Here is a 61,648-nt window from a genome sequence, read left to right as displayed (position 1 = left end):
TCATTAATCACTAAAAGGATAACCGTTCACAACCATGTCCTATATCCTATAAGTGTTACATGAATTACGTCTTTATCAAACATAATGGAATAAAATTATTCTAACTGAAAGATCAGAAAAAAAGGTAGGGTAAAGTTTGGAGAAAAAAATTGTATAACGTTATAAAAGAAAAATGAACACAGAAACATGTTATCTAAATTTGGAAGTTTAAAGTGCAAATATGTGTGCCGATTAATGAAATTGAAAATGGTATTTTGGGTGAAATTAAACGATCAGTTCGTCGTTGCGAAATTAAATGACGACTTTGGGCCATCAATTTGAACGAATTTCTCCCTAAATTGAATTTCTACCAAATTCAAAGGAATGATATAGAACGGAATTAAATGATGAATAAATGAAAATGAACCATGTGTGCAGAAGGTTGACAAAATATTTCGAATTTGAAAGTCCTTTCATTAATTTAAATGCAACCCTGATGAAATTGGACGGGAAAACCAATATTAAACAATGCTAATTCCACATGTTCAGGAGAAATTGTTTCACTTGACAATGAGGATTAGAATATTTCATATTTCAAATAATAAAATACAAAAGAAATAGTGAGTGGATGACATCATCAATCTCCTCATTTGCACACTGACCGGGATTTTGCATATAACTATTTTGTGAAGTTAAGCGAAACTTTAAAATGTCATAACTTTCTTATTTTACATCGGATTTTGATGAAATCTAAGTTTTCAATGTTATGCTTGCTGGATTTTTCTCTTTTTATTCAAATCAACTTTGTGTTGGGGGTGGACTTGTTCTTTAAAGGAGAATGAAACCTTTGAAACAAGATAGCTCGTGTGAAAACAGAAAAATCAAAGAAAGTTATGAGCATTTGAATATTGCGATCACTAATGCTATGGAGATCCTCAAATTGACAATGCGACAAAGATGTGTGATGTCACTTGTGAACAACTCTCCCCGTTACTCTATATATTTCACTTAAATTGCCTCTTTTATCATCCATCAGTAGATCATGTGTTCTTTCTAGAGGAGGGTATGCCTACAGATTTTTAAAGGATACGTCATGGATAAATAGTTTGTAACATAATAAGAAAAAGAGACATGTTGAGGGTAGTTTATAGTCCATCAAAGGGGAAGTTGTTCACATGTAACATCACACATCCCGTCGCATTGCCAATAGGAGGATCTCCATAACAGGATCTCCATAGCCTACTGATTGCAATATTCAAATGCTCATAACTTTCTCATTATTTGTCCGATTTTTCTCAAACTTTCTTTGTTCTTATTCTTTGATTTTTTGTTTTTGTTTCGACACACGCCTACTTGTTCCAAAGGTTTCCATCCCCTTTAAGTTTTCAAAATTTCTGGGGGGGGGGGTTGCGCAACTGCCCCCTGCCCCCCCCCCCTCCCCCGCTGCATACAGCCATATGGATGATGTCATCAGTCCCTTCATTTGCACGCACCGACCAAGATTTGCATATAACTGGTTGGTGAAATGAAGCAAAATTTAAAATGTAATAACTTTCTTAATTTGTATCCGATTTTGAATGTTTAGTGACTTTAGTGTTTGGTGTTTATCTCTTATCAACTTTTTGTTGGGCCTGCATGGACTCTGCGTTTTTCATTATTATTTTGTTGGGACTAATAGACCAGTTCGTAGTTTACTTCAGGGACAATTTTGGTCAAATGACCTTTCATTTCTTTCATTATGATAGGCAGATTTCAAAGCAAGAAAATTATGTAAACTTGCCTTACATAGCAGGATGAATAAATTGAATAGACCAGGGGACTAGAATAGCACACCAATGAACACTTCATGAATGTATTTGTTGCATTCCTACTTTGAATGCATATCATAGCATGTTAATTGCACAATGTACTTGGCAAACTGTGAAATACCAGTCGTTCGTGGACGCATTGTTGTTTTTTGTGGATGTAAATGAAAACCACAATTCAAAAGAATATATGAATAATCAAGACATCAAAGTTGGTGCTTATCTCATTAGATTTTAAACCACCATGTCACTTTGGTACAGATGACCTTCCTCTGATCATGCGTAGAATCTTTTGATCATGCGCAGAATGGAACTACGATCGAACGGGCTTATTCATAGTCATAGAATGCTAATGCAAAACTGTAACATGATGAAAAATTTATTAGAATTGAATGAATGAAACCAAAAAAATGTTTATATAAGATGAAAAATAAGTTGTATATGTGACTTGTGCTTGTTTTGTTGCATGATGGAAGGAGCGACCCACCCATGGCCAACAGATAAAGTTCAAATCAGGGTCTGTGCCTGCAGACTACATGTAGTGCTAAGCGGCATATTCGTCAATAAATATCACTGCAAATTTCATTATATTTAATATTAATTGCCCCAAAATATGTATAAAAATAAATTTAATAAGACAATTATATTTTTAAATTATTATTACACCATAAGTATATATTGAGTCATATTATTTACTAATATTTAACTATTGGTGAGAGAGAGAGCCTTGCAATATTTTTTCTTTGTATTGTTTTGTTGTTGGCGACGGTAGCTCCGCTCGGCCACATACCAATACGTAGCTACGTACTGCAGCGCAGCAGCCCAGTCAGCACGGCTCAGGGAAGCAGCCGGCGAGAAGAGGATACCGTACCGTGGACCGTATCGACCCGTATCGACCCGTATCTGGCCGCCGCGACCGCTGATGTAAACACTACCACAGAAAACGGAATAGACTTGACAATAACGACAACGTATCTTAACCAGCTAGCTGGAGCTTAACGTACATCGATTCCTTTGTCCATGTGGGAAATGTCTGATACATTCTACGTAAGATTTTAGTGAGTAAACAGCTATTTTTTGCTTGAATAAGTTGAAGTTTTGGATAAAGTTACGACTCCTAAATAAAATTCGTTGATCTATTTTGCCTTTTGCCTTTTTGGACTCACTCAGTTTGACTCTGACTGAGTTTGGAGTTATTCCTATGACTATGAAATTGAAGGGGGCGGGTTGTCTGTGCACCTAAAATGAAGCATTTAACTTGTTGAGGTTAAACATGAATTTATTTTCTTTCACAAAAACTGTTAGCTGAGATTTTTTATTATTTCATATATTTTTATAATTCGTACCACGTAATGTACGGTTAACTAGTGTGCATTTGACTTGCCAAAAATTTCATAAAAATTTATGATATGATGGTGGTCCCCAAAGATTTGAGTCAAGATTTAACATAAATTTCCTTTTATTTCACAAAATCTGTCATTTGATAATGTTCTTTACATCATTATGAGTTAGTGTGCCAAATATCTCATAAAATTTGAAGAAAAAAAAATGATATTCTTGGAAAAAACCTTGGGTAGTCATTTTGACTTGAGATTGAATTTGAACAAAAATATGGTGCCTCATGTCTGCGCACCCATTCACTTTGCACGCGATTCTGTTATTATGATGAAAATAGCTGCATTTTGAGGCCGTCACAATAAAAGCCCAAAATTCATCATTTTTCTACTATTTTTTATGAAGAAAGCTTTTGATTTTACGTAACTTAATGGAGACCTCCACAACATACCATACTGAATGTTTCCTCCAATACAAACCATTTTTTAAATTTGAAATTAATGATTGGCAGTATCCTACGACTTCTAGTACTAAATGTACTCGAAAAGCTTTTGGAGCTGGCACTGGTACACGTATGATGGGGCAAAGATATTGGACAGATATTTTTATGGATGAATATTAAGCCAGGTGATATTCAATAAAAAGCTCATACTACTAGTTTCCACAAAGTCTACTAAGAAGAACATAACTAACCAAATGACCAAATAGACAGCAAGATCCTCACATAGAGTTAAAATCGTTGGATGGAAAGTAAGAAAAAGGATTTCACAGGTTTCGCTGGTACATATAACCTTGTTCATCGATTTGAATGAGTGGTACAACATGTATCTCAATCTCAAATTTCTCTACAAGATTGACAAGTGCATGCTGACTTGAAGAAGGGTCAAGACTGTGACCTTACATGTACATGTATTTCACACTTACAAGTTAATTGCAAAACTTATTAGAGCACACATAAATAGCCAATGTGAGAGGGGCATATTAAAATAAGGCGTCCATTCCAAGGCCTTCGAGATGATTAATTTAAGTATCTACAATTCCCCCCTCCCCTTTTTATTTTTTTGTTTTCCCTTGTACTGCTTGGGGCAAGCGCCCCTTGCCTCTTATACTCCACTGCATACGATTTGCAAGAGCTATCGTGGTATATTTGAAGTACTAATATTGTTTGTTTATTGTCTGTAGGGTGAATAAAGAATGGCTGCTCCGGTGGAGATAAAGCTGAGGAATGCGGAGAGCTCGATTCTCTTCATGCAGCAGGAGCATGCAAAAACACTCCAGGCCCTCCACCAGGAACTCCACAAACTGCAGAAGAAATGCGCCGAACTCAACTTTGAACTTGCCATGAAAAGTGATGATGTCGATGAAGGTATGCATACCCATGGGTGTTTTTTTTTTCTTGAGTTATTTTTTTATGCTGTTGGACAGTGCATGCATTTTGCCCATGACGCTGTTGGTAAAGATCTAAAAAAAATTGTAACACACATTTATGTACAGGAAAGAAAGAAATATACCTTATCTTACATTTACACGATGTGTGTTAATTTGGTTTTTGCTGTTTTCTGCATAGCAGAAGTGAGACATATAGACATAGGCACTGCATTGGCAGCATCAGCATCAAATCTCAAATAAAGTAATTTGTTCAAAAATTCAAGCCCTTGTTTAGTACGTCTTGGACATACATGGGAAGGTTATCAAGTATCACATCAGCATAAAAAAATACAAAATACTAAGATCTTAATGTTAAAGATTATTTTAATTTTGTACACATGTGAAAGGTAATCAGGTAATGATGTTGAATTTAATGATGACTTCGATAATGTAAGCTCCTAATCCATGAAACATTAGCTCAAAACTACATGTAAGACAGATGTACATGTAAATATACCCATACTTCATGATCTGCACTGGCTTCCAATACGTCGGCGAATTGAATTCACAATAATGCTGTTCACATTTAAGATCCTGCATGGCATGTCTCCTACTTATCTGAGTGAACTCCTCACATTAAAATCACCCACCCAGTCCTAATGACTTCGAAGTTCTCATGACACCATGCTGCTCAGTCACCCACCTTTCAAAATAAAGATTACACTAGGTGATCGTGCCTTTGTTATTGTGCTTCACCCAAAATCTGAAATGGCATTCCTTCCTCAATAATAAGCGCATTATCTATTACCTTTTTCAAAACTAAGCTAAAATTCTACCTTTTTCAAGAGAGTTTCAATAAACAAGTCACTTATTGTTATGAAATTTGTAGAGACAGTAGGCTCCCCTTTTTTGTGAGTGTTTATGCAGTTAACTGTTTTACCTTTTGAATATTGTAATGCGCAGTTGAGTATAAATTGTGCAATATAAATGTGAAGTTATTATTATCACTGTTCATGTTTTCCATTTTCTTTCACAGAGAAATACAAGAGTGAGATCGAGGCTTTAACAGTGAAATTGAGCGAGAAGGAGAAAGAATGCAACCAATTTAAAATAGATAGAGACACCAACCATGATAGGTTGAATGAACTAGAACAGCAGATGAAGATGAGGGAGAAAATATTTCAAGACGACCTTGCTCAAAGGCAGCAAAAGATTTTGACTTTGACGGCAGAGCTGGAGCAGCGCTCCGGTACGATTGCCTACCTGACTACCCAGCTTCATCAGCTCAAACTGAAGGAGATTAAACCAACAGTAGAACATGTTAGGAGTGATTCGGAGAGGAATCAGAGCCCTGCGCCTCCCAAAGACCCCGCCCCTCCCAGGACCAGGCGGTATAATATTCGCACCGGGAATGGTCCCGTCAAAGGGGTACACCCCGTGAACTGCTTACGCAATGATGCCAATATTCCCCAACCAAGTCAAGTGCAATCTCACATGTTCAGCCGCTTTCAGCGCATCGGACCGCCCCCGAAGACGGCGAACCCTGTCTTGAGGAGCAGGGGATGCGACGGGGTGCGGGATGTTACCGCCTTTATCGCCCATGTGGACACCCAAGGGAAGGAGGTTGAAGTGAAGCCTGTACCCCCTATCTTGCCCCCTATTACCCCCCAGGATGCAGTGAGAAGAGAATATTCCCTGTCTGCAGAGATTGAGACTTTGGCCATTGACAAGCCTTATGGGGCCGACAGTTCTCTTAGGTCACCGAATCACTCCCCATTACACACAGACTAAATCATTTTCACTTCTACCAAAAGCAAAACATTTTCTACCAGAGCTAGCAGCTTTATTCATGATCACAATGCGTAAAGTTGGAAAGCTTTCTTAATTAATACATATCAAATGTACTTAGTGACATGATTTTTGCTTATTGCAGTATAATTGCAGACCATACCTTGGAACTGCATGCAAATTTTCACAGTTCTGAAATATCAACCAATCATTTATCTGACGATTTATACATGCACTGTCGAAACAAACAGTAGGCTTTTGCAGTGTGGTACATCCTACATGTACCTATCAAGTGGTTGACATTCATCTGAATAATTGATCAACTATTTTCTCTATGAAGATAACCATAACCTTGAAATGGTTTTTCATAATTTTAGCTCAAAATTCTTTCTTTCGAGAAGTATGTATTCATATCAAGCCTGAATCATTTGATTATTTAATGTTTTCTTGCCATACATATTTGATGTATTCAAATTGTGAATTATGATGTCAAATCTTCCATTTTCTTCTGCCTTTAAACCTTGAAATCATGGTTACACATCAGAACTTTATCTATCTGGGATATAAATTTTGTGATATTGCAATGCTTAGATGTGTATAATTTTGATGTGTAATGTTGGACCATGAAAATTTTCCCCAAAAAATCAACAGTGAGTTGACAAACAGAAGGCCTTTACAAAAAAAAGGGGGGATGCTTTAAAGTAAATGTGAAATGTAGAAAAGTAATTTTGTGAAGATTTCTATCAAGAAATATATCAATTGAAGTAAATGAGTATGTAAGAGTCTCATTAAGCTCATGATTAAAAAGAGCACCTTTTAATTATGAAAGTCGGAATGAAAGAAATGCTGTAACAATCCTCAAGTGTCGAGTTATGTCCTTCTGCATGTCAACCCCTCATACTGATCACCTTGATGATGTAAATAATTTTTCTCTGACACTTTTTAAGTCTGATTTGAAAATATTTTTTTTGTCTGTCTTCTAGAGAGGCATGAAGAGGAAGCTTGCAGTTTATAAACTTGAGACGAATAAATTGACAAGAGGATTCATTTTTTCTTACCAATCATTAGAAATACATGTATGACAAATAGAAGATAAGAGATAAACTATTACATTTTAAACGTGAGTCTATTTTTAACTGAAGAAATAGTTATTGTGGCTTTTTATGTACATATTAACATGTACATGTTTTATGTACATTACTAACCAGTAAGTGGTTAGTAATCTGTATGTACATATAAATCAATTAAAAAATCCTCATAATTTTAATCCCATGTTCACACACTTACAGTGGTATTCAATGGGGGGGGGGGGGGGTTTAAGGCTATGCTATTTTTTGTGTGCACAGTACATGTACATGTATGTATGTTGATAGGGATGTTAAATATTCTCAAACTTTGTAGGAAAATTTGTGCCAGGTATTGTTGTGATTTGGAAACTTTCAGATTGTCCTATTTTTTTGACAGTATGTGTATTTTCACCACTTTCATTGAGTATTGCAGCAATTTTTCATGACATGGGGAATAATCCTAGACATGATTTGTAGCTACTTGCATGTAGTCTTGCAACATGCATACATGATATCTAGTTGGCTGTGTATGTTGTACCTGTAATGAGTTTGTTACGTGGAATATTTTGCTATGCATATAATCTGAATGACCCTCCAAAAACACTCCTTACAAAATTTGCTTATTGTTAATGTTCGTATTTTAGAAGTAAGAGGAAAACCAACATACATGTACATACATACATAACAGGTACTTACATAGTACTTTACCAGAAATATAGTCAAAGTGCTTTACAATAAATAACTGATAATAATAATGATGAAATTACATTACATTAAATTAACTATATATAATTCAGAGCTAGTTTATTTCTGCATCAAATGTTACAAATGGAAGTGAAACAGAGTGATAAATATCTTATCATTTTGAAGTGAATTTATTTGCTGAAGAAACCCCCAAATTTATCTACCCTGATTGCATCTAAAGTACATTAATTACGAATGTAATGTGAACTTGCAATTTCCTGTTCCAAGAACCATTGCAAATGGATTCTGATTAGTTTTTCTGAAATCGAGTGGATAGGTAAAGATTAAACAAAACTTTACAATTTTACATGGCAATACACTACATGTATTACAGTAGTGTGTACAACAAGTACATGTAATTGTGTGAGGTGTTTGCATGTGTTGTATGTGGCGTGATCGTACATGTATGTGACGTGATTGTACATGTAGCCTACATGTATGTGTTGTATGTGTTGTATTTGTGAGCATCTTCTTTCACTTGCACATGTTGTGTGACAGTATTCATATGTTATATAATAATGATATAGGTACATTTACCCAGGGTAGCCACTTCAGATTCAAAAACTGTTCTACAGCGGGCCCCGCTATTATTATTACATATGTCATAAGTACATCTATTTATGTTTTAAAACTATAAACTCTTTTTAGAGAAAAGGAAATGAATTGTTGTAATTCTGTATTTTTGAGAGCGTTAGGAGGAAAATGAAAACTTTTTTTCATTACATTGATTTAACCTGTTATCCAATTTAAAGAGGTGGACCCTATACAAAGCATGTGGGGATCACGGTTAGTCATCGGATTGAATATATGTTTATGGTAAATGGTACACCTTCAATTTTTGAGCAAGACAAACTATGAAAGTATACACATTATACACATCTCTAAGAGTGAATTACATCCACAAGGTACTTGTGGAACAGTTCAAACATGTTGACCATTTCATGGTAACAATTGTGTATAAATACCTGAGCAAACATGATGTGTATTAGATGATGTGTATTAGAGCAAGTCTCCACACTAACTTTCATTCTTGTTGGCCCAGTTGGTCCACCAAAATCTTCAACATCATATTTTTGGTGGCCTGCAAAGCAAATTAAGTGGCCCCAACACAACAATATATCAAAACTTTGGCAGCCCAACAGGGCCACCAAGTGTTGGCATTTACCGAAGTTTTGGAAGCCCGACTCTCATTTTTATTTACCTCGGGCCACTGCTAATGTCGAGCCCTGCCTACAGTATGTTTTATAAGATTTATATTGATGTGGATTTCTGTATGATAAACCATTTTCATTGCAAAACCTTGACCTTTTATTTGTAATTAAGTTATTTTCTGGGATACATTGATAACAACAATCAGAAATGCTGTGGTCATACGGGTTTCTGTATCAGTAATAGTTTGAATTCACTTTGCGGAAAACTACAGTCATTGAATGAAATGTTTGTTGAAGCTTGTTTGGATGTTTCATAAAGCTATTCATCTGTTGCACATATGACTTTATGAACGACTGAAACATGCTCTTGTGCTTCATGTGACACTGGTCAGTGGTCACCTAAGATACCTCTTGTCATTATAACAGAGTTGGAGTGAATTCCTGTAAACCCTGATCATGTTTGGACAGGTGATAAACTTTGCATTGAAATGTTTGCTACCAACAGGAATTTTATTCTGACACAGATCATGCTTAGCACCCAAGAGGATACTAAGCTTGTTCTTACAGTCATGCACAACAGTACCAACTACTTCAAGGAAACCAAAACCCAAGAAGAGAAGCAATCTAATTGGAAAGAGTAACATGAGAGGAAAAATTAAAAAGTTTTCATCAAAATCGGTTATGAAATAAGCAAAGTTATGGAAGTTTGAAAACTCTTGTTGTACTTTCTACGGGGATTCTCAAATTGGCAAAACGTGCTTGTGGACAACTCTCCATTTGTTTTGTACACAAATTTTCAGATTTTCCTCATCTTTCAAATTGCATCTTGCCTCCTGAGCACAACATATGTCATGGGGAAATATAATTCACATCACATATGTCAAGGTCAGGAGGAGATAATTTTTACTCTTTCCAATAAGATTGCTTCTCTTCTTGGGTTTTGGTTTCCTTTAACCATACTTCTCCCTCATGGGCCATCGGTGAAGAGAGTTTGCCATTCTTTCAAGAAGATAGCCTCTTTACGCTGTAATTTAGATTTACATTCCATCAATTTTGTGAACTTTCCAATGATTCTGAGAAGTATTCTTCTTTTCAAAGTGTTAGTATTTGGTATCTTAAAGATACCCTGCATTTCTTCTGAATAAAGATTACACATAATATATTGCAAGTTCTTTGTACATCGTGAATAGATTTGTCGTGTTCTGCTGTACAGAAAAATATATTTTATAATTGTATTTTTCATTTCGTAAGACAGTACCAGCTAAAATATTGTATGATAATATACCATAACATAAGAGTGATTAGGAACAAATTGGACATATTTTGCCTCATTACAATTGTCATAAACATGGCCTCATTATATCCATTCAGGATACTTTCTATTTGTGTTTTAATTGAACTGAAACTCTTTGTTTTATTTTTTTCCTCATCTGGCTGTTCCTATTCACGCTTATGAGCAGCATTAAACGTGGGGAGGAAGGAGGACTTTACCACCAATATGATGTTTTAAATGGAGGGGCGGGGGGGGGGGGCAAGAAAAGGGAAAAGAGGAAAATATAAAAAGAAAATCGTCAAAACAAGAAGTCTGGATTGCATAACTAAATAGTACCCCTTTTCTTTGATTGTAAGTATAACAATAATGATAAAATGGTGTCACCTTTATGTCATTTTGTTATGGAGTTTTTTGTGTGTTTTTTTCACTTTGAATTTTTGTAGTCACATGCGAGCAACAACGCGAGCAACCCTGTACGCCATGTGACATAAGTTCCATAAAATGCTTTTTTCCCCAGAAAATTTAAAGTGATGTCCCCTGTTGCTCATTACACACACATTCATATACGCTTCTATGAGAAATTATTTGTAGTAATGAACTAACAGAAAATATCAATTCTTAAATTTATAAGAAAAAAAATGACATATTGGGGAGCTGCTTGCATATGACAGTAAACATTATTAAGACCCCCCCACCCATAATTTTTATCATCTTATTGGTCTTTTGACAAATCTTAATTAGTAGACCTATTGATAGAAATCTTTCTGCTTTCATGAACATCAGCTTGATGTCTGGGAAGCATTTCACCAACATTTTTGTCCAAGTCGGATCTGACAACTTTCCTTGATAGTTTTTACATCTACGTAGACGTTTTCTGGAACGTGGAGAACCTATTGTCAAATGCCCATCATGACAATGAAGTTTCCGTCAAGGTTCTGTGCATCGAAACAGCAGTGTCGTCCGTGACTCTGGATAAACGACATATTTGCGATTTTTGTCCTATTTACCGACCCTCAACAAAGACTTCATCGTGCTTTAAAACCATAATTCAAAAGAATATATGAATAATCAAGACATCAAAGTTGGTGCTTATCTCATTAGATTTTAAACCACCATGTCACTTCAGTACAAATTACCTTCCTTTGATCATGCGTAGAATCTTTTGATCATGCGCAGAAAGGAACTACGAACTGGCTTATTCGGATAAAACAGACTGTCGGATTAAACGTCCAACAAGTCTTTTCATGAAACAGTTCCAACGTGTAAGTTTTGGGGGATCGGATGTATCAAATTAATATTTTCTCCCCAAAGCAGCGCTTACCCATTGCAGAATGTTATGATGAGGATGATAGCGATGATGGAGATGGTAATGATTGTGGTGATGATGATGATGATGATGAGGATGATGATGATCATGATCATTTTCATGATGATGATGGTGGTGGTGGTGATGGTGATGATAATCAGGATGATGTTCATGATGATGATGATGATGGTGGTGATGGTGATGATGATGATGAGGATGATGGTGATGATGATGATGATGCAGTGGCGTACTGCTCCAAAAGATTTGAAGGGCCAGATTTGGCAGATGGGGAATTGTTTGACCTTCTTAATTAGGCTAAATTAACAGTGGCGGATCCAGAGGGGGGCGCCCCGGGCGCCCCCCCCCCCTATTTTCGCCGGATTTTTTTTTTTTTGATGGTTATATTTACTGGATTGGTACAATGTAGTCAATTTCAAGGGCTAGATCTAGTCAAAACTATATTTTAACTTACGCTCATGGCCTATGTTCGCACAAATGCACCTCTGTCATACTGTATTGCAATAAGTAAATTCCGGAATTCCAGGGCGCGCAAGTCGATCGGTTGGAAAGTTGCACCACTTGTAATCGGGAGTTGCAGTGCAGTGACCAGTGTGAAGATGGATTGGATATCATTTTTTCCCGAAATTTTGTGTTTTTTGTAACATGCGTTTGTCCGTCTTTATGGCAAATACATGTAAATTGTAAGTAACAGATCGCAAGAGAAATTGTCAACGATGCGAATGATAATGTCTATCCCCGAGATTATTCTTCACTCAAAGATGAAGCCCTATATCGGGCGCCACGTGCGCAGCATTATCATTCTGCCTTGGTCATGTACGTTTTCACTGAAATGTATAGTTCAGACATATTTGTATTTAATGTAAACTAACTTTTACACTTTCTGGTAGATTCAGAGGCATATTATCCAGGGCGCCCCAACTAAGTTTCGCCGAAGCAATCATTCCAACGAATTATCAAGGAGCAAAATTGTATATTCTCAATCACCAGTCGACCCCACTCCGCGTTTGCTGTGTATAGGCAGCTATATGTCAGCGTAAGGAGCGAAGATTTTATGTGACGGGGGGGGGGGGGTGGGGGTTGGGGGGAGAAAAAATACTTTCGTGCTGGGGAAAAACGTCCCGAGGACACATTGTGTATTGTTAAAAAGTAGAAATTGTGACATTAACCCCCCCCCCCCCTTACCCCATTTTTAATGTTTGATAATCTATAGGTTTGCTGATTACAATATCATTAAAAAAAAATTGCCAGCAAAATCGAAAAAAAAAATAGTTTTAAAAATCTAGGGGGGGGGACGACCTCCCCCGAAATATTTGAGGGAGAACACGTCCCCCGTCCCCCCCCCCCCGATCGCTGCATGTTGCCATACGACTAAACAATTCTCGTTTGAAACACACAATGTAAATACACAAATGACAATAAACAGAATGGATTATTCGGAACTTATCGATTACAAGTCTCAGTTTCGTATCATTTAAATTTGACGTTTCAATCACACGATGCAAGCAAGTGAAGAGCCTTTGCCAAATGTATGTTTTGAACTCCTAAATGAGTCAGTATGTGTCTTTTATTCATGAAGTTACAGTGATTTAAGTGTGCATTTTTCTTCTAAAGGTGCTCTCAAAATACGACTTTTGGACATGATTTTTTGAAAAAGTCCTTGCCGTGGGAGGGGGGTATCCCCCCTCCCACACCCTCCCCCCGCTCGGTCACTTCGCTCCCTCGCCGCTGGCGCCCCCCCTATTTCAAAATCCTGGATCCGCCCCTGATTAAGGTTAGGTTTTGACATGATATGCGAAAATGATACAAGATTTCATTCTTTTTCGTTACCTATTCCAAATTTTCCTCAAGTTCTTTTTTTCTTGATCAAGAAACTCTTTTTTGGGGGGGGGGCATGACGTACTTTCAAGTCATTCAATTCAATTCAATTCAAGGTTTATTAAAAACATGAGTCGCAGCCAAATGGCTGAATTGTTCATGTATACAAAGTAAAAACAATAAAAAGACTCATTGCATATTTCAAACATTAAAAAATCGACGATCAAGCAGAAGTCTTAAAGACCCATCATCGAACATGCTATAAAAAAGGGGTCACGCCTTTCGTGTAAATATATGTTTCTTGCATGCTGTGTCTGAAGTATGAAAGCGTACATGTTGTTCAAACAATATGTTAATTTCTGACACTCACTACCAAAACCACTCAGCCAATGTAATGCTAAATCATGTAATTCAAATCAAGAACCTCCTTGTTCAAACCAAAACACCACTCAATTGTGAATGGTAAATGCAAACTGCGAAAACTGCGCACTTGGTAAAAAATCAACATGTCAAACGCATTTCTTTTGTGGAGCGTTATGGCCTAGTGGATTAGTCTTCTGACTTTGAAACAGAGGGTCGTGGGTTCGAATCCCAGCCCGGGTCCCAGCCATAGCGTAATTTCCTTCAGCAAGAAACTCATCCACATTGTGCTGCACTCAACCCAGGTAAAGTGAATTGGCACCCAGCAGGAAGAAATTCCTTGAATGCTTGAGCGCCTAGGAAGCTCAGCTAAAGCCGGGGTAATAATAATAGCAGGGCCCACTGGTAGAACAGTTTTCGAAACTGAAGTGGTTACCCTGGGTAAATATACCTATGTTATTATGATTATTGTTAATATTATTATTATTGTCCCGAAAATGCACTTCCATCAACCTTATTCCCTCTTTGTGTTACAAATCAAGCAAGCAAATCTTTTTATTTGTTAAGAGCCATTTTCTTGTGTAGCTGTTCATTTGACCGCGTAGTCGCCATCACTTTTTTCGCTATCATCATTATCGTCGCTTTCATCACCATCGTCGTCGTGGTCGTTATCATTCTTATCTATATATTATATTAAAAAAAGATCAAAATGAAATGTTTCTGGGCCCTCTTATAATTTATGAGAATTCATGATCATTTATGATATCCTAGCCCCGCCGCTATATCGTCATCATTAACTATTCCCATTAAAGCTGTATTCGATTCCATCGTCAACATCATCGTAGTGATCTCCATCATTATTATCGTTATGGTGAATCATCCATTATCAATAACATTATCGACGTCATCACTGTCCTTATCATCATCATCATCATCATCACCATCATCATCATGTGTTATCCTTTTTTGTTTACTTAATCACCATCATCAATCTGATCATTATCATCATCCTCATACTCATCACCTCAGTCATCATTATCATTTTCGTCGTTGGCATATCATCATCATAATCATCATCGTCATCAGCAGCAGCATCATCACTGTCGTCGTCGTAATCATCGTCATACTCATCACCTTAGTCATCATCTTCATCATCATCACCATCATCATCATCATAACCATCATCATCATGGTCACCATCATTATCATCATCTCCATAACCGTGATATCAGAATCATCAGAATTCTCGTCTTTCTCTATTGTAAGAATACAAGGTCGCAATCTTTCATATCCTAACAGAAAATATTATTCTACGAAAGTTCACAATATATTTCATTCTTTATTCTACAGAGTACAATTCACATCACCTATGAAAATCCATAACTTGTAGACACAGCAGTAATCATTCAGCATAATATATCTTTCATCATTTGTTTACATTTTGAATGTAGTTTGTGCTGATGAATTATTCATATTGTAAAATAAATCCAGGGAGGTATAGTGATGTCTTCTTTTCATCGATATTTCTAGCATGTCTAAGGAGCACGAAGTTTTATCTTTCACATTAAATACTAGCATGCCAAGAGCAGGGGCGGATCCAGGATTTTCCACGGGGGGGGGGGGGATTTCGTCCAGAAAGAAATTTGACAAGCCAAAAAATTTCTTCACTTGCGTATGCACGACATATGCTAAATATAAATATTTTAATGATTCCCAAAAGGGGGCAACGGCTGGATGTGTCACCCCGGGTCCATTACTGAACAAGAGTAATAATAAGCCAAGGAAAGCAAAGACTCAATACCCGGATTGTTTTTCTAATCACTTCATTGCAAAATTAGTTTTCAACACCTATTCCTGAAAGTAAATTTATTTGGTCAAGAGAGACAACTTAAGTCATATATTTTCTAGGCTTACCAACCAATGTAGTCAATTCTTTTGTATCTCAAAAATTATTTACATATAGATCTTAAATGATATAAATTTTAGTTCTGAAAGATAAACATTTCCAATAATACATTGAACCATTTATTTTTTACTGTTGACATTACTTTTACTTTGTTGACATGTGCAAATATTGCGTTTTTCATCAACAAAGAAAACTGTCATTCATCAGTGCTATTATCAATATTGATGACAAGTCCTTTCGTTGACATGGAAAGTAAAACAGGGAGGAAACCTCAAAATGCATTGGCAAGATTTGACCAAACTTTTGAGGATCGTTGGAATATGCATCATAATAAATAACTATTAGCAAATAAAAAACAAACGCCAGAAAACTGAACAATGCATTCTATTCCTTGTCTATTTGTAATATTCAGTGGCGACAAAAACTTAAACATAATTTGTGTTGGCACATTTTATACACTATGTTTACAAGATTATCAAGCTTAACAAAGCCTGTTTACATATACAAACGTAATGTTTCCCCCATTAACGTTCAAGAAAGTGTGCCTTTGAATTCAAAAGCTCCCTCTCTCTCACTTTGAGCTTGTAGTCACATAGAAAGTCGAAAATAAAAAGTGCAATGTTGACATTACAATAAACCATGCTCTGCATGTATATAGGCAATAAAACGTTAAAAGATACACACGATCTTTATTTTTTAAGAAACCGACACTTTCATCTTTTTGAGTGAATGATACCACTTCTGAATGTCAAATCCTCAATAATCATGAGTCATGATTGGGCTATTTAAGAATATTTGTACACAGTGATGGCGCTAAGGTATTTTTGATATGGGGGAGGAGCAAAATAAAGATTTGGGCATTAAGTAGCACGACACATTTCTCCACAGCTTTATATGCCCGTCTTTTTCCCCTGTTTACTATAGGGGACGGTATAAACCCTCTCCCATCTCCTTTATTGGCCTTATATCAACATCACCATATTTCTCTCATTATGTGACTAATGTCAATAAAGATGATGGGAAATAACCTAAGCTAAATCACTTAATATCACGATACTTTAAAATCATAGGAACATAAAACACATAATACATAATAATGCGCAATTATCGCCAGTTGGTTGACCCCTTCATAACAAAAATAACGAAAAAAAAGTATATTTTTACAACAAATTCTTCTGATCAGTCTCGTTTACAAAATGAATTATGAGAAAGCAATGAAAACTGATGAAAATGTTGTGTCGTTAACATTAATAGTAATATTGGTCATATCAGATAAAAATGTTATTAAGGCGATTCCATCTTTTTTCTGGCAAGAAGTTGTGAAGAAATATTCGATATCGTTCATAGCACCACTTGGATTGTCATGACTGCGATGTTGTTGACTGACGCAAGAGACCAGAAATGGATAAAAGTGCTCTTTTAGACTCCTCACATCTTTCCCCTACAGGAATCATAAAAAAAACAAATGCATTGAATAAAGTTGTCATCAAGATTGTGTTTGAAACTAATACAATGAATTAAAACAACATGCATGCTGATTCATAATAAATTCATTCGCAGTGTTTCGTCTCGATTTAAAAAAGGATTCCATGATTTCGTCAATGACATGCATTTCTTCTTCTTCTTTTCCTCCTCCCTTTCTTCTTTCTTCTCTTTCCCCTCCTTCTTCTTCTTTATTTTCTTTTTCTTCTTCTACTTCATCTACTTCCACTTTTTCTTCTTCATTGTTAAAAATACTTCTTCCTTCCGAAAGCAAGCTTTTGACAAGGACTAGTTTGTATTGTGAATCTGCAATATGACATTTCGAAAATTGGGTCAGTGAAAGTCAAAATATTGTCTTTAAGCTACTCTTTAGTATTGCGTCTCTTTGACAGCGTTGATTTGTTTCAATAAAACAAATCAACGCTATAATTTTCCTGAAATAGACACCAGTAAAAGAATATAAAAACGGAATTTATTGAAATGAAACAAAAAAATTTAACCTGTTTTAAACATAAACAAGCTTTCTATCTTTGCTTGGACTATCTGGTTCGCCGGTTGGATCGGTATGAAATATTGCCAGCCTGACACTTGTACGAATTTGTGTCACGCATTGGCACGGCTCAAGTCGTGCCAGTGCGCAAACTAGTCGTGAACTGGCGTGAAGTGTGCGTAAACACGTCGTGACACGTCGTGACTGCGTGCCATGTCGGGACGAGAATTTTGAAATGTTCAAAATTTTGGTCACGACAAAATTTAGCGACCGGGTCGTGAACTATGCGCAAACTGTTCGTGAACTCGTCGGGACGATGCGTGCCAGTGCGTGGCAGTGCGCGCTATGCCACGACTGTCAATAGTTCAAGAACAGCTCACGTCGTGTTCACGAATAGTTAAGCACGACACCGTCCGAACTGCGCAAACTCGTCGTGCCAATGCGGGAAGTGCGTAAACTATGCGCAAACTATGCGTGAACTCGTCGTGCCAGTTCGTGTCAATGTGGACACTGACGGGCACGCATTCGTGAACTATTCGTGAACTCGTCATGAACTTGTCGTGAACTATGCGTGAACAAGTCGTAAACAGTGCGGGAGCCTCCCAGTTCGTGCCCCCCAAATGGCACGACTTGCCACGACAAAATCGTGGCCAAAAGTCGTGCAAGTGTCATGCCAGGCTGGCATCAGCCTGGCTTTAGGGCTTTAGGGTGAATAAGAACAGGTTTTACACACTTTGCCTCACAAAATTATATCAATTCACCAATCGCAAATATATTGCAATCATGATATAACCACATTGTACTTTTCTATTGGTATATGAATAATAGTCTGATATCCTGTTAATAATGAATAACATTTGGGATGGAATTTTGGGACTGATATTTTTCTAATTGACGGAGTAAAGTTTTACACAGTTCGCTATACAATAAAGGGACACTTTGATTAATTAATTTTGTTAAAAAACTTCCATCTTAAAGAGTGACGCTTTTTCGACACATATTTGTATGTCTGTTTTAAATTTCATACTGAATGGCTGTGTCATCAAGTGTTTCTCGTTTGATTATATATTTTTATATACTTACAGTGAAGCGAGATATTCTGTTCTGTTGACTTCGATAGGTTTCTCCCAGGGGACTGGTATGTGAGCATCACTGGTCTCCCATAGCAACGGCGAATAGAGGAAGATTCCCATACTCCCAACCAGAACGATGACGATGTAAACCCAGAGAAATATACGATCAATCACCATGGCGACGTAATGCCATTCTGCTTGGACCTAAGACAAAACATTAAGGGACACCAAATGTTTTTCATGTCAAATCAACAATTTTTACAATAAACATGAATTTGTTGATAAAATACGAAGTACGTTGACCTCAAATAACCACTGACCCTTTCCAAATGACCTTAAATTTCATTCGCTTATTTGCCAATACCTCATAGCAACAATATGTACGTTTTATGCAGTATGACAGTATACTTTTAATATTATCTTCAAAATTAAAAATCCCAACCTTGATTTTATGTTGATACCACAACACGGACAAAGTTCATTGACCCTGTCCCTAAATGACCTCTCAGTGACCTTGATCATGCGACCCGAAACTCTTGGAAGATGATCAGTAATAGGTACTTGATTACCCGTAAGTCCAAGTTTCATGAAATAAGTTCTCATACTTTCAAAGTTATGACATTTCGAAAACTTAACCTTAGTTAATAAATCAATGTTGACGATGCCGCCGTCGGAAAAGAGGCGCCTATTTCTCGCTTTTGATAAACAAGCGAGATGAAAATTTTCTTTTTTCTGCATTATAAACCATGTACATTGACAATTTTCCATGAACAATGTAAAATATGCATGTAAAAGTGAGAGATAAGAGAATTCATCAAAGCAGTTATTGTAACGACAGAATCTAAATCAGTGTCATAAGAGTAAGTACATGTTGAAGGAATACTAATACTCCATCCAAACTGAATGGAGAAAGGAGACTATATAGCGCTTTCTTTACGTGTTGTGAAAATGTTAACTGTTCACTTAATTAAATTATTTATTTTCGTTTTTTTTAATAAAAATCAGGTTAATCCATTCAAGCCAGAGGCTCCCATTACAAGAGAAAACGTTAAATGGATAGACTAGAGTTGACCATCAATCAGGATGCCAATATTACTTTATGATAAGCCTATATTATTTAATAAATATTTACTTCGGTTTTAAAACTTCTCTCTAAATGTGTCCTGCATGAAATTATGATGCAAACATTGTACAATTTGAAATGATAAACGCATACATGTAGCTAGAAGGAAAAAGTAAATCTTAAGTAAATCTGGTATAGTTTACAATGATACTTCGACAGAAAAGAATTCATCTATTAAAAATAAAAGTTTCTTGCCAATTAAAGGACAGATAAATCGTCATTGAACAATTATGTTCCGTAGATCTTTACAATATATATTTCTAAAGATAATTTTTTGAAATAAAATCAAGAAATCAATCGATCGATCAACCAACCAATCAATCAATCAATCAAATCAACTGATTCTGAGGAGTGTTATAGAGATTTTGTGGCGCCATCTCTGTACAATGCTTATAACGCCCCTGTCAGTCACGCCAACGAATCGACTCCAAACCGACCGATGGTACGTGGTAAAAATGGTGAATGAAATGGGAAATTTCCAATTCATCTACTGCCAACGCGTCCACTGACCACATGGTCTACTTTCATTAATTCTTATGCCATTCCGTCCATCAACATTTCGTCTAACAAACATTTGGTCCAATGACCAGTTGGTCCAATCATCACTTCGTCTAATCACCGTCTCGTCCATGACCTTTTTGGTCCCATAACCAGTTGGTCTGATACCCATTTCAATTTCATTCATTTTGCACAAAAATTAACACTTATAGTACAAGTAGACCTAACGGCATTTGGACCAAATGGCTATTGGACCAACTGGTTACTATATAAAATGGTGATTGGACAAATTGGCAATTAGACCATGTGGATAGTGGACGAACGATAGTAGACCGAACGATAGTAGACGAGTTGGCAATTGGACGAACTGGCATTAGACAAATTGGAATTTAACCAATATAAATTGGAAACAGATTTTGGTCGGTCAGGGGGGCGTTTCATGAAAGGACTTGTCGGACGTTTTATCCAACAAGTCCCATTTTATCCGACAGTTACCATAGGAACAGTGCCTCCCAGCCAATCAAAATCATGGAAAGATGTCAGATCTGGGGAGCTTTTCATCAATATTTTCATCCGACAAGTTGTCAGATCTGACATCTTTCCATGATTTTGATTGGCTGAGAGGCACTGTTACTATGGTAACTGTCAGATAAAATTGGACTTGTCGGATAAAACGTCCGACAAGTCCTTTCATGAAACGCCCCTCAGATCTGACAACTTGTCAGATGAAAATATTGATGAAACGCTCCCCTGGAATCGCTTTTGTCGCCTGCTTGACTGTGTCTGTGATATAAATTATGACCACAATGTACAAGGCAAAAAAGATGTAATATCGGCCAAGCACCTTATGGTCTTTATCGGCGTCTTTGGTCCTCTCTACTATGTAATTAAGATACTCGAGTCCTTCTTTGAGCCGGGCTGGTGTCTTCCCATTGTCCCTCAATCTCTTGATGTCGATGTTGGCATCCATCAGCATCTCTTCCTCGGTCTCGTGACCGTGTGTTTGCCATTCGTTGTCCACGCCGAGGTTGTGCAGGTTGGGGAGCCCGTCCGACCCGGTGCCGCAGCCTCCCCTCAGGTATGGGTGATGACGGTTGAAGCATTGACGCTCAGTGTCCGAGTTCCGACCGTACATCTGTAGATAGGATGAAATATAATTCAGAGTTTATAAACCTCCAAAATGAATGATCATTATGCAGTTTAAAAAGACACCACCTATGGTGGTATCCACTGTTCTTGGTCTTGAAGATTTGCAATTATGTAAGATATTATGTTTATGTATCTAATGGAAATGATTGTTCTTTTGGAATGGAATCTGGAATGAAACAGAATACTGAAGACATGAAGAGCATACCATTCTTGATTGATTATTATGCCTTAAAAAAGACACCATCATATGGTGGTGTTCACTGTTTTTGTTCTTTAAGATTTGTGATAATGCAAAGTATTGGTATATGTTTATGTATCCATTTTCTTTATGCTGCTGACCTGATTCTTTATCCATGTTCATCATCCAAGGTTCTACAAGTTTTAAAAGGGCTGGCACAAATTCTGTTGTTTGTTACCACTTTTGTTGCCTACTTTTTATTTTTATTTCCAAAACGAATAAGAGCCAGAAATGGTCATTTCTTGATGAAGTTGTCTGGGTCATACCATTCTTGTAAGGTGGACATTATTGCTGTGGTCCACTTCCTGTTGATCAGCTTGTGGATAGAATGACTTGTAGTTCTCCGGCCTCTTCATGTGAAGGTACGGTGGTAGGGTATCGATGAAAACCGTCTTGACCCACTTTGGCATGGTGTGTGTCAGTGCGGACCGGTGGAAGAGATTGATGATGATGACGGTGACGGTGATGGACACGCTGACCATGGCCATGGAGAAGAGGAGATAGATGCCGATGAGCGGAATCGAACCCGAGGTCGTCGGGATCATTTCGGCGATCAGGAGCAGGAACACGATGAGGGCGAGGAGGATGGAAATGCAAAGCGTTACCTAATAGTGAAAAAGAAAATTTAAAAATAATAATCTTCTGTTTTCAGAGGAAGAATACCATAATTGACCTCGTGTATTTTTGTCCATTGAAAATAAAAAAAAACACTTTAGTTTGCCATGAACACGATAAAGTGAGGAAGTATAAACATTCAGTTAGGTTATCATAAAACTTATTGAACTTAGGGTGGCAAAAGCACTCTAATGGTATAAATTTTCATATGAAATTGCTTTTGAATGCCTGATTGTGACCACCATCTGAAAATAATAATCCATCGAAATGATAATTTAAGGAAAAGAGACCAATGACCAATTCTGGTCATCTATCAAATATCGGCGCGATGTCGCAATGGGTATGGCATGAACTTAAAGATGCCACCCAATGATTCGTTAAACGTTTGTTCGAAGTAGGACCAAAGACTAGCTTGACATGCAGTGTACATTTCTTGACACATATTAACATGATTAAGTGCAAAGGCGATGATCGTATGCTCAGCGAAATGAACATTTTAAAAAGATATGAAATTAAATGTCTGGTGTTGTGTAATGAAACTCAATCTATAGGCCTACTGGTGTAACTTTTTGCATGATATGTCACAGATGACTGTGTGACCTTGGTGGTCTTTGGCGTGTTTTTGGCGTCTAGATACTCATTGGAGGGTGGAAAATGTACACATAGAAAATGCTTAACCGCATACGAGCGTATTAAATTCTTGATTGATGAGTAATTAAAATGGTGATGAATGAACTGATTTAGTATTGTGCCCATTGTAAACGAGTCCTCATTCTGAAGTACCCGGATCCCTACTGACACTGGATGGTCCCTGTGGAAACAACAGTTCTCACTGACCAGGGTCAAGGGATAGTTCTATCTATCATCTCTGTCCAGATCTTTACCTTCTCGCCACAATTGGACGGCACGTAGAAGACAAAGATGGTCAGAAACGCAATCATGATACACGGTAGTACAAAGGTCACGACGTAAAACAACGACTTCCGGTGCAAGACGAAGGTAAAGGTCAGGTCCACAAAGGTGTCGGTGTCACAACAAGGATACTGGAGTTTGTGCCTCTCGATTGGTGTCTCGGCTATGTCCCATTCCTGGTTTTCCCAAAACCGCTCGAGACCCACGAACTCCGAGATGGGTTGCAGGTCAATCTTGCTATAATCATGGGTCCAGGATCCGAATTTCAGGGGGCACCGCTGTTCATCGAAGGGGAAGTTGTGGATGTTGATAGGGCAGGAGCTCCTGTAGACGGCGGGAGGGAACCAGTCCACGGTACCGTTGGGGTAGACCTGAGTCACTGTCAACTTCTCAATAGCGTAGGAACCTCCAACACTGAAAAAAGTTTGATGTGAAAAGTCAGAACTTATATTAGCCTACTAATAATAATTCTGTATAGCACATTATTAACGATCCTTTAATGTCAATAATTATATGCTTTCACATGGAATTGGATATTATCACCCATATTACACGAAAAATGTGCTTTAGAGCACATCTTTTTAATAATACAAGCATATCAGGGGCTGCATAGCGCAGTACCGTCGAATCTGGGCCGTATGAACTATATTATTATAATTAAATTTTATTTCATTATTTTCATTGATATATTTATTGTTATATTATCAGAGTGGATACATATTATTATCATTCTTATTATTCTATCATTATTATTGTATTTCTTTTCATCATCATCATCATCATTATTATTATTGTTTATTATATTGGCCTGAAGGCTATTATTCCTCCTATTTCAAAGAACCATCCAAAGTGGAAAATACTTACTTGTTATAGAGGACGATGTCTGGTTTCCAGAGGAGAAAGATAGGGATATGAACCATTGTGATGTTACCGTAGTCTGCTGGGTCCCAAACAAGACGATAATCTTCCCATCGCTGAAAAATAAGGAAAAATAAGCCAAAACTACACAATGTTGGTTGAAAACTACCCAGAGTTGGATATGTTTTTGTTAACCAATTGCCGTGTGGACAGATGATATTAAGGTTCAGATTATTTTTTTTCTATCAGAGTATACACGCCATTTTGACATTAATACAGAATCTATATTGAGCCATCAGTTATTCAGGGAGGGAAGGGAAGGCAACAATGAAAATACAAAGAAATGCAATGAATTGATAATGTGTGCACGCACGTGTACTTATGAGGGTGCGGGTGTGTGACTGCATGTTTTATTTAAAAGAAAGAGATCTAAAAAAAAAAACACGTTTCTGCTCTTCCACGTAATGGAGTAGTGTTGACATTATGAAGTGGATATGGTTTTATGGAGTGGAAATGACATTATGGAGTGGTGTCGCTTGAGACTCGAAATGAATGACTCGGGGGCGGGGCGTCAGGTTATTTTGATGGGGGCTGATAAAGGTGACGTATTTTTTTTTCTTTTTAGATTTAATGTCTTCTTTGCTCAATGATGAAATTAGATTATTATGAAATCCGATGATCCAGTCATCTCATCTTTGTCTTTCATCTTTTGCCCTTCCATTTCTCTATTCTTTTTGTCTATCGAATGAAAAAGAAAATCATACGGGCGGTCGCCCCTGTCCAACTGTGGCGCCGCGCATGGAAAACAAAATGTTGTTTGAATTTTAAACACGTTGTTTAAGCCCGTCACTGTAACAACTATTGCTTAAACTTTTTAAACTGTTTATTTTTCTAATTGTTTAATTTTTTTAAGCAATTAAAAAAAAATAACAGTTTAAAAAGTTTAAACGATTACAAAAATTTAAACAACTTTTTGTTAGAGTGACAGGCTTAAAAACGTGCTATTTCTTTTACTTTGCAAGTTATGGTCAAGTTCATCTTTGTTGACCCATGCACAGTCATCCTGTCCAACAAAGCAATCCCGGATAGTATACCAAGGAGCTTCGTACACATTTTTGCAGCTTTGTTACCTACAGCCCTATACCACTTTTAAGTAGATGAAATAAAGATTAAAACGCCAAAGATGAGGTAAATTAAGGGTGTGATTATCACATTTCAAAACCCGATCATATCGATACCGTGTCTTTAACTTGTGGGGCACAGGGTGGGCTGTAGAAAGTTGATATGCACTTTGACGATTCTAGACTTGATACTTGTGGCATTTTGTCAGAAAATGTTAGTATACAAAGTAAAAAGGTGATAACGTGTTATTATTAATAGTAATCATTCCGCTTTGGGCAGTGCACAAAAGGCATTTTAATCATAATTTCTAGATCCTAAAGATATTTTACTCAATATTTTCCTTTTAAAATTTCAAATGGTCAAAAATGTATCACGAATGTTTTTTTTCAACTCTCAAAAACACACTATATTATACTTTGTCAGCAAATAAAATCCACTCAATTCGAACAATGTGACACGTTATTTTCTTCTGCAATAGGCCGTTTAATTGCTTTTATTATTATTTTCAGAATCTATGGATGTAAAAACTATTTCGACACCCGAATTTCATAATGGCCGAAGTATGAGTTACTCTGTCTATCTATTTCTACACTACAAAAATTGTGTATCGTCACCATGGTTACCTTACCTGTCTCACCCACAGGCTTGTCATCATAATTTGGTTTCTCTCGTTCTGTAAGAAAAATGATTAAAAGCAACAAAGAAAAAATATTTAAATGTGATTAGTATGGGGTGGCCTTGTGAGACTGAAGCTCCCCCCCCCAAAAAAAAAAATATATATATGTAAATAATAATAATGATAACAACAACAGAATAAGAAATAAATGAATAAATAAATAGAAAATAAAAAAAGTTTACATACGATAACAACAATCTAAATGAACTTTTAATGCCATCTTATACCATGCAATTTTAATGAAATTAGATGTTCTGCTGTGTTTCTTTTTTCATTACTCAAATAATAATTGGCCTGCGTGTAACAAGAATTTCCCCTCTTAAGGCTTAAACGGGATTAAGTCTTGAGTCTGCCCGTGACAATGACAGCTTAGTTTTATTATTATAATGCATGCAATTATTCCTTTGAGGGAATTCCGAATCCTGAATACCATCGGATTTCTTCATCTCTAAGTAATGTCAATTATTTCAGCCACTTTCACTGTATTTTCTCCAACCCATACAGGAAAAGAAAATGAAGCAACTGAAAACTGGTGTAGAGGGGTGTGGACACGAAAGATGACAAGGGATATATTACTTTCCAGCAGAGCAATCTTTCCCTTGAAAAGAAGATTATATAATTTATCAACGCATTTTGTATCTGCATAGTTGAGTCCAATGTGCACGTGTGGGTTAATGCACGACTGATAGTCCCTTGGTGGCGAAGTAAAAACAAATGAGGGTTGGACTATTACGGCACAATCCCGTGTTCACCCCGCGGAAGCGTCGGCTGAAATAACACATCAATCGAAGCTTCGCATGGGGAGGGAGGACAATTCTATTTTCGGTGTCGAAACCGGCCCCTAATTTGTTTATGCTGATTACACTGCCATCTAATTTTGTTTTAATATGTACACGTTCCGTGGTTTGCTGATTGGATATTCGCGGTAGTATAGATCCTTGGGAGACGCCACATGTTATTGAATAAGGGTGCATAATCGTTCCATTATCAAGGTCATAATCGTGTTTGTATTCATTTTCACGTGTCACATTCATAGATATGGGGCTTAGAAGGGTGTACTAGTAGTCTAATCCACTTGCTCCCGGAATACTCTTGCGATGACAATTTACAATGCGATCCGAGCTAACACTTTTGTCACTTTCGCTATTTAATAAAGATCACATTTCATAAAATTTCAATATTTTAGAGTGTATAGCTACTCGATAACGAAATCGTAGAATGACAATAATGCTTGACATTGTCTTACAAAAAGTTTTCTTCTATAGCGGTTCCCAGAGCCTGAGTCACATAACATTTTAATTACAAAATAAATACCGGTATTTTATTTCCATTAAAAGTCCGTAAAGACATAGGAACATGAGAAAAAAGCATATATTTTTGTAGTATACTTTTTTCTGCAAACCGGAGTTTGACTAGAAATCGGGTCAACTGCGAAAAAAACCCAGAATAAACAATCAAAATTTGAACTGAATGAATTTTTAAATTTCCTCCGGGAAGTTTTCCCTTTTAAACCGCTGAATTTCGGATGATTGCCTTCTTTAAATGTTGGGCAACATACTGACCACACAACAATTGGGTTTAAAAAATATCCCACTCCGGGTAGTTTTCAACCGATACTGCGTAGTTTTCACCCAAAACACACATTATTGGATTAAAACTACCCAGAATTGGATAAAGCTTTAGCTAAAATATTGTGTGGACAGTATGTTGCCCAACATTTTTAAGAGTTCAGTCTAATTTTCACCATGATTCTAAGGTTATCTTTTCCAAACTATTAAGTGTATTATCCCTTCATATGCCTATATACTGTACTGGCCCAATGGAAGATCAGCAGCAACAATAAAGTCAGCTGAATATGGGATACCAGCCGTAGCAATTACCTTAATTTTATGTATTAAATTTATAATTTCATATGAATTTGTATTTAATCTCACGGAAATAAAAACAATAACAGCTGTACGTCATTGCATTTATTCCATATTTATTTATATACATATTTCAATAACTTTTTTCTACAATTAAATCTTAATTGGGAGTGTTTATTTTTAATCTGGGCATTGGGTAGATCAGTGCAAACTGTCTTATGTCTATGCCCTGTCATTCATTATGCTATGATATATTAAACATTGACTTGCCTGCCTATGTTCTTCGTTATTTTTTCATTGTAATTACATGACCTGATTCTGAAAACGAAACAAGATTACATCGATCAGCCAGCTCGTTCCATACACGTTGAAGCGTGTTGCATATCTGGCACCGTGCCGGGAACCGACAGGTGCGACGGGGAGGCCAACCCTTAAGGTCTCGAAAGGGTGGCCATCCCACCAATTCCGATGCTCTCGACGTTGACACGTTCACATATTTGTTATTTCAATATTTCTTGATAAAGCGAGGCTGGAGCTATAGGAATAAGGAGGTGAACAGCAAACTTTGGTCAGATTTGTAATTGTAATCAGGGGTTGCGGCGTCAGGTTATTTTGAAAGGGCGGGGGGCAAGATGTCCCGAGGGTATTAGTATTTTCTCGAATTACTGAATGATAAAGGTATTGGAGTATGACACGACCCATGCCAATTATTTTGACAGTTCCCATTTTACTTTCTTTTCTTTTATCCTTTTTTCAATTCGCTTTTTTTTCTTTTTTTTCTTCACTATACTTGAAATAACTCACAGGGGCGAACGCTCCACCACCATGTTGTGCCGCCCCTACCTATAACGCATTCACTTTCGGAAAGTGTTATGTTCTAATTAGTTAATTAGTGCACCGGATGACAAAAGAAGATGATTTTTTTGTCACGGTCATGAACATTTACCCTTTGACTGATGAAGCTTGCAATATTGCAGGCTGAAGCTTACCAAACCAGGAAATTATTATACTTATCACGAAAGAACATGTTACAAATTAACGTTTCCCTATATATCTAAAGAAGATATTAAAACATTTTTTCTGGTCTTATACACGTTGAACAGAGAATCAGTGAAGAAATTTCAAGAATACTAAATTACCCTCCAATGAAAAATTTTGTATAGCATCATGGTACGCCCAGCTCCCCATATTCACACACATACACGCACACACACACCCACATACCCTTCCCCTCTCTCCCTCTCTTCCTCCCTTCTCACTCTCTCTTTCCTCTCTCTTCCTCTCTCTACCTCTTCTCTTCATTCTCCCACTCTCATCATTCTCCTTCTCTTTCCTTTTCAACCTCTCCCCTCCCACTTTCTCCCCTGCTCATCTCTGTCTATCTCTCTCCATCCGGGTCTCTCTCCCTCTCTCCCCCGACTCCCACTGCCACTGGTGTTGGTGTTGCAGATGTGCCAGAGGCACGGAAATGCACTTGTCGCCTTTTAGCTGTATCAATAATGAACATGATTATCATCCCCCATGTGTTGAAGTATAATATCGTGTTGCATCGTTTTCATCAATGATGCAATTGAGGAATAATGTATGTAAGATATTACTTATATTAAAGGTTCAATGTATGACGTTGCTTGGGTTTAATGAAGTTTTTACACATATATATTTTCTGATTAAAAACGTTAATGCTTGAGTTTTTAACATCAAAATACGTAAATCAGAATAATAGTCATATTCAGTTGATTTCACTTGATTATTATGAGATATGTGCCGCTGAAAATATCCATCAATAGCTCCTCACATATATCTATAATAATCAATATTAATGGTAATGAGAAGGAAGAAATGCATAACGATCATGCTAAGTTATTTTATTCCAGTATACTTATTTAAGTCATTTCATTTTCAGCTTAAATTGAATATCAACTGAATGACCTGTCTAATGATTGAACAAGCCAAAATGGAAAAAAATGAGAAAAAGAAATAAATCTTTTAGCTCATATCACCTCCCCACCCCCTCCATCCCTACGAACCAACCAGAGAAAGTATTCATTGCAGTGACCGTTCGGAGGTGATCTTTCGGTTATTTCAATATTTCGGGTTTATTATGTTGATTCAGACCGAGGTGAATCGATAGGTTACTAACCGATCCTCGGATCATCGAAATATTGGGCCGTGGTGGAGCCGTGATGTTTAGCAAAGAACGTGATGATGATCAACAACAAGGCACCACAGGGGGAGATCAAGATGAAAGGGTACGGAAGGAGGGCGGTATTGGGAAAGACTGTGTAAGGAGGAGGCAAGATTAACTGAAGGCGGTTTAATTTTTATTCAATTAAACATGGGGCGGATCCAGGACCTTCCAAAAGAGGGGGCACTGTGTATCAGGAAAGATTTGACATGCAAGAAAAGTCCTAACTTGATGATGAACCCCGTATTCCCTAAAAAAAATCCTTCGACTCTCAAAGGGAGGGGACACGAGCCGGATGTGCCCCCCCCCCCCACTCCGGATCCGCCACTGAATTTAACAACAGGGGTAGTATACAATTAAATGACCCGGACCCATCTTTGATAGTCTTCTTTTTTTAAACATTTTTTCAAAATTTGGGGTGGTCAGGAAATGAATCAAAAGTAATATCTAAAGCAAGCTGTGAGTTAATGAATGTTAGTCATTTCATGAAAGCTTAAACGAATACTGTCGAATTTCTAAGTTTGTTGCTTGTCGCAATGTTTAGTTGGATGAGAATGAAAAGGGAATATGAAGTTTGAAATGAATGATATCATTATCAGTATAATGCTGTACCTAGATCACTTCCAGTTGGAATGAATTTTATTTAACCCCGGCAAACAAAAGGCTTATGATGCAGTATTTTATACCTCTGTAAGACTACTCGTAGACTATAAACAAATATAGGCTATTCCGAGAATCTACGTGCTGTAAAGGTCTAATACAATTCATTTTCAAATTCGCACCACGGAAATGGAAACCCAACCTCCTTCTTCCAAAACAAAGCTTCTTTATCGGAAAAACGCTCCAGAGACAGCAGCGAGCGTTTGGATGACAAATCACGGCGATAGCACCTATCATGTTTAGCAAGCATTCCTGCTCCTAGAAGCTAATATTGTATCAGAAAGTTTTCCCCGACTATGTTTACGGTATGATATCAACCAGCTGCTTCCGGGTTGTTAATTAGCAAGATTGAAAACGTTATCAATACGACTGAAGAGTCGTGCATCTCACCCGTCATGATATATGGGGATATATGTGTATCTCGATACACACCAACACAACCGACTCCAAACCTATCGATGGAATATCATTGGAAAGAACGTAATGTTTTGATCGATTTCGAGTTGGTTTGACTGGGTGTGACTGCGACGTAACGGTGTCCTGAAAGAGTACAGGATGCCGTTGAGAGACGATAAGAAAAATACCCATCACCGTTGCCTTCATCTTCATGTTCATCACAGAGTAACCAACACCAAATGGATGGTTTAGGAAACACCCGCTTATTCTGTTTTAAGCATATCTATAAAGAAATTTGAAGCAGAAGAGGAAAAGGATGGACTAGAAAAGAAAGGAGGTGATGTATGGCTGTGCAGGAAAGAAAGGAGAAGAAACGAAATAAGAAGAAACAGTAGAGGAAGAAGGAGAATAGAGAGAAGAGGAGGAAGAGGAACAAGAAGAGGAGGATTAAGAGAAAGAAGAAGCAGGAGGAGGAGAAGAAGAAGGAAGAGGAGAAGAAGAAGTAGAAGAAGAAGAAGGAAAGACAGAAGAATTTAAAGAAGAAGAGGGAGAAGGATCAAAAGGAAAAGAAAAAGAGAAGGAGACAAAGAAGAATATGTTGAAGAGAAATTTACTATTAAAACTCATGTATTGTGATTGGTGAACAGAGTACTCTATAAACCAACTATGAAACGTTGAAGACATGATATATTCATTGAGGTGAACTTGTAGGACATATACCCAGAACCAAGCAACGGAAGGAGATAACTCTACGTGACTACACGTCGATGAAATGTAATTAATTTTAAGATGCATTCCTAATGCTTGTTCGATGGGGGTTCCGTATTAAGATGACAACTACATCCATCTTCTTTTGAATCCATCTTATCCATGGAATGTGGCGTAGACTGTAAACAGAGTTAAAAAGGGGCATAGGGATTCATTTATGTCAATTTTAAAGTACTTTTACATAATTAATCAATGTTAATGTTTGTGACAAACACGAGCGTAAATCCGTGACGTCATGATATTCAAGAGGGGGATGGAAAAATAAATAGATCACCCCTAACAATAGGTGTGACGCAAGGATTTACGCCAGTGCATATACATATCTTCATATGGATATAATTAAGAATACAAACTTTCTATATCAATCAATTCACTATTTAATTAATGAAAGTTGGTATAAAGGTATCCATGAGTGGGTTTGTAGAATACTTAACATCACTGCATTCCATAAGAGAATGATTTTTCGGCAATTCCAGTCACTTGTTTAATATTAATATTTTTAATTGTTTGAAGAACTTAGAATTTTTTTTCCAATTTTTTGAAAATCATATTATTTTATCGATTTTATTTTATTCATTCATTCTTAATCCATAGCATTTTGTTGGGTTATATGTGTTTTATTTTGGGATCTTTATCTTTACGATAACGTGCTTTTAATAACGCCATTCGATATTAACAAAAACACATACCTGTCAATTACAATATTTGCTACGACAATAAATTGGATGGTCTCACGTTAATGACGTGGCCCTGATTGCTGACATCATCATTTTGTCATGTTTGTTGCTTTCGACATTTGTAAATTTAGCACGTTGTCAGTCATATTTGTTTCATAATTTATTTCCAAATTCTAATTGGTTTTCTTTCTATGTAATTCTTTCCCAAAGTAGGCCCCCGTCATTCTCCTTATAGTTTCGTGATTTTATCAACTTGTACTACTTAATGAAATAGTCAGGTACATACATAATCATGGTTCGAATTATGAAAAAAAAAACCTAAAAATATATACTTGAGATTTCAGGAATTAAACTGCAAAATTATATACGCCCATATACATGCTCAAATAACGATTTAGCACACATCACGAAAACATGGACAATTTCACTGAATATTTTATTCTGTTTTATTATCTGTTTCATTCAATTTTCAATTCATTGTTAAATCTTATTGAATTGATTTCTTCAAGAGCGCTTTTATGTTGATGGAATCAAATGGGATTAATAGAAGTGTTTCATGTTTTAAAAACTGTTCCGAATCGTAGTGAAATCGCAATATGGCTGCTTATTCAAAGAGTACATGCAAACAAACATACTATTAATTCAATTAAAATTATTTCGGGGTCTCAAAAACAATCTTTGTTCCCAATTTATAAACACAAGAAGATAGGTATAGATTGTAAATTAACTTGCATAACAGGAAATAATGATTGAAAATTATATCTGCTGTTCAGTCAGTTTGTAAAAGAAATATACAGCAATTGTATTATGATACTTGGATCTTACATATTGTTTGTTTTGGAATTGAAGATGATATCCTGTTTGTTTTAGTGTATGATTGAGCATGAAATCTAACAACACGAAGAGCAACAAATATGAAATGTATATTAGCTTCCAAATGATTCGTTACAATAAACACATTCTATAAAACTCTGTAAAAGAGAAAATTCCACATTGTAACATTCCAAGTGTCCTGTCCTTCTGTCTGCCCCCCCTCTATTTCCCTCTCTATCTCGCTAGAAAACTTTTTATTTTACATTTCCGTTTAATTTTTGTAATTTTCATCTCTGTGTATACTTACTGTTAAATCCAGTGAAATCCATTTCTTTGTATGCATACATTGACCAATGAAAGAATCTTAAATTTTAAAATAGTAGTAATGATAATACCAGAAATAGTATCTGATAATAATGATAACAATGAAAATAATATATTGTGCTTGCGCTTTTCAAGTTTAATATATCCAACGCTGGTATTACAAGATAACACACTGTAAAAAATGAAGTGCTAATTTAGCACTTACAGTGGTTGTATAGTGACTGCACTATACGAGTGCTGATTTTCTAGTTCAAATTTAAACTAGAAAATCAGCACTCGTAGTGCAGTCACTATACAAACACTGAAAGTGCTAAATTAGCACTTCATTTTTTAAAGTGCAGTGTCTTCAAACACTCAAAATGAGGCAGGTATAGCCAAATCTGCAGCAGAACCGATAAACAACTTGAAAGCACGACCCCATTCGGCGAAAATTGGAATCGTTCATCGGTTGTCGAAAACTGCCTGGTTACTAAGGTCATATATAACAATATGATGATTTCTTTTATATTCTGTTACAAGAAATATCCAAAAATTTCGGTTGTTTAAGGATTTGATGATTAAGAAGATCTTCCCAATATAAAATTTAGTCGTAATAATGATAACTTTATATTTTCTTGAAGATTTAACAGAAAGTGAATAATATTTCCATATGATAAAATCCAAAAGAAACAAATAAATATGTGCCATTATCAGGTCTTTTATTTGCATATATTTTTTTGTGAAAAATAGGCAAAACCGAAATATGTCATCATTTCCTAATTTGACATAAAGGCCCGGTCCCACTGGGGGGAAGTTGAATTACGCATGAATTGCGAATACAAATTTCGGTCATTCGTTGTCATCCGCATTAAATTTTGCAAAAAAGATAAAAATCCGCTTTAAAATTGCGGATACATAAAAGATGTACAGCGAACAAATTACGATTAAAAGCGGAAATATCACGAATAAAAAGGAATTACCTTGCGAATGCTATTTTACGAGGGATATTGCTTGTAAAATTGTGGAATGTATTGCAGACATTGCGAAAATGTAACGAAAGTAACGCGGAAGTAAAACACATGTATTGCGGACAAAAATAGGATGCTAAACGATTATTGCGGAAGTATTACGTATGCATAGAGAATGCAATGCGCACGTGGTGCGGAAGCAACGGTCGCATTGCGAATGTGATACATTTGAATCGAGACCATATAAAAGAAGAGCACTCCACTCTTCAGCGTCATTATCTTTAAGTTAAGTTTAAGTTTTGAACCTCTCTTTCACTGGCGTAGCCAGGATTTTTCAAGAGGGGGGCCAAGGCGAGGGTGGGAGAGGGTATCCCCTCCCACGGTAGGAAAAAAAATTAAAACCAGGTCATGAAAATAGCATTTTCTGCACCCTAAAATTCTATTCTGGTGTAACCTACTTGAGAAGTGACAGATGAAATAGGATTTTGCTCTCCGATCAACCGGGGGGGGGGGGGCATGGCCCCCTTGTGCCCCCCTGGCTACGCCAGTGCTCTCTTTGATTTTATGGATAGTTTGCTTATTCCATGTTTTCTTTGTTAACGTTATACTTTTGATATTTTTTAACAAAGTTACAGGTGTTTGCCTGTGCGTTTGGTAACATTATCAAGTGAGAAATGTGTCAAACAACATGACGGTTTGGCCTTCTAACATCACCAAAGACTGAGAAACATGTTTTATGCCATTGAAAATTCATTCGTCTATTCTTATTATCCCATATTTTCATCAAAAATTGTTATAATACCAGTTATGAACAGAAAAGAATATTTTTTAAAACTTGTTGTTTTCACTCCATGGAAAGTTCATGAATGTTTTTTAAGACCACATGAATGAATGGGCTATTTCAGAAATAGAACCATATTACCTTATCTTTTATTAAGTATCAATGAAAAAAAGACAATAAACGTTTGTTTAGATGTTTATGTCTTATTTATCTGCCTTATACTTAAAATAGGCCTACACTTGTTTATTTGATGTTTTACATACAATGTTACACTTTTATAAATGTTTATGCTTTTTCAAAATGTTGATCTTGAACAAAATAAAAGAAGGTATTGAGATTTAATACTTATTTTTGTTTTATCAGTTTATGTGTTTTCCGATCATGAATATTTATTTTCCACTGTTAATTACTTGTTAACACATAAAACGTTATAAAATACTATACTACAAAAGTTTTTTTTATAAAATTAAATTCAAAATGTAGCTTCACATCGAATAGCAATTCTCAAAAGAATATGAGGATATTGATGGGGTTTAAGAGGGGATACAAACATAAATCGAGCCTTTGGTTCAATTTACCTCTTCCACATGAAACAATGATGTATGGTTAATATGAAAGGAGTATGTATGTGTATTGAAGTGTATGGGCATATTCCATAAGTGTCCGTGTGTGCATGTTTGTGTGTGTGTGTCCGTCTGTCAACGAATACCTGAAAATAATTCCAACCTCTTTTAAAATCTCGTTGAGGTGATAAGCTATGATTATTATAGCTCCGCACTATCTGGAATTAGGTACGTCCATGGTATAAGTGTCATATTCTATCTGGCGACACACGGGGGGGGGGTGTGGGGTTATACTTTTATTAACAAAAATACAATTAAAGTGGCAGGGGCAATATGGCAATGACATCCGGGATTTTGATAAAGCTAAAGCAAACGGGTGGTGCCAGTATGTATGGATAACACCGTCACGATAATTTCTGCACTTATGGACTAGCCAAGTCTTCTACCACCCTCTTTAATATTCTGGGTGTTAGTTCTTTTACATAATGACAGAAAACATGAATATCCTGCTCAAAAGACTTTATTTATATTTTCTCTATCCACTTCTCTTCCACAAAAAACATTAACATAACATAAACGGCTTCATCTATCCTCATTTGAATTATTCTCATAAAGAAAAAGGATATGCAGATGGAGTTAAAGCAAACATAACATAATAACAATTTTTCTTTTGTTATTTTTCTTTTAACTTACTGATACCACCCTTTTTAATGCTGGGTGTAAGATCTTTTAACATGCTTTTACATAATGAAAGAAAACATTAAAATTCTGCTCAAAAGACTTTATTTTTATTTTCTCTATCCATTTCTCTTGCACAAAAAAACTATCAAATGTGCGTGATGATCCATGGCAACATCCTATATTCTACACAACTGTTCTTAAAATGACGGTCAAATTTCATTTTCTGTTACATTTATATATAGTAATCTGGGTTTACGATGAATGTTTGCTGTGTACTCGCAAATTGTTCGCGAAACAGTCGCAATACAAACGCACTATTCGTGACCAGTCTGTAAGCATTCTTTATAAATTATTATAGCTTGGTATAAAGTCGTAATAGGCACGCTATGCATTCGTTTCGCATTCTATCCCAGTCCGCTACTTATCCGCAATCCCATGTCTGTTGCGGATATCACAGGATAACTGCGAAAATTCAGCGCATACATTGAGAATGCATTGCGTATGCATTGCGCATATAAACCGGATGATTTCCGCTCCCAGGAGTTTTGGGCAGCCCAAAACTCCTGGGAACGGAAAAATGTACCTTTGCGGATGATTACGGACATGTGCGGAAAATAACCGTCTTAGAACAGCATACTTTACGAATATTGCGGATGTTTAGCGTCTGTAATCAAATTTTATCCGCAATTTATGCGCAATCCATCCTAAATGTCACTGGGACCGGGCCTTAAGATTCCGATAAAATTCTCTGTCTTCATAAATGCTCTTTTTTCAAATCAACTTTTATGTTGGGGGTAAACTTTACCTTGAAGGTAATGAAGAAATTTTAAAAATATGAATACTTCAGCTAACATTTTGATCGTGTCAAAAGAAATGATTAGGGGATAATCATGATAATGGTGCAGATATATCATCCTAATATCTAACTAAACAAATCATATTCAAAATTCTTCTTACGTGACTGAAGTAAAAGTGTAAGAGGAAAAGGACAACCAAAACAAAAGCGCGGGAAAAAACCCGACTATGGCTCGCCACTACTGTATAATGCAAATAAAACAAAACATTCCTTATCAGAATCATTGGAAAAATCCACATCATGCCTGACTGTGTACGGCTATTCGGCTATACACGAATATTGATACTCATTAGGCAAGCGTGCCTAAGTGTTATTTGATAGTGATTTTCCAGACCGCCTTTTCAATCTCCTTCACGTTCAAGTTCACCCCCTCATCAGCAAACACTCTGTCAAGATTTAGCGAGGGATTTATGTCTAATAGTGGATCACTACAGCCGGAATTTATTCCAGCCGCTTCCCTGGGCAGGGAGCAACAAATGTTATCAAACTATGATTGAACAATTTGACTTTAGTATACAGCACTGATCATGCTCCTTCGAAAATCAAAAGCTATTTCTAATTCCCTTTGGATAATCTGTTTAAAGCGCCATGATGGGTTTCTAAAGGAATTGTTGAAACTGAATTTATAGTTGTGTTCAAAAGGAACGAACTGCTTATCATATACTTTTTTTCAATAGAATTATTTTTTGGCAGGCTCATGATGGAATAAAAAATATGACTATAAATAGTACAGGGGCCGCGGAACGATTTAAGAATGTGAGTGGGTGTGTGTGTTGGAAAGGGGCTGAGCAAAAAGTTGGGGGAAGGGGCGGGCTGGATACGCATTAAAATCTCTATGCGGTGGTTATTTACAACATTTTCTTTTTACATGGTTCCTGGAAAAGTGGGGACTGAAGTCTTGAATTATGAGAAAATCCAAACATCCAAAATAAAAATGCGGATAAATTCGCTGCTGCTGGTTTGAATTTTGATTCAAGTACTCAAATTGATTACACAAAGTGTCTAAAGAAAATTGGCTAAAATGCGTTTAATCCAAAATTTTATGGTTATTAAGTGAAATGGATGGTGACAATTAGTATGTGTCAAAGGGGCTAGAGTATTACACACGAGGTAAGATCAGACCAATATTGGAAATTAACGATTTCATCAATCATTAGTGGCGAAATAAGTCAACAAAATTGAAAAGAAGCAGCAGGGCGAACGGGTGGGAAAGTGTTAAAATGGTGCCAGGTAAAAATGGCAGAGGTAAAAATGGCAAAGGTAAAAATGGCAGAGGTAAAAATGGCAGAGGTAAAAATGGCAGAGGTAATAATGGCAGAGGTAAAAATAGCAGAGGTAAAAATGGCAGAGGTAAAAATGGCAGAGGTAATAATGGCAGAGGTAATAATGGCAGAGGTAAAAATGGCAGAGGTAATAATGGCAGAGGTAAAAATGGCAGAGGTAGCAATGGCAGAGGTAAAAATGGCAGAGGTAAAGATGATAAAGATAAGCTACATCATAATAATTATCATCTATGACCGGACTCTTGTCGACGAAATGGGCTATAAAAACTAATTAACAATTATGTTGTTTTTCGTCATTTAAGATCTATACTCTGTCATTTATATGACTAAACTCAAATTTCTTATCAAAATGATTTCAATTTGTTACTGCATGATGAAAGGATCTTAAGCTCGTAAGCAGAACAACGCTTTACATACAAACCCAACGATTTTTAAAAATGTAAACACCAATGTGTGCAGCCACTAACCCTCTGAAACGAACAAGTTCGAACTACTTTCATAATTTAAACTGGATAAAAAAATAACTGAACATTCTGTAATAAAAGTATTTTTTTTCCATATCATGATGGATCATGATGAATAGATATTGATGTCACTGGCGGATCCATGGGGCACAGCTGGCCCGTGCCCCCCCCCTGAGAGGTACAATTAAAAATGTGCCCCCTTTTGAAGCGAGACCCTTTTCTGCTTGCTAATTATTTTTGTGGACGAGTTAGTAGGCGGAAAACTTTTTTGCGTGTCATTTTTCAGGAAAATGTGCCCCCCTTGGAAAATCCTGGATCTGCCCCTGATTAATGTGATACGTTAAATGTAAATGATACAATTATTGTTCAGCAATACCTCAATGCAGCTAGTCCAAGTGGATGCCAGGTTCCCAAAGGGTTTGACGTCATATATGGGAAGCTGCCCTATGACATTTTATGCACTAAAAAATAAAAAAAAAAACTTTTGATTTTTTTCTAGAAAATTACATTTCATTAATATTTTCTATGCACCAAATATGGGAAACTGCTCGCAAATGAAGTCATCATTAAAATATGAAAGTATAGCTTTTTAATCTTTGATTGATTTCCTAAAACCCTCACAAGATCATTTTATTTTTTTCTGGTATTCTACAATGACTTTTAACTGAGGTTGAACTTCCCCTGCAATGAATTAAGTACAATTGCAATCAAGAGTGTGCTTCAAATTAGAATACTAATACAGCGATTTGACATGAGAAGGCCGTCCATGAGAGTCCAGAAAAAATAAGATATTCTAGCCAAAAGATTATCAATTTGGTGCAGACGATCTATCTATGATTTTAAGAATGTCACCCTTTCCATTATTTTTATTTTCTTAGAACCTTTCTTAGTTAATCTATGTAGGGCTTACATGCGGGGGCATTTTTATTTTTTTTTCATGGGGGTTTAAGATTCTTTTTACCGATACCATTATGACCTTTGCCACTTTTACCTCTGCCATTATTACCTCTGCCATTTTTACCTCTGCCATTTTTACCTCTGCCATTTTTACCTTTGCCATTTTTACCTCTGCCATTTTTACCTTTGCCATTTTTACCTCTGCCATTTTTACTTCTGCCATTATTACCTCTGCCATTTTTACCTCTGCCATTTTTACCTCTGCCATTATTACCTCTGCCATTTTTACACCGAGCCGTTAAAAGTGCATAGCAATTAAATCGAGCGAGCAAAGATTTAAAATTGAAAATCTAATTTTGTGTCATTTTTTTTACATAATACCAATAAATCATTTTATATTATGCAATTTTTCATTATTTATCTTGGTCTTGGAACTATTTTTATCGGGGGGGGGACCGTACCCCGAACCCCTCAAATTTGCCAGGGTCCATTATACGGGAATTAGGCAGTAAAAAGCAATGAGTAAAGTTATAACAAAGTTAAACCTTAAAGCTACACCATGTTTGATTTTGAACGTACAACACTGACTTTTAACACCGGTATAAATGGCCTGACGTGGTCCCCTATTAACACCGGTAGTGTAGTGTCAGCACCGCGGTTTAGCAATGTAATTACTTACCACGTGGATAATCTGTGAGATTGATAGACCCATGTAAACTGTGAGAGCATCAGAGTCATTTATGACCGGTCTAACGTTAGACTGGTACTGCTCTGGAACTAGGAACGCCATCAGTTTCTCCTCCTCCTCGGAACCATGGCAACCTGCATTATATAAAGATATAACCAAGAACCAATATTAAGAAATATTATTTATTTGTAATATTTTAGGAAATCATTTTTGACACTAAATTCTAGACCATCAATAGAAGACTTGTCTCCTGAACATTGCGAATGGATATCCGAAAATAGAGTCAAAATTACTTCACATCAGCTTTAGATATCATATCATTATTTTCATCTTTATTCCTATATCCACCGCGTTCTTTTCCATGTTTCCTTAATATGTTTGTGTTTTTTAACACTGGTAAATCAATAACTAAAGGGTTGTGGGCTGGTAAACTCTTCCAATTCCGAAATTAAAGAGTTACTTTATTTGGATTCATGTCTTCATCAAAAACTTTTTCATTCTAACAAAAAAAGGTATGAATGAGATGTCTGGTAATATCATATAATACATCGAGAATGATTGATTCGAATGAGAAAGTAACGAAAAGAATGAGTTAGAGAAAGAGAACGAGAATAGGAAAAGGAAAGGCAAAGGGAGGGAGAGAAAAAAAACGAGAGAGGAGATTGGGCGGGGCAAGAGAATGCACTTAGTCCCTCTTCAAACTTATAAGTCAGCGAACCCACTCACAACACTCGGGGTCGTAATTATGCTGATCTCGTCCGAAGAGACGTCAAGAGAAAACAAAAGGTTAACGATCAGAAAACAAACTTAAGCACCCGATGCCAATCAGATCACAACGGGTGTGCTCATTGTAAACGACCCACTTAAAACAAGACAGACATGACATACAACGGGATAGGGATGTTTACACAAGTGTCGGCACACGACATTTTGCCAGCTAAAGTTGGCGGGGAAGGCAAGAATTGATTTTCTTGTCTTTGTTTTGTTTTCTCAAATACAATGAATCAAGAAGGCGGACAGGCAGACATTTTTAAGTTGTGTAAAGTGTTACTTGTAATGCATTTCTTAGAATCAAATTAAAAATACTTTAAACATTAAAGGGGGTAACTGTTTATCAACATTGCAAACAACGTTGACCAGCTTAGACAAAAACAGGTCATTCATTATGAAATATTAAAATCAGAGCTGAAGATCGAGTAGCTGAAAACGGTACAATAATTATTATGTTAAAAGAATGGAGACCCGTCTTTTACAATAATTCTCTGTCTATTTTGCTAGTAACTGAACAATTCCTCATTCACACAAAGGCTTCAGGTTTTTTTGTTGCATTGTTTTCGAATTTATCTTCATGATCGTTGCCACTTCAACTTGATCGCCCAGGAAATGTCATGCCAAGTAATTGCTGAATATTGGTCGATTACGCGTGAACTTTAATTAACAGAGCCGCCGCAAACGCGTCAACCAAAACAAGATGTGATAGAATGAGCGCCGGTGGATTTAAGGTGGGATTATTTTTTTTAAATCGGAAATAAGCAAGCAATGAATAATGTATGAATCGTCTTAGCGCTACGAACGTTAGATATCCAATTTAGAAAATGCATCTTCGTGGACACGATGGGACCCGAGTTAGTTTTTTTGTACGCCGTACATCGCTTTTTTGGTAATAAAATCACGAATTACGAAGGAACGTTGGGATAAGATGATAGTTCTTGTGCGTTCTTCATGATAATTTTTGTTGTTGTGCACTCTGAGCATGCTTAAACGATGTAGCATTATACTAATTAAAGAGAATAGGCATGTTTGTTATAAAGACAAATATGTATTGAGTACATAATACCTGAGTGATTGGTAACCATTTTTTCTCTCAATCTTGCGCAAAAATTCCAGAGCGTTTAGCTATAATTTACCCAACAAACATATTTTCTTTTCTGTTTTCTTTTTCTTTCCTTTTTTTAAAACAATTTCGAGTAAAATAAGGGTAGGTATAGGCTACTGTCATTTTTGGCCATAAATCATTATAGTGTGAACTTACTTTGGTAATATTCAGTTATTTTTTATCTCATTTCTTCTAAAAATTCAAAATAGATTGAATTATTTCATTATGTTTCGAGCTATTTTTGAACAAAGAGAATGATTGTATCGAAATACTTGAGTCAGAGAAAGAAACTGGTCATTTTTTCACTAGTAAACTGGGGTTTGACTCAGGATTAATCAGGAACTTATAGTTTAGTATATATGCACACTTCAAACTTTATGAAATTCTTTAAAATTTACATTTCCTTTTTCAACATTCATAAAATATACCAAGGAATTAATTGCAATAACCTTCTTTCCTTCCAATTTCATTACACCTTTCCCCGTGATTTTAGTTTCACAGTCAAACTATTGTATTTGGTACTGTAGTTGAACTGGTTTTTATATCAAGAATGGCTTCAGCTATATAAGGTAGAGCCATTGATTAGCCAAAAGGCAAACACGTATAATGACTATATTCCCACACGTAGCTAATGGTGTTGGGTCACAAGCAACCCACTTGCTGAAGTGTGTCATGTATTATTCTACGGAGCACTATAATGCTTTATTGGATCGGAATTCATTAAGGGGCTGAAGCATCCGGATGTACTTAAAACTCCCAGGGCATCCAAGCTCTGATGGATATAAAATCCCTTCCCTTTTGCTATCTCCTTTTTATATTGTTTGAGGTAATATCATGACATTTTGTTGAAACGGGGTCACTAAACTATTTTTGTACATAAAGAAATAAACCCGGATTGTATGTTTCATGCAATTCAAGAGTCCCTAGTTTAGGGTGTAAAAATGCCGTAAGTCAGAAAAATGAATATTTCAATGGGGTTACCTAGGAACAAACCTTTTAAGCACCATTATATAGCTGGCGTTATTATTGACAATATAATAACAAATTAAAATCGAATTGACTCGAATGCTTGAACCCTTAATTTAAAGCGCTCAGGGAATATGCGAAATTATGTCTAGAGGCGGGATATAATTATTCAAAAGATGAAAGTTAGGATTATGAATGAATTAGTTGTGTAAGGACCAGAATTCTATAGATCAATTTGATACATTCTATTGCTTCATTTTGATGAAATTATAAATCATAATTATTCATAAAAACTCGGGCAAATCAATTGTATTGTAAATGAATATACTAAGTCACCTTGACTTCAGAATCAATGTGATATCGACAATGGCGGCATCACGATTTTCAAATTAATTTTTGCAAATTTATGTGAAAATAAAATAATTGCGTAGTGATGTGAGGGTCATTTTCTCCCATGCCTCCTAGTGGCCGCCACTGTGAATTTACAAAGTGCTTATCGACGACGGCACTTTATAAGGGGGCACGGAGACAATGCTTTTACCCCCTGCTTGGCTGAAGTACTCGCAATCAAATTATCAGTCTTATTTGCATTAAAAGAATGCTTGTATTTGACACTTTCTTAAAATAAAGGTCGTACTACTGAACCTCAATACCTGACATTTCACATTAACCTTTTAGTGTTTTATTTCTAAACTAAAAAGCAACTCTCCAGCCTACAATTAATCATGCGTAGAAAAGATTGCATGAGAAATTTAAACGTGTAAAACAAACTAGTGGAAAATCGTATAGTCATTGATTGAAGGTACTTTTGCGGTAAGGAACATCAGTAATCACTCATTCCGCGATAGGCAAAGAATCACTTAAAGAGTGTTAGTACAGTATAGTCGTGGCCTGGGACCTTGGAGGAATTTGACATTTTTATGTGGATTTTTAAGGTTTTGTCTCTATGTTATAACATGCTATAGGACCATACAGTTCATAAATTGTGTAAACCCTTCGGGCCATTTGGAGATGTTAAGATATATGTTAATTCAAAAGAAGCGGAGGAATAGATTACCATACAAGAACAGGTCCCCGGTGCCCCTTCTTACTAGTTGCGATTGATCCGATCAATCATAACTATGGACGGCCAGCAACGTCAACATCTATCAAAATGCAAATTTGTTCAAAATATTGTCTAAATACAATGTATATTCATACATTCATCATTCTCTTGAAGATTCGGCGTGATTCTTTTTGTTTACTAAGGAGATCGTGCAAATTTCCTGTAGAAAAAAATATGGTATGGAAGGATTTCCATACAGTTGAGATTGATTGGATCAATCGTAACTCTTTGTAAGACGGGGCCCTGATAATATACAGAGATTCTCAACACATCTGACTGACTTTAGCTTTTACAATAAACATTAAGGGCAGCTGACTACAAGTACATCTTGTAGCAAAAAACATTGATGTTCTTCTTTACTAATGTTCTGACCTGTTTAATAACAATTAATGTATTTATTCAAGCTGGGTAAAGCTATTTAAGCTAAATCTGAGATATTTTGAATAGAAAATGGTGTGCGGGCCATTTTTAATTTCAACTCGTGTTGATCTTCTTCTGTGTCCTTTGAAAGCTCTTGGTACAGCTCTTTCAGCAATAGATTCCCTTTTTGGTCAGACACATTTTTTTGTCCCTTTCCCACTTATTTGCTTCTGAACAAATTAATAATGCCTGAGAGAGAAGCCAAGAGAGTCTCTTCTTTTTCAACCTTTATATGATTGCCAATAAATCCACGTTTTTGCCTTTCTGTCTGCATCTTTGATTCATTCCTTTAAAATAAACATGTATGTATATATATATATATATATATATATATATATATATATATATATATATATATATATATATATATATATATATATATATATATATATATATATATATATATATATGTATATATATATATATATATATATATATATATATATATATATATATATATATATATATATATATGTATATATATTCATTTAATATTATTATTTTCATTATTTTTTTTTGTATTTGCTATTCAATTGTTTATTCACTGATATATTTAGTTATCTATCTTTCCATTTACTGCTCTTTCCTTTTCTTTTTTTTAAAGGGGGCAAACCATCCGAATTGCCCAAGTTCATACGCATCATGATGGAGTGTTAATTTCCCCTATACCTCGAAGCGAGAAACGAAATGACTTCCCCTACATTTTATTTCGTCTGCTATTTCACCAAAACTTTCTTACTTCGAATTGGAATGATGTATCCATGCACAGTCGAGTACTTTATCAGGCTAATGTCAATGATTGCATGATGTAAAGAAATTCACCTTTACTTGAGGAACCGGTTGTAACTTTGACGGCTTCCTGAATATCATATCAAAGAGAGATGCTTCGGGCATAATTGATTTAGGTATGTCAACACTTATAAAATGAATGAACTTTCAAATGAAATGAAATGAAGTTTCACAAATCAGTTGATAAAAAATGGCAAACTAAGGCTGAAAACATGGCAAGCATTGAGGAAATATTGAATGTATTTAGAATTCGAGAATGAAATTATTGAGATAGGAGAGAGGTGAACATGGTGAATGGGACTTGGATGACTTAAAATATCTAATAGAAACATGCATGGGATTGATGCATGCTATTCAAATTTTAGCATTTGCCGATAGTTTAGATCACTTTGGAAATGTGAACACATTATCAAATTACTAGGTATAAAAAAAGAACCGATGACAAAAAATCTCAAAATTCTTTGCTTTAGTTTGCTGGATTTGCCAATGTAGGCTAAATAAATGTTGATCAAACTTCAGAATTTTGCAGATTTTTTCTGCAGATTTAGAACTATACACTGTGAAACAAAATTAACATGATTTTTTTCATACGATATGGTTTATTATCCAAATTTTCTGATATTCTTTGAAGAGGGTTTAAATAAATGTTTACAAGATGTATGAATAATATAATCTATAAATCAAAGAAAACAATTATGTTCGACTTTTAAGAAATGAATATACTAACATTAATCACATTCAAACAATACTGTTCAGTTTAATCAGTAAGCCTGGTTGTATAAAGTGCTTTACTGTGTATAGGGAGGTCTAGCTATAGCCTTAGATCATGAATATCATATCCTCAAAATAATCATCCTATAGAAAACCCTCACTTTGTCAATGGAGTTTATCTACAACCCTATAGTTTTCATCAAAGGGGTCTCCGAAAACAGTTATCAAAATGTATCTAAAGCATCAACGAAGTCACAAAGTCCTGCTTGGCAAACAATCACACCCAATATTGCTTTTATGTAGATTAAGAATGGCCTTTCAAAAGAACGAATCAGATACAGATACAGATTCAGATTTATTTCCAACAGAAGTGACATGAATATTGATACAAATCATTTTTCATGCATTATATTTACGATACAAAACATCAATGATGATAAAGATAATACAAGATATTTTGTAGACAAATTATAATATATAGTTTAGATAGAGACAGGTATCTGTGGAAATCGAACTAGTAGCATTACGATAGCCGTATAAAATAAACCTTAATAGATTAATGGATAAATCTAAACCAGGGATGGACCAAACCCCCTCTGTCCCCTCCTTCATATTTGTAGTTCATGAACTTGAATGTTTTATGAGACCGTTGTTGATCCACTCTCCTGTACCAATCAGGATAGATGAATGGTAATTAATTAATCAATATAATTCGTTAGTCTTCTCAAAATAGATTTTTCAACCCGAAGCATGTTTTACATTATGTGCGAACAAATAATATCAACTGGTTCCTGGAAGGCTAATTATTTTAGAATTACTTTCAGAGAGCGGATCAGATATCATTCTGTAAAAGACAGTAAGATGATGTTGGGTCAGTTATCTGAAGTAGGATCGATTCTCTCACCCCCCCCCCCCCCCGTCTCTCTCTACAAATATATCTATCTTCCATGTTTTCAATATCATGTTTCATTTTCATTAAGGTCCTAATAAACAATTATTTGCGACTGATCGTACGATTTATTGCTATTGAATCCATCGTAAACAGCAGTACTACGATCAATCGCTAAGCTCTGTGTTACCAAGCCCAGGGTCCCGTAACACAAAGGTTAGCGATTAACCGTACACTTGATTTTTACCATTTATCTTGTACACATTGTAGTCAACGGAATCAATTGTAAAAAAATGTTCTACGTTCATTGCTAATCTTTGTGTTACGGGCCACAGATTAGGAGCCGCGGAACAGTTTTGAAAGAGGGGGTGGGGGCTGTGCCAAAACAATGTAGGGGGCTGACCATGCAAAAAATCACAATCAGATGGTAATTTTTACGTGTTCTTTACATGTTTTTTTTTTAGAATAAAATGTGTGTAGGGGGGGGGGGCTGAAGCCCAAGCAGCCCCCTCCCGCTTCAGCGGCGCCTGCGTTTAGTCTCTATGTGGTAATGAATTGTAATAATGAGTCATTGACCATAATGAAAGAGCATAAGCGTTATGCTTAAACAAATTATGTTACGTCCTCAAATGCTGTAATCATTTCTAAAATTGAGTGTCTTCTCATTTATGCATGTAGGCCTACTGGATTGATTACGTTTTACATAAAACTTGATGAATAAATGTGAAAACACACTGAATAATTGTTAAAAAATACATGTTCCTTTTGTTAAGGGGAGGGGATGTTGGAGGGCAGCTTCAAAGTTGTACATGTTGTGTCCGCCAATAAGAACAGATTTTTAGAGACCATAATTTGTCACAGAAGCGAAGCGATCACAATGCGAAAACAACCTAGCACCACGTATGCTATTCTGTGTAGTGCCGTATGCCATTCTCCAATGTTTGTGGGCGCTCGAAGCGACAGGTAATCAGACGACATCGGATACAAAATGTCAGGAAATCACAAGCAATCAGCCTCAGTAGCTGCGATGGAGACGATGCTATAACCTTGAAGCTACAGGAAAGTCATCTTCCATGTGGGCGGGAAAGGGCGGATATAAATATGGGCGGGGTGAAAGTCAGAGAGGTTTTCAGAGAGTTTTGTTGATTGGAAATACTAAAGTCACATTTTTGTCGCCAGTTTTCATTCGGAGAATATTATGATTTGCTAATTCCCATTTACTACGGGAAGAACTGAATATGACTGTAATAAAGTTATACTAGATGCACATTTACGAACAAGCTCACCTCTTTAGCGTTATGCATCACCAATGTTAATGATATTGGACAATATTGTTTTTGTTATTCCGTTCAATCGATTTGAATAGTTTGAAATAAGGTTCCTTGTTTATTATGCATTTATGATACTTGGTTCTAGGACAGGGGGTAATTGTCCTGGGGGTAGTTGTCCGGGGGGTAATTGTCCGGGGGTAATTGTCCGGGGGGTAATTGTCCTCAGATGGTAGTTGTCCGGGGGGTAATTGTCCTCGGGGGGTAATTGTCCGGGGGTAGTTGTCCGGGGGGTAATTGTCCGGGGGTAATTGTCCTGATCCCATGATACTTATGCAGAACCTTTCATTCATATTTTTTACATGTATATTAGCATTGTATGAATTAAGATGTTATCAATATTACTTGGTAACGACCTTTTGCGTCACTAAATGGTGAATAAAACCCTTTTTAATCTGATCGTTATTTTATTTTACATGGTTCGAAGAAAATTATTAGATTTCAATCAACACCATTTTCTAAATATCACAATAAATGCACACAGTCATGTGCAAACAGACCTCAGTAACAATCATATTCTGAGGTAGGTGTACACGTGTTGGAATAAGATAAAACTACAATATCTTTATATTCAATTTGTATTTATATTCTGTGTTCACAGTTGTGTATAACTCACACACTCACACACACACACACTCTCTCTCTTTCTCTATCTATCTACCTCTCACTGTCTCTGTCGTCACCATATTCAACATTTTGGGACCCGAGCGGGGTTGGTGGTCAGTATTTGGCGTTCCACCTGAGAAAAAAAATCTGAAAAGCTTCGAATAGAGACCACAAGAGAGGACTAGGGGTGTAATTACGACACCTTCCACGTCCCCATGACTGCGCCTCCCAGAGGCGGCAGTGACACTGTGACGAAACATCAAGGTAAAGCGTCTCTTCGATTTTAACTCGGGGGCATTTCAATTTCGGTCGTCGCAAGTTCTCGGTCGCCTATATGCTTGTGGTGATGCTCTGGCGACGCGGTATCCAGATATTACCCAATTGTTTCGAATTTCTTTACCTACAAGAATATTCTTGGTAATCAATTTGAGCTTTTTTAACACATAACGTGTTGCGCACCTGTCAGGCATAGCATTCCCGGTATAAACCGTTTACCATATCATGTTAATAAACCATGAGAAATGGAATTATCTTTCACGTAAGCAACTTCTTGACAGGGATTGCCATCGTGTAATTCTGCACTTATATTTTATAATTATGGTGTGTTTGTATATATATATATATATATGTCAAATTCTATTGATATTTTTTAATCTCACAAAGTCATGTCTGAATAATCCCAAGAGAAGCTTGCGGAGCACTTCAAGTCTGTGTATGCCAACTCAACTCAAGAAAGGACAAGGAATCAAGCATGGTTGAATTTTGTTTCGAAACGATTGAGCAATTCTTTAATTTGAAAATTTATCTCATGAATTCATTCTACGATTCAAGATTCAATAGAAAAGAATATAGGAGTGACATCATCTTTTTATTTCCTTAGCGGTAGACCCATGGGTCATTATTATCTAGATTAACTTCCTTCTTTCTTCTTACCATTTGCCACTTTTTTCTCCGTCTAATTTTCACTTCATTCCTTGAATTTTTTTTTTGTTATATAGGGGGTTTGTTGACCCCATGACACCTCCCCTGGGGTAGACTAATGATAATAGGAAAAATGGAAGGGAGACCATCAGTATATTATAGTCGCCTCGAGCTCTTATGCTCATCATACGTGAGGGTATAGCCAGAGGGAAGATGTAGATGAAATGGAAGGAGAAAGAAGAATAATATCAAAGAAGGAGCAGGGGCCTGTTGCAGAAAGAGTTGCAATCAAACGTAACTCTAAAAATCATGCGCAACTTGATTTTCAACCAATCAACAGTGCGCATTCGGGACTTGCGCTTGATATTTTTACTTGCGTTTGATTGCAACTCTTTCTGCAACAGGCCCCTGGAGTGTTAGTGAGAGAGTAAGAGAGAGAGAGAGAGAGAAAGAAAAAGGGGTACTCTATAAATGCAAAGGAGCTAACCTGGTCCCGAATCACTCTCCTCTCTGAGTGAGAGGAGGGATCGGTACTGATGGAGTGAGGTTTCAGTCTTTAAAGAGTGATTTTTGCCTGTTTTGGAGTGAAGGATTTAAATATCGCTCCATCGGGACTGGTCCCTCTACTCACTCTGATAGGAGTGTGATGAGGGACCAGATTAGCTCCTTTCACTCCAAAAAAGGGTGGAGGTTCGCTCTTGAAGGATTTAAATCTCGCTCCATCGGGACTGGTCCCTCTACTCACTCTGGTAGGAGTGTGATCAGGGACCAGATCAGCTCCCTTGCATTTACAGAGAAGGTAAGAGATAAAGAGGTCTAACGATGCATGAAAGCGTATGAGACTTCCGATTGAGGAAGTCTAGAGAGAAATACTAGACACAGACTTTGGAGAAATCGAGAAAAGGGAAGAGAAAATGGATAAACAGCCAGAATATGGGGAGAAAATGCGAATGTATAATGAAGAAAAGAGAAATACAAGGGAGATCATCAGAAAGATTTAAATGTAGGACTATCTTTCATACTGATTCATAGCATAAGAATCTTTCTGTCCCATTCAATGATCAGAGGAAAAAAGTACACCGTCGCACAAGCAAGACAAATAACATTGCTTGTGATGAGCAAATTTACAGTACAGTGCAATCAGGAGAAATATTACAATAATACATTGCCAGAGATAAATGGTCTTTGAGAAGAGGGCCATTAAAAAAAGATGCCGTAGTAAAGGGGAGGGTAAGGAAAAACGTGGAAGAGATCGAACGAGGGAACGGGGATGGTGGAAGAAGAGAGAGAGAGACCGGGGGGGGGTGGGGAGAGGGGGGACGGAGGGGCGAGATGGATGAACATCCGAGGAATAAAAACAGCATGATGATGAAAATTTCAGAGCGGTATTGCTTTCTTGCCCAACATTCGATGACTTTTACTCATTGATGATGACGAGCTGTAATTTGCACCGTCGCTGCGCCGCTAGGAGGACACGAAACGAATGTGATATTTTCAAACTCCGTATTTTCGAGAAATTGTAGACGATCTACAATCAAAGGTGATCTCCTACATCCTCGGAGCGTTGATCGCAGCTACGAAGGCCTGGTTGCAAAAAACAGTTACGATCAATCACAATTCCAAAATCAAGGACAAATTGATTGTAAACCAATGAAACGTGCGTATTGAGGACTTGCGCTTACGCAACGGGCCTATGGGCATTGTAACACACAAATTTACGATCAATTACTGTACAAGGGCATTCGTATATTGTTCGACGTGTCCTCCATCAACCAATCAGAATCGTTGTTTGACGATTGATCGATAACATTTGTGCTATTGGGCGCGGGACGTTAAATTTAAGTCCCTTGTCATTTAAACATGTTGAAAGCCTCCTGGAGGAATCACTACTATTCCTGAAATTTAAAGACGTCTGATTACCATTATCCATAATGTGCGTCTTTATCTCACCAACTTAAAGAACAACGACGATGGACTTGCTAGTTCTAAGACTTTGCGATATCGTTATGCTCATTCAATCACTAAGTCTTTTACTTTCTTATATTTTTTAAGGATTTGATTCCTTGCTGTTGTTGCAATCAATAAAAAAATATACCTTAATGAAACGAATCGAGCTATGAACGCTTAATTTTAATGATAGCCCATGGTGTTTATCGTCTTATATCTCTCTTTACTGCAATTACATATAACAGGAAATAATTCAAAGATCTATAAAAACGATGGTAGTTTCAACGTTAAATCAATGATGTTTCGAATATGATATATAAAATGAATTAGGTTTAATCGTGGCATGCATGAAAGAAAAAAAAAGTCACGTCGCCGAAAAATGATGTGACAAAACAAATGCGAATGCATCAAATTTGAAGAATATGAGAATATACCGTTGGAAAATAAAGAGTTATTATTTGTTTTATACCATGATATCCGTTGTTCCCCCGAATTGTTTGACTTTGATTTGTCTCTGATGTCAAAAACATGTCAACATTATCAAGACGACAAACATAAAAGAGACAAAAAAAAGAGTAAAGAGTAAAAGAGACATATGGAACTCAAATTTTCGGAAACTACCGATTCCATCTCAGATCTCTTCGCAAGATGAGATAGAGATGGATGAGATTGGGTGAAGAAGACGAAATGCCAATGTGGGATTCTCAGACCCAAATCCAATCAATTCTAATAAAACATGCGAATCTTAGCTTGGAAATCATAACCAACCGAGAGATCGGGTCGCAGATCATACCTCACGTACTGAAACACATCCCATTTCTATACAACCCGAGTAGATATATCTCCGAAATGAATTTCAGACAAACGGTACCTGAAATACTAGTATATTCCTTTGTTTTATTCTATTAAAAAATATGGACATAAGAGTGAAGAAGGACACAAATACGATAAACTTTAGAAACGGACTAATACACAGCAAAAAATGTGGTGTTAACTGGTGTACATAGAGAAAAGTTATTTTACACCGATGTTAAATTGACAGTGTTAGTTTAGCACAAGTCATGTAGGTGTTATTACATCTTTGGCTGTTACATCTACATTTGGTGTAATGTTGAATCTCTGGGGTGTAATTTTAACAACTCAGGGTGTTGTCCTCTATTAACACCAAGTTGTGTCAGTTTGAACACCACAGTTTTTACAGTGTATATTCATCCTTTATTTCATGTTTGTAATAAGGGGCAGAAAGCTGTTTATTTTAAACAATATAATGCATTTCGTGGCATTCACTCATATTGAATAAAGTGAAATTTGAAAATTGAGTTCTTAGTCGCCATTCAAAATCGCTTTTTTATTATTTATTCATTTTTAATGTTTTTGATATTTTTGATGGACAGAAAAAATCGGAAACTTTTGCGATCCTAATTTCGGTTCATCTTGCGGTTTTCTTTATCAGAATAATCGAGATAATTGTACGAGTCCTGTCGCGATTTGCCAATATTCTTTTTTCCATCCCGCAACCAACAGTGCATAATCATAAACATTTTTGTCTTTGTACATGCATTCTGAACATGCGTCGATCAAGTTCTTTGAAATAGGGACCAATCTCTTGATTTAAATCGAAAAAAAATTGCCCTCTGTGAACGGTCGAAAATTGGATCGCGATCCAATCCCTCGTGTATGAAGGTTCCTCCGTTGAAAAGTTTATAAGATGCATAAATATCTTTTTATACTAAGGATTTGATTTTCTTCTAGCTTTCTTGTAACCACTGGAATATTAATTTTATTCTAGGTAAAAAAAATCCTATACAACATTATAAACGCATTTAAGTTTGATTATCCCTTTTATTTGAATTTTATTCAAACCGATACCTCCAATATTGTATAATTAAGAATTTCGAGAAACCCACTATTAATTTTGTGTGTGACCATCGTTCACGACGATGTCGATCATGACGATGACGGGATCGACCCTATTTACATCCATTTTTTTAGCCCTACTTCCGTGGCAAAAGGATATGTCACAATGGTGTCCAGAGTCAGCTTGCAGATAGATTATCAAACGTAAGTTTGTTTTCGACCAATCATAATCAAATATTTAGGAATTGCGCTCAATTTATACCCACCATGTTTGAACGCAAACTTTTCTGCAACATCCCCCGGCGTTGCTAGGACGAGGACCGTGCTTGCACAGAGGTTGGCGCGCCCTCGAACCTTTTGGATTTCAATGAAGGGACCATGTTTATGACATTGGAGCTGATGTAATCAATCTCGGTGACCTTTTTGACTTTCTTAGCTTGGTTGGTGGCATTCAATGTCCCATTGAAACCTACATGGACAAAAGACTTCAAGATGATACACTTCTCCACTCCTAGGTTGGATGGATGGGAGGTGAGGTGGCGCCAGGGTGGTACAGTAAGGGGTGACATGCACTGTTAAAATAACCCTGATTTTATGGAAAAAAGGAGAATATTTTGCAGAAAGCAATAACAGAATCATTCTGTAAATTCATAAAACAGGAATTTTTTCTGCAATTTTACAGAACAGGTCCTTTTAAAAAGGGGGAAAGGTGTTTTATTAAAGGTTCAATACACCAAATACCAATTTCCTGTAATTTTTCATAATCTGGGCTCCGTAAAACAAAGATTAGCGATCAATTGCTACATGAACTGACCAATCAATATCAATATTATTGTACACGCGCATTTGGTTTAAAATACTGACCAGCGACTAATCAGTGTGGTTCTTTCATGATTATTTGGAATCCATCGCAAACCTTTGTGTTACGGAGCCCAGGTAATATTACATGTGTTCTCGAGACTTTGCTGCAGGAACTTCTTTTATTTTAAGGATAAATTTTCCAACAGTGTGGCCCCATGTTGGTGTCATCCTTTTCTCGATATAACAACAGTGATTATGAATGTATCCGCCACCCCATTGGGGTCTCTATGATACTCTCCTTTCTTCTCCTTCCTCTTTTCTCCCTTTGTCCATTTGTGTCTATCCTTCTTTATTACCATCGGAATGTCCGTCTTCCCTTCACGCGACCGACTCGTGGCACTACCTGGAAAACAGGGACGTAGCTATACTGTAGCAGTGTGAGGGATTTGGGTTGACACTCTTTTTAACATTGAAGAAACTGTAATCATTACTGGGGTTTCACATCATTCTATTTGAAGAATAGAAATATGAGCTTCCATTAAGAGCCATCTTACAAAAATCTAAATAAAATATGATGAAATAGAGAAAATCAGATGTGGTTACAAAACGAAGTAGAAAATGAAAGAAAGGGGGGGGGGGTGCGCGAGAGATAGAAATATGGCTTAACACCACATGTAAAATGACCATCTTTAATGTCAAAAATAATATAGCCATCTAACAGTGTCTAAAGAACTTTACAAGATGTCTGAACCACAAGCTGTACTTTCATCCTGACAATCGATGCTTTTAGCGCTGTTTTTCGCGTCATTTTCTGAGTTTACTCTGTCCCAGTGTTTCCGCGGGATTTATTGACTCAATCATTTGATAGTTGTTACTCAATCTTCCCTCAAAGTTTGATTCGATCACTTTGCGGCGTTGCCGTGCAACCTCCGAAATGGCGAGATCCAAACGCATCAAAACTGATTTCAGTTGTTTGCTTCACGAAATGGCTTCGAGGCAATAAACTCTTGACGGGATGATGTTTTGTTGTATCTTCCCAAGGACAAAACGATTCTTTTAGATGTTAAAATTGCTAATAATACACCTTGGTTTTCATCAAGCAGACCTGGGATGCGTTGCAAAAAAAGCCAAAAAATCAATCGCAAGTTCCAAATGCGCACTGTTGATTGGTTGAAAATCAGGTTGCGCATGATTTTTAGAGTTGCGATTGATTGCAACTCTTTCTGCAACGGGCCCCTGGAATGCGTTGGCATATGATAAAACCAATTATCTACAAATAGAAATATTATTGGCTAATCGAGAGCGGGGGGGGAATACAATGATGCGTCATGCGATTAAGATCTAAAGTTAGCGCCAAAATCACGTTATGCACTGCCCAAATATGTTACTAGATACCTGGTTTAAATGTTATGACGTAATGACAGAAGCCGTATAGTGCATAATGTGTACACCCCACCCACGAAATTAAGGTGAAAGTTATGCATTATGATTATGGATTTTCAGTCAAAATTGTGATTCAGCTTTTATTTTTACAGTATCACAAGGCCCTTTACAGGAATATTACACCAAGATGGAAGGCGATAGTTGACACCCTCGTCCGAAATTTATTTGCCAATTTCAATTATAACTGACAAATATAATTCAGATCTTAAACAAAGATCATGGCGACAGCTTCCTCGCTTGGTTTACTAGCTTCTTCGATTATAAATCGTAAAAGATACCACTTCTATCTTCCATGGCGGCTCACATGTTCTGCTAAAGTTACCAATGTGACAAACACTTCTTTCTTCTAAACCCAATTGGAGTTATTTTCCACGTCAGTCGCTTGGATAATTTTACCTATCGGCTGGTAAAGAGAGATCCACTTTAAGGAGACGTTGAGACGACCGGAGCATCATCGTTTTGTGGTCACCTAAGCCTACCACATCCATTTGGCTTTTGCGGTATATGGTTTGATACGTTCTTTTTTAAGGGTTATCTTTGTGTGCGTATTTTAGCATGTAAACAATTAAATAATTGAACATTTATTCTTTGTTGGACTTGCCAAAACCGGGCCTTAACTGCCTACATATTGCTCACTTACTTGTTCATCAATCCCCGTGTCCTTAATTCCACGTCTTTATTCTCTGTCTTTATACATCACACACAATCGCATACGCGCACACGCGCGCTCACCCTCTCACACACATTCGCACAGTTCACACAAACGCACAGTTCACACCCTAACAGGTGCAAACAATACAATAAATACAGACATTCATCCTTAAATAATGATGCTGGCGTTAAATGAAACTTGGTTGTTTGGGGTGTTCATATCTTAAGAAGATAGCCCCATCATGCGGTTACAGCGGTTACACTTCGTAATTCCGAAGCTTCGTAATTCCGAAGGTTCTTTATTCCGAAGGTTCGTAATTCCGAAACACGTAAATTGCCTATACCTCGATGTTCGTTAATCCGAAAACGAAAAAGGGTTCGTTAATCCGAACATTTGTGGCGTAATTCCGACGATTCGTTATTCCGAAGGTTCGATAAACCGAAAACGAAATAAGGTTCGTTGTTCCGAAGGTTCGTTAATCCGAAAACGAAATAAGGTTCGTTGTTCCGAAGGTTCGTTAATCCGAAAACGAAAAAAGGTTCGTTGTTCCGAAGGTTCGTTGATCCGAAAACGAAATAAGGTTCCTTTTTCCGAAGGTTCGTTAATCCGAAAACGAAATAAGGTTCGTTTTTCCGAAGGTTCGTTAATCCGAAAACTAAATAAGGTTCGTTAATCCGAAAACAAAATAAGGTTCGTTAATCCGAAAACAAAATAAGGTTCGTTAATCCGAAAAATGAAAACCGGGAAAGCAGAGGCAAGGGGAGGGGGGGGGGGAACTTTTGCCGTTCAATTATTATGAGGATGGGAAGGCAAGGGCGGCCGAGCGAATTTTCGTTGGGGTAAAGCAAAAAAATGAAACTCATACGTCAAAATGGGCACTTTGGTGATATTTTCACCTTAAGATTATCATCTGCTTGAAGTCATTGTGTGTTTGATAGTGATTAAGTAGAGAAAAACTTTTTTGAAGTGACTTCTTATTATGGCAAAATGTATATTTAGGCTTTATTTTTCGGGAGAGAGTATAATGAGCGAGCGGCTTGGTAAAACAAATTCAAAGGTGAAGTGTTGTATAACGTTTTTTGTACTCAATTATTCTTAAAATGGCATTATTGCGAGGTGTTGCAAGTGTGAATCACAAGCTAAAACTTTAGGTTATTTCAATAAAAAATGAAAATTAGTTTTTAAAAAGATGTGCATCTAACTAAAAAATTAACACGAGCGCAAAACGCGAGCTTAAACATACTGACCAGAAAAGGAATCTGTTAAAGAAAGCATGCATTTAGTGACCTTTTTAGGATGCATATTTCACCAATGAGAGTGCGAAGCTCAAGCTGAAAATTTTCAATATTCCAGCCTGAAAACTTAATGTAACTTGTATACTTTAAAAAGAGTATCTTATTTCGAAAAAAAAACATGAAAAACGGCATATTTATTTTTGAAAAAGGAACTTTCCCATTTTGGAAAATATTAATTCCCCTGTTTTTTATTTCATTTTTGATGCCTCCTGCCTCCCTCCCGGCGGATCCAACTTTCGTCAAATAGAGGGGGGGGGCAATTTTTTTAGCCATATTTTCCTTGATCGGCAGTTTAAAGTTGATTTTTGTTTGTTTCTTTGAAAGGGTAGTCATAACAGTCAATAATTAGCTTTATCCTTATAAAATAAAGTCGATATTGAGATTGGTGGTGATTTTTTACCTGATTGCTAAGAAAGCATGAATGCTTGTAAGCAAGCAACCAGAGGACCGACGGCTTAAGGTCCTCTCCGAAGGACCTGGTACTGAGGATTAATGCCTTACCAAAGGGCACTAGCGCACCTAGTGGGAATCGAACCCGGGTCACCGAAATACGAATCCCCCGCTCTACCAACTGAGTAAATATGTAATAACATGATAAACCCTTTTTAAATAATGCGAGCGCGAGCTATATATTTTTGTTAATATGATGGGCAATATGTTTGTGATCTTCAAAGCGAGATGCCTTAAAATTTAGACAATAACTGCTAGCAAGAAGCGCGAACAGAATTTTTAAATATATAAGCTCTGACCTGATCTAAAGGGGACATTTTAAGAACTTTTTGCAGTTAGCCATGAAGACGATGCGTGTTTTAACCAATGGCGGCGGAACGTATTTTTTTTTTGGTGGGGGGGGGGCAAAGCAAAAAAAGGGGCCAATAGGGGCAATTTGGTGCAAACGGATATTGTGTAAAGAGGTTGTGTGTTTTGTAGTAACTAAATTAAGCACATTTTTTTAAGTGATCACTAAAGTTATATATTTACGTTTCATTTCTGCGAGCGTAGAGAGCAAGCGGTTTGGGGGAAAAAGTCAAATCTGAAGATGTAAAATTCACCTTTTTGGTCAATTACTGTTAAAAGGGCATCCTTGTGAGATGTTGCGAGCGAATCACGTGCTCAAACTTTTGGAAATTTCATGTGGGCCTAGAATGATATTGATGCAGATATTATTTACCCAGGGAAGCCACTTCAGTTCTGAAAACTATTCTCCCAGCTATTATTATTTTTTTTTACAAGAATGCTTAGAATTTCCAGTTTTCAGGTTGGAAAATCGGAAAAATTTGGCTCACGTTTCTCGCTCGCATCAAGTATTGTTTATTGAGGAACTCATTCTATTCCTGGTTACAAAAAAGAAGTATGAAATGTCCAGTTTTCAGGTTGGAATATCACAAATTTTAAGCTTGCGGTTCGCGCTCTCATTATTTAGTTCGTGAGATATATATTCTATTCATGAGTTACTAAATGCAGTCCTTAAAAGATTACTTTCTGAAGCCTGTTGCATAAAACTTTTTACCTGAGAAAACTCTGGTAAAAAATGAAAACTAAGGTTAGTCTGATTTCCGCCATTGACTTTAGCACAGGGCAAAAACTATATCATTGCATAATATCGTGTAATCTTGTAATGACAACATCGTTTTTGTTACCAAAATGAATTATTTTCATTTTCGGAAATACGAACCTTATTTAATTTTCGGATTAACGAACCTTATTTCGTTTTCGGATTAACGAACCTTCGGAATTACGAACCTTATTTTGTTTTCGGATTAACGAACCTTCGGAATTACGAACCTTATTTCGTTTTCGGATTGACGAACCTTCGGAATTACGAACCTTATTTCGTTTTCGGATTGACGAACCTTCGGAATTACGAACCTTCGGAATTACGAACCTTCGGAAATACGAACCTTCGGAATAACCGAACCTTCGGAATTACGAAGCTTCGGAATTACGAATGTATGCGGGCTACAGCTTTCCTGGGAATCCTAGGAGTTTCGAATAGCATGTGTAGTGCACATGAATGTTTGATACTGTCACTTCTTTGCGAATTTTACCTACTTCCACACTAAAAAGTGTTGTCTCTAAAAAACACCACCTGAGAGGGTGTAATCACAATCATTTTATTGAACAAAACAATTAACAAAACTGGGTATATTGCCCAAGCAAATGAAAATGTAGTATCGGAAAAGTTCATTACCGGGTTACAGATCAAATATCTTGCACTAGTTTCCTTTTTATGAAATAAGCGAACGTTAAAAATATAAATCGAGGTTCCAGTTTAGTGTTCCACCAGTAATATAACGAACAAGCCAACTTCTGTTGGATTAACATTAAGAAAAAATATATATACTCATAATTGTAATGATGATTATTGATTACACAATATCATACTGTATCATGCGTTTGTGATCTGGAGAAAAAATACACATAATTTTAAGCAACAGTCTTTCAAATTCATTTTAAGTCCAGAAGCAAAATTGTGAATATGATATACTCACAAATATTACACAAAACACATTCGCGATGTTTAATCACCAAGATGCTTACTGTACAAATTCAATCGCGCACCAAAAATCAATAGAATAAAGTAATAAGGGATGGAACAGGTGTATATATTGTACTGTGTCGTCATAAATAGTGACGAGGGAAATGTACAAGGCGTAAAGTACGTCTATATTGATCCATTATCAAAACATTTATTGATTCGGGTGTACTTTGTTAATAACATTTTGATATTAGTTGGAAAGCAATATGCATGAAGTTGAACAAGAAAAGCACTTGTCAAAAATGGTTTGGGGTTTTATATTCATTTAAAGAATATGTCACAAACCTCCATGGACCATCTAGATGTTCAAAAAGGTCATAACGAGATACTCACTTTAATGTAAACGATTAAAAGAAACTAAATGCTGAATAAATTTTATCTCTCTCGTGAAGTTGAAGGATGGACAACACCTTGTTATGAGAAAGAGAGTATTTTCATATTTTTTTTAATGTAGCAAAAAAAAGAAATTTGAAGAAAAAATACGGATTCGGAAAGTTATAC

General features: G+C 36.5%; 2 protein-coding genes across 2 annotated transcripts; one reads left to right on the top strand and one right to left on the bottom strand.

Moving 5' to 3' along the window:
• Window positions 1–2,531: 2,531 nt before the first annotated feature.
• Window positions 2,532–8,052, top strand: LOC121408553 (coiled-coil domain-containing protein 92-like). The gene is made up of 3 exons (XM_041600055.1): window positions 2,532–2,842; window positions 4,302–4,485; window positions 5,524–8,052. Exons 2-3 carry the CDS (start codon window positions 4,314–4,316, stop codon window positions 6,276–6,278), a joined length of 927 nt encoding a protein of 308 aa, XP_041455989.1. The 5' UTR covers window positions 2,532–2,842; window positions 4,302–4,313; the 3' UTR covers window positions 6,279–8,052.
• Window positions 8,053–16,056: 8,004 nt separating this feature from the next.
• On the bottom strand, window positions 16,057–41,131 carry LOC121408552 (neuronal acetylcholine receptor subunit alpha-3-like). The gene is made up of 8 exons (XM_041600054.1): window positions 40,994–41,131; window positions 26,107–26,151; window positions 24,363–24,472; window positions 23,471–23,912; window positions 22,238–22,576; window positions 21,429–21,719; window positions 18,974–19,167; window positions 16,057–17,359 (listed from the first exon to the last, which is right to left on the bottom strand). The coding sequence occupies exons 1-8, from the start codon at window positions 41,102–41,104 to the stop codon at window positions 17,347–17,349; spliced, it is 1,545 nt and encodes a 514-aa protein (XP_041455988.1). The 5' UTR covers window positions 41,105–41,131; the 3' UTR covers window positions 16,057–17,346.
• Window positions 41,132–61,648: the final 20,517 nt, after the last annotated feature.

Source organism: Lytechinus variegatus, chromosome 2 (genome assembly GCF_018143015.1).
Source record: "Lytechinus variegatus isolate NC3 chromosome 2, Lvar_3.0, whole genome shotgun sequence".
Taxonomy (NCBI): Eukaryota; Metazoa; Echinodermata; class Echinoidea; order Temnopleuroida; family Toxopneustidae; genus Lytechinus; species Lytechinus variegatus.
The sequence above is the reverse complement of the archived record's forward strand: the minus strand, read 5'-3'. Positions and strand labels throughout refer to the sequence as shown.

Excerpts from the sequence above, each read along its gene's own strand:
- LOC121408553 (XM_041600055.1), top strand. The coding sequence starts at position 4,314 with ATGGCTGCTCCGGTGGAGATAAAGCTGAGGAATGCGGAGAGCTCGATT. Across the intron at positions 4,486-5,523 it reads AAGTGATGATGTCGATGAAG|AGAAATACAAGAGTGAGATC; the intron begins GTATGCATACCC and ends TTTCTTTCACAG.
- LOC121408552 (XM_041600054.1), bottom strand. The coding sequence starts at position 41,104 with ATGGCGTTCCTAGTTCCAGAGCAGTACCAGTCTAACGTTAGACCGGTC. Across the intron at positions 23,913-24,362 it reads GACATCGTCCTCTATAACAA|TGTTGGAGGTTCCTACGCTA; the intron begins GTAAGTATTTTC and ends AACTTTTTTCAG. Across the intron at positions 19,168-21,428 it reads ACGCCGATAAAGACCATAAG|GTCCAAGCAGAATGGCATTA; the intron begins GTGCTTGGCCGA and ends GTTTTGTCTTAG.